Source organism: Hypanus sabinus, chromosome 15 (assembly GCF_030144855.1).
Source record: "Hypanus sabinus isolate sHypSab1 chromosome 15, sHypSab1.hap1, whole genome shotgun sequence".
Taxonomy (NCBI): Eukaryota; Metazoa; Chordata; class Chondrichthyes; order Myliobatiformes; family Dasyatidae; genus Hypanus; species Hypanus sabinus.
This window is the reverse complement of record NC_082720.1, coordinates 53,610,160-53,677,261: the sequence shown is the minus strand read 5'-3', so window position 1 is coordinate 53,677,261 and position 67,102 is coordinate 53,610,160. Positions and strand designations below refer to the sequence as shown.

The following is a 67,102-nucleotide window of genomic DNA, read 5'->3' as shown; positions in this document are numbered from 1 at the left end:
CAGCGACCCTCACCTCGGAGCTGGCAAAAGAGAAATTAAACTTTCTTCAAAAGCTTTAGCGGGTAGAATCAAAAGTCTTCGAAAGGGGTATAAAAGAAAAAAAAAGTTTTAATACCATCAAATAAGGATCTTATGGGAAATAAGGAAAATGCGTTACAATCTCCTCTTGAGGACTTGACTGGACTCTGTGAAGCTGTTGCTAAACAAACATGTTGATCTCATTACTTCCCAAGGTTGAGCAGGAACACAGATCCAATGTTTTTCAAACATCGGATGACTAAGTAGTGCATGCATAGGGGATGTTAAACAATGGATGACCGAAACATGTTCCGTTGAAGGTCACATTGCTGCAACAAGTGAATATGTCTCGCTTTCCATCAGACGATGTTTTTCAAATTCCAAGGCATGTGTTGACCACGCACATAGCACATGGTCCACGGGATGATGTAGATGCAATGTCAGTGCTTTAAGTTTACCTGCAGGCAGAGCATCTTCTCTATCCAATACCTCCTCTGTAGGCATTAAATCAGAGGCTGATTTTGCTGCATTATCACACAGCAACAATTATTAAAAGACAGACATGTGCTGGAGTAGTAAGAGGAAGAGCTATGGAAAAGGAAGGAGGAGCTTAAATTGCTGGAAGTAATTGTCACACAGGTGGCCAAAGTTAACGTGCTAAGGACTTCAAGTGTGGTGAGTGGTGAAAGTGGACAGTCTAATGTGTGAGTTCCTATATTGATAAGGCCCAGAGCAAACCCAACACATTCAATGTCAATGTTGATTCATTTGTTACTCAAGTGTCTGTGAAACATGAACAATACCCTCAAGGGCTCGCTCAGGGTGCTTACCCTCAGCCTGCACGGAGGAGGCGTTCTGTATCTATGTCATAGTCAACAGTTCAAAGGGCTTATGGGGCCATTCACTTACAGCATGGAAATTGTCTTGATTCAGATGATAGATGTAAAAATAATATTGTTGATATTATGTGGAAGGAAAAATAAAATAACAACCTTTTTGGGACAACTACAATGCATTTCATCTTGACTTAAAATAGAGATTTAAATTTTCAATGGCAATCCGTTGTAATGTCACGCATTCATGAAGGCTTTGGAAAAAATGTTGAAGGCAAGACTGACAGCTATGATGGCTGTCTCTGTATCTTTGAACAGTACACTAGAGGTCGCTCTAGACATTTTATCAGATGTTGCCAGCAGGTTGACCCAAAGAAAAGACATGTAGAAGTTAAGGTTTACTACTGGAACATTTTGGTCTTGAACAGAAAATTGCTTCAGCCTGCATCAAAAGGCTCTTTCTCTGGTACCTACCAAATCCAAAGACGTAAAAGCTCTTCAGGATGACAGTCTTTTCATTAGAGGCTGTTGCAATGTCATGGAAGAATTGCAGTTCATACTCAAGTTGGACATGTCTGCTAGTATGATGATTGCCATAAAAAAAACCTGCCCTATATTCTCAGGGATAAATGGAGGACACAGTCTGGGAACTGCAAGAATAACACAACTGTAAGATTACTTCCACTGACATAGTTGATTTTATTAAAAGGCAAATATAGATTGCTACAGACCCGGTATTTGGGAATACATAGGATGCCACATCACCTGCAATAAGCAAAGATGTGAACAAAACTAAGTCCCAACTTCATTCCAAGGCTAAAGGAAGCAGCTTAGCCACTACTGTGGCCACGGTGAGAAGTAAAGCTAAAACGGAATCCGGAACTAATGGAAAGGAAATGGTCTTGTCTGCTCTGTGAGGGTGGACTCACATTGGATTCTTTCTGTCAGCTGGAGAAAAGAGCTCAGAGTGAGAAGATGGCCTTCCTAAAGAAAAATGGTGTCTGCTTTGGCAGTTTGTGTAGAGGACACATCAGCAAAGATTGCAGAAAGTGTCTTCCATGCAATGTACGCAGTGGCAAGCATCCCAGCATACTTCATGTTCACTCTGATGAAAAGGGTGCAGAATCAAAACAAGCTGTGAAAGAATCAGACACAACAGAGAGAAGTGTCCTGGCATCCAATAGTTGGCAATCGTGATTGTAAACTTCCCATAATTCCAGTACAAGTGAAGTCTGGGAAGGGTAACAAGACAGTGGTTACTTATGCTTTCCTTGATCAAGGAAGTACAGCAGTGTTCTGCACAGCGGGCCTCATGAACAAGTTCAACCTCACAGGAAAAGGGATAGGCATTTTCTAACACACCATGGGCCAAGGATTGGATCTGGCTGGCTTAGATGGTGAAAACTATTGTGAACTACCTAAAATCTTTAGACAAAAAAGTATGCCTGTCCACAAATGGAACAAACCATGACAGAGAGATCTCCACAGATGATTTCACCTGGAACGTGTCTATTTGCCAGAGATTGATACAAAAATTAAACTTATGCTAGAGACAAATGTGCCTAAAGCACTGGAGACATTGCAAGTGATTCACAGTGTTAACAATTCAATCAGAACAATGTTGGGTTGGACTGTGGATGAACCACTGAAAGGAGACCATCGTGATGGAAAGACTATGCAGAGCCAGAGCTGACAATTAACGAATTCTCCGTTTTGAACTTAGATGAGCATTGCCATCAGCAGTTTAAGGCAGATTTCCCTGGATGCAGTCAGGATGAACAACCTGGTTTGTCAAGAGAAGATCACAAGTTCATGGAGCTTATTGCAAATTCTGCAAAACTGGTGGATGGCCACTACCAGATTAGTTTACCTTTGAGAAAGGAGGTTAACATGCCAAATAATAGGAAGGTTGCTGAACAGCGTCCTCTAAATCTAAGGGAGAGGTTTAGGAAGGATTTGTCATTTCACATTGACTACACAATTTTCACGAAGGAAGTGATCCCTATAGATTATGCCAAAAGAGTGTCAGCAGAGGATCAGAATCACAGAGATGTGGAAGTCTGGTCTATTCCTTATCATGGTGCTTATCACCCTAAAAAAGGGAAACTTCATGTTGTGTTAGATGGTGGTGTGACTTTTCAGGGAATATCACTTAATGCTCAGCTTTTGTTGGAGCTGTGTGTGAGCTGCAAGAAGCCACTGAGAAGTGGATTCATTCACAGATGAATGGTGGACTTCTTCAGAAAGGAATTAAGTGGACTTTAACACCCACCCCCCCCCCCCCCGCCCCAGCTGGTTCACATCATGGATCAACATAGGACAGATTGGATGGTACACATTCCTCACCATCCCTTACCTTCAACAATAACCCAAACAGGCTGACAGCAGAATAGACTGCTCTTACAGAACTGCTAAATGAAATACCTACGATATAACAGTAAAAATATGAACCAGGGCATTACACTCCCCCCCCTCACCAAAATAGTCATGCCCTCATGACTTGTAAGTAATTTGTCATCTCATCAGTAATAACACTGTTTTCAAAGGAATTTCATGATGTCAGAACCTCCAACCCATTTGTAAATGGTAGTGACATCTCTCACTAGGGGGATAGTAGTAACACTCTGTTCCCCTGGTGCTACATAGGCCAGCCTATCTGGGGGTTTTCTGACTCTTTGAGACCTCCTTATCCCATCATCTACGCCTTCAGTTTCTGACATTCCTTGGGATACTTCTGGTCTACATGTCGAGGCCTCCCCCGTCTATTACTTGTGCCTTCCGGCAACTCAGATTCCTCTACCACATGGCTGAGTTCGTTCCCAGTTAGAGTTCAGCCCCCCTTCGTGGTCCAGCTGCATGCCTGCCTGTCCTAGTCCTCCCATTTCACCTGCCTCAGGGTGAGAAGGGTTGGGAATCTCTTCCTCAATTAGTGGGGAGTTAGCGAAAGGCAGCATATATCACACACCCATTTCCTCATCCTCCGAGTCAGTATCTCATTCTGGGCTAGGGGCCGGTCTAATCTCTCCTGCTGTTGGTCTTTCAGTCGCCCCGCATCACCACAGGGTCCTCTTACTAGGTGTAGGCTCCAGGTTGGGCTCTGGGTCAACATGCACCTCTTCTCCCAGAGGCAGAAGGTAGTTCCAATAGAGAATCTTGATAGGCCAAGTCCCATCCTCTGGTTTCACCTGGAAAACCGGTACGTTTGACATCTTACTCTCCACTACATAGGGCGTAGCTGCCCAGCAGTCAGCCAACTTGTGCTTCCCAGGTAGCCCCAAATTCTTTGAGGACTTGGTCTCCTGGCATGAGTTGGGAGAACCTAACCTTTTGATCACACCTGCTCTTATTTCCTTGAATCTGTTCAGTAGCCAAGACCTCAGCTAATTCATAAACCTTTTTCAGTTCCCCTCTCATGTCAGAGACATCCTTCAGATAAGTCTTCGGTGGTAGATCTTCCTCTCCCGTCCCAACACAGAGGCCAATGGGCATCCTTGCCTTGCGCCCAAACATCAGATAATACGGTGAGTACCCGGTAGCTTCATTCGGTGTACAGTTCTAGCAGTGGACCAGATGTCCGGTATGGCAACTCCACTTGTCCTTTTAGTGGAACGTGCCTAGCAAGGTCCAACTGAACCTCTCTGGCTGGGCATCACCCTGCAGGTGATAAGGCATAGTCCTCGACATCTCGACTCCAAGCATACTCATCTATGAGCCTACTCTCGAAATCCCATCCCAGATCACTATGTATCTGCTCGAGGAGGCCATAATAAATCAAATACTTCTCCCCTAATACTTTGATCACCATGGACGCCCTCTGATCCTTGGCAGGGAAGGCTTGTGTAAATTTGGTGTAGTGATTTCTCGCCATGTTGCTGGCATCTGGCTCTATTGACAGGAAATCCATACACACCGGGTCAAGGAGCTGCGCACTCTGCAAGTGGGACAACGGAGTGACCCTCGTGGCAGCGTCTCCCACCGTATACATCGAAAGCTCCTTTACCACTCCCAAGGTGGGCTATCAGTGGTCACTTCAGCCAGCCAGCGGGACTACTACCGAGAACTATACCCTGCTGACTGAGTCCTCCATCACATTCTCCTCCTCTCTTACTTTTCTGATCAGCTCAACAAATGAGGGAGGGGGGCGCTTCCAATGAGACATTCGGAGACTCTAAGCGATCAGGTCCAGTGAATGGGCACCTTTTGCCACTTGGTCCATTCTTAACTGATTTACCTCAGCCATTTGAACAGCCCCCCTACGCCACAAGCAACAGCTGGCTCTCTAGCTGAAAAATTTAGGCAGAAAGTTTCTTCCCCTTCTTCTGAATCATGTTCTAAAACCCCATCATGAGCTCCATTGGGCTTCCTGTCGTGCCAAACATATTTTCTAGTGCTTGCATGTAGCCCACAGAGGTAGCAAAGGGGTTCTGTGTCTTTACAGATCCCACTATGTCAGCAGCCAGCCCCTACAAACTTTCAACCAATCGCTGTCTTTTTACATCAACAGAGCACTGCCACTCATGTCTACCCCACTCAATACACATTCATTTGTTACCGGAATCCCTGTGGATTCACATCACCGCTCAACCCCTGCAGCGTCTGTAACCACGTATCATAATCACCTTACTGGACAATAGTTTAACACAGGCTTAAACACATAACCCACTGGATCAACGGCCAGGGCAATCACACAGCATCCAAAGAAATTGATCCCAGATGAGACCCCCCCACAATGAAACCCCCAGGTGGGAAAACATTCTCCGGCTCCGCCAAACTTGTGAGATTGAGACGGCTTTCTCTCACACCATGGATGCTGTGTAATTGGCTACCCTGTTACAACTCAGTACCAAGGCATGACAGACAGCACACTGCATATGATTAAAGGAATTATATTTATGAATGTTAACTTCAGAGTTAGTAAAGAAAAACAAACAGAAATTGGCCCATTTTAATTAAACTGTCAAATGTACACAAGTTAGAGCTCACCTTGAGCTTGTCTGTCACTCACGTACTGGGCCCTCGGTCTGCTTGACAGCACACACCACCTTCCGAATGTTGCTCACAATCCATCTCGAACAAACAGGTCTCCCACTGTGTCGTATCCGACAACCAGTTCTCCCCAGTGTCTTCTCTCTTCATCTCTCACCAGATCAAAAAAAAACCCCAAGACCAACCTTGGTGTCCCTCACCACTCCTGATTCTAACATTCTAATTGGATGGCACACATTCCACTTCATCCCTTATTTTCAACAATAGCCCAAACAGGACAGATATTGTTATAGAACTGCTAAATGAAATACATAGAGCATAACAGTAAAAATATGAACCAGGGCATTACAGGAAGAATGAAGGGGACCTTCACTGAAATCTATTGAATGTTGAAAGCCCTAGATAGTAGTGAATGTGAATAGGATGTTTCCTTGAGTGGAGGAGTCTAGGACCAGAGGGCACAACCTCAGAAATGACGGACACCATTTTAGAACAGTGATGAGGAAGAATATCTTTCACAAGAGGGTGGATGAATCTCTGGAATACTAATGTCACGTTCTCCTTCGGGTGTAACGAAACGCCGAATTTAACGTCCGGATAAACCACAGCCAATGCAAACCAGATCGCAGTAAGATTAACCATTTACTGTTCACTCTTCACATTAACATATGGTGAAAACTGTTGATAAAACAATACAAGATTGATACAGTATTTGTTCCTTCCTTAATATCACATTTCAAGTGTAAATACTTGCAAAGGTGACTATAACTACATTACACTAAGGTGCAGTATACAGGGAGAGTTTACCTGCTCCATTGACTACTTTAAATACACTTCCATGCAAACTATCCGCGACTCTTTAACTAACGAAAGCATAAACATTATCTACCGACGTTACCTCTAACAGGGTCAGCATTAACATCTTAGTTCAATATATCGAGTATCTATTAACTTACAGCGTTGCTCTCACTGTGATTTCTCATGCCTGCAAAACTGCTTGTGCTCAGGTGAGCCTCGTGGAAAGCCCCCACCCTCGCGCTAATTTCAAACCGGTGTTTTCCCACAAGACGCGGCGAAACCGGATGTGACGTCATCGCATGCCGATATATTTTACATGCAATGAATATACTTTAAACACTTCTAATTCTAACTAGAAAATACTATTGAATGAATTACTAAGCGAAAATATTATAAACTAAATAACTGTCGTAAAGACAGCACACTCCCCGCTTGACCTTCGTAAGGTCACAATGAGCAGAGTACAAACTTAGTCTCTTAATCAGTCATTGGGTAGAAGTAGAATAACTTCTGTAACTGGCCCTTGGTAAATTTTCACATCGCCTTGGTCGGTAGTCTTCAATTCGATCTTCCTGACATGTCCATCCTCGCTAGGGAATGTAGCAGTGATTCTGGCCATTGGCCAGCTGTTGCGGGTGGCTTGCTTGTCCCTGAGCAGGACTAAGTCTTCAACTTGAAGATTCCTTCGGGGTTCTGTCCACTTTTGTCTCTGTTGCAACAAAGGTAGATATTTTTGTCTCCAGCGGGACCAGAACGGATTTGCCAGAGCCTGGACTTGTCTCCATTGCTTTGTGTACAAATCCTTGTCTGAGAAGTCTCCTGGTGGAGGAGGTGCTCCTGCCTTCTGCGTAAGGAGCGTTGATGGCGAAAGTATAAAGGGGTTTTCTGGGTCAGAAGACACAGGTAGGAATGATTGTGCGTTTATAATGGCTGTGACCTCTGTCATTAGGGTGCACAGTACCTCGTGGGCCAATCGGGTGCGTTGCTGTATCTCAGGTTTCCTTTTCCAGGTTTTCCGTAAGGACGTGAACCGTTTGACTGCCTGCTCTTTGTTATCTGGTGAGCGCTGGCGTGGTTCTCTGATTGGCAATGGGGCAACCCCATTATTTGCTTCATCTCTGAAGACCTTGGTGTCTTTGGTTTTTAAAGAAATGGTATCTTGAGCTGATTGTGCAAGTTTGTTGTCATACTTCGTTAGAGCGAAGACTGACTGGCCCAGCGACTCGTCGCTTGCCTCGCGCTTGTTAACGCCTTGTTGTGCTTCCTTGATGCACGGGACACTCGGGCAGGGTCGAAAGATTGAATGGCGGCCACTCTCTAGCACATTGGTCTTGAGTGTGTTAACCATCGGTTTGTGTACGTCACCGAGACACACCTCTCCTATCACCACCCAGCCCAGATCCAGACGTTGCGCGAAGGGGGCGTTGAGTGGTCCATTGATCTGCTGCCTAACCTTGTGTACCTGGATAACATCTCTTCCTAATAGCAGGAGTATTTCCGCTTTCGGATCCAGTTCTGGGATGTGTTTGGCGATGTGGTGGAGATGCGGCTGGTGTAGCACCGCACTTGGTGTCGGGATCCCAGCGCGGTTATTCATGATTTCATTGCACTCTAAGAGCGGAGGGAGACAGATGACGACTTTACCATCCAGGGACTCGATCTGGATGCCTTCTGCCTTCCTTCCTTGGGTTTTCATGTTGCCTGAGCAAGTTTTGAGGTAGTATGGGAACCGCTCACTCTCAATGTTGAACAATTTAAAGAACTCTGGACTGACTAGTGAACGATTGCTCTGATCGTCCAGAATCACATAGGCTTTGATGGCCTTGTCTTTGGCTCCTTTAGGGTACACCTTAGTGAGGCAGATCTTGGAACAAGAACGACTTGACTGAGCTTGACCGCAAACTTCTGTACAGTTCGTGCTGACAGCTATTGACCTAGAGTGAGCCTCTCCCTCCCCGCCGTCCTGTTGTGGGGGTGAAGGAGCGCTCTCGGTTTGTGGTGACAGGTCGGGATGCATGGCCTCGACGTGATCTGGGCTGCCACATTCCGGACACTTCACGGCGATCGTACATTCTCTGGCGAGGTGAGAGGTTGAGGAACAGCATCTAAAACATATTCTTTTCTCCTTGAGAAGAGCCGTCCTCTCTTCAAGGGGTTTTTCCCTAAACATTCTGCATGCTTTCAGGGGGTGAGGTTTGTTATGCAATGGACAATACTTGCCAGGGTCGTTGTTAGTCGTAAGGGCTTCGGTCTTGAGCACTGACACGGGTTTATCAATGTTGAAAACATTCGAAACGGATCTGCCTGGCTTGGTGTAAATCGAACTGCTTCCTGGACCTACAAGGCTAGGGTCGTTTCGCCTCTTCGCCTCCTTGCACACAAACCTAGTGAGGAGCTCAAAGGGAGGAAATCGACCATCGTGGTCTTCCTTGTACTCTGAGGCAACAGTCAGCCACTTGTCCTGCAGCCCAAATGGAAGTTTGTCCACAATTGGTCTAATCCCGGATGGAGTATCTAGGAATACTAGACCAGCTGAATAGCCATCTTCTTTGGCGCCTTGGATCTCCATGAGTAAATCTCCGAATTCTCTTAACTTAAAGTGATCTTTGGCTGACACCTTAGGAAAGTTTCCCAGACGTCGATATAGCGCCGCTTCAATAATGTCGGGGGACCCATATCTCTCCCAAAGTCTCTCCCACGCTTCGCTTAAGGCTAGCTCAGGTTTGTTGATGTACACTGAACGCATGCGTCTCACCTGGTCGCGTGATTCTTTCCCCAGCCATTTCGCCATAAGGTCCAACCTTTGGGTTGCACTGAGCTGGACCCCGTCAATCACGTTGGTGAATGTGGAGAGCCAAGCACGGTAATTTTCGGGTTTATCGTCAAACTGGTACAGTCCCGAAGTGACGAGATCCCGTCGTGCTAAATACTGCAGCGTGGGATCGGCTGCAAGCGGCATGTGGGCTGGAGAAGTGCGTTGGCGCCCATATGACTGAGAACGCACGTTTCTCATGGAATTTGCCATCCTGGATTCAACCTCCGCGTCTCTTCGCATCGAACTTTGTAACTTTGGTGTCAAAGTATATCGGTTGTCAGCTCTTTCATTCTTGACTTCATCGCGGGGCCGCGAGGGTAAATTCTCCTCCTCGTAGCTGGGGAAGTTATCGAATAGGTATGGAGAGGGGAGACGAGCCTGCCTGTCTGCTTGATATTGTACATAGTCGCTCGTGCGTTCCAGTCTGGTCCTTTCCAAAGCAGAGCTTGTTTCGGTCAGATCACGCGACCCTTCAGCTTCTTCTATGTACTCTGCTTCCACCCTGGCAGCTTCTCCTTCTCCTTCTAGCTGCAGCACATGCAACTCTGTCGATATTTTTGTCATTTCCAACTGGGTTTCGGCTTCTCTGGCGGCCTGTTCTCTCTGGATTTCGGCTTCTCTGGCAGCCTCTTCTCTTTGTCTGGCAGCCTCTTCTCTTTCTCTGGCAGCCTCTTCTCTTTGTCTGGCGGCCCTTTCGGCTTCTTTGGTGGCCAGTTTCATTTTCAAAACTGCCTCTTGTTTGGCGTAATGCAGTCGCACCTTGGCGGCTTCTGCCTTGGCTCTTGCCTGTGTGGACTTACTTGATGTCGTTCTACTGCCCTTGTCGCTGGGCGCCATCGACTTGATCCCGGATCGAGCTGACATTGCAGCACTTGGAACACCTGATAACGCCTGGGTGGGCTTACTTGATGTCGGTTTACTGCCCTTGTCGCTGGGCGGCGTCGACTTGATGCTGGATTGAGCTGACATTGCAGCACTTGAAACACCTGATAATGCCGCTTTTTCACTGTCACGTTCTCCTTCGGGTGTAACGAAACGCCGAATTTAACGTCCGGATAAACCACAGCCAATGCAAACCAGATCGCAGTAAGATTAACCATTTACTGTTCACTCTTCACATTAACATATGGTGAAAACTGTTGATAAAACAATACAAGATTGATACAGTATTTGTTCCTTCCTTAATATCACATTTCAAGTGTAAATACTTGCAAAGGTGACTATAACTACATTACACTAAGGTGCAGTATACAGGGAGAGTTTACCTGCTCCATTGACTACTTTAAATACACTTCCATGCAAACTATCCGCGACTCTTTAACTAACGAAAGCATAAACATTATCTACCGACGTTACCTCTAACAGGGTCAGCATTAACATCTTAGTTCAATATATCGAGTATCTATTAACTTACAGCGTTGCTCTCACTGTGATTTCTCATGCCTGCAAAACTGCTTGTGCTCAGGTGAGCCTCGTGGAAAGCCCCCACCCTCGCGCTAATTTCAAACCGGTGTTTTCCCACAAGACGCGGCGAAACCGGATGTGACGTCATCGCATGCCGATATATTTTACATGCAATGAATATACTTTAAACACTTCTAATTCTAACTAGAAAATACTATTGAATGAATTACTAAGCGAAAATATTATAAACTAAATAACTGTCGTAAAGACAGCACAACTAATTTAGAGCATAAATCAATGTCGGATCTCTGATCCTTATGGTTCTTCCGGGCATTAAGAATGGCAAGGAGTTTTTATTATTAATGATTGGTTATTTCAAAGTTTTAACAAAAATAGACATTTGAAACTAAGTGCTGAGAAGCACAGCAGTGATTCAACGAATAGCAAAGATGAAGACAAAGTGAAGAAGGTGCCTCTGAAAAATCCATCACCATTTATAATTCAGCTAACAGAAATTCCTTGGATAAGAATAAACCAATCAATGGTTGCACAATTACATCACGTGGGGAATGTGCCAATGCTTAGCCAATGAAAAATGAGAAAGGTGATAAACCATTATGTAATTGCTATACTGCTTTCTGCCAGTAAGTGGGGCCGAACAACCACATACTGTGAAAAGTGCATGAGTTTATTAAAAAAAAGTACAAATTATGATTAAACTAAGACTTCACTTGTACATTAATTCATCTAATATCTTATAAAAAGTATTTTAAAAAAACAGTGGATTCCAGCAGTTTCCCCTTTTGATTCTACAAGGGATCCTGACAGAATCACAGCTGAAGTTTCAGAGCTGGTAAAACTTTCAATATCTACATTACAGAGTAATCAAAAACTACTTCTTAGAAGTATTTATAGTACTGCATCATGATTGGATACATTTGTTAATACTTATACAAGTCATTTCATGAGTAAGTGAAACAGGCAAAAATATAACAAGCATCAAAATAAAGTCCACAATGTCCAATAATTATATTCCAGCTTGAAGTCTTCCCACAGTATTTGTCTTAATCTGGAAACACTTCAGCTTGCTTGCAGTGGCTGACATGTATCCACCTAATTTTACCTTCTACCTTACCTTCAGGATAGAGAGACCTCAGGATAGAGGGGCTCCCTTTCAAAACAGAGATGTGGAGTAATTTCTCTAGCCAAAGGGTGGTGAATTTGTGGCATTTGTTGCCACATGCAGCTGTAGAGGCCAGGTCAATGGGTGTATTTAAGGCAGAGATTGGTAAGTTCTTGATTGAACATGGGATCAAAAGTTATGGGGAGAAGGCCAGGAACTGGGGTTGAGGAGGAGATATATAAAAAAAGATCAGCCATGATGAATGGCGGTGCAGACTCAATGGGCCAGATGGCCTAATTCTGCACCTATGTCTTATGGTCTTAACTTCTGAATTGGTCATTAACACTATTTGGTAAGGACATTCCCACCGAGATTCCAAGGGATCCTCATGCATTTTCTTGACCAGAACCCAGTCGCAAGGAATCAAGGTAAGTCCTCCTTCCGATGGACCACTCCAAGCTGCAGAAGCCTTTTGAGAAGCAGACTAAACAGCTTGTGTTAGTTTTGTATGATGATCAACCAAACTATCTGACATAACATGCATTATCAGCCTATCTGAGATTAAGAGCTCCTGATAGTGACACCACTTCAAATGGACTCAGTTTTGTTTTCTTGTTTGAAGTTGTCCTAATGCTACATAAGACCAAAGGAAAAACAGTAGGGCATGGTACTCCTAACTCGTGATATTTAGTCAGCTGTTATTTGATGAAGCCATTTATTCTTCCAACTTGTCTTGATGACTCTGGATGATGAGGGCAATGAAAAGAGCATTCAATGTTCATCAGTCAACATAATTCCCATCTAGGAATATAGTCCCTAATCAGAGTTTTGGCTCTGTTTGTGGCAGTAGCTTTTCTTGCTGGGATGGTTTCCAAACATTTTGAAAATTTGTCCACTATTATTAGTAAAGCAGGAAGGAAGGAAGGAACGTTCTTTCAATTCTCCCTAGTGAGGATTGGCTTATAAGTGATATTGAAATATGTAATAAGTTCAGAAAGTTGTGGATGGGAACTAATAAGGCAGTTGGGACTCTAGCGGCCTTAACAGTGCTACAAAAGTCTGAGCGCAATGAGCTACAAGATCAGATAGATACATTAAAGTGTGGACACGCCAAATAGAGAGTCAAACCTGTGGACTGCGTCAGCAAGTAAATGATTTGACTTACCAATTGGGAGTAAAGGAAAAAAAACAATAAAAAAATCTAAATAGCAGATCTCTGCATTAATGGAGCAGGTAAAGGAAAAGCATGCAAAGTATGTTTGTATCAAAGTGCACTATTTATAGTTGTAAAATGAGATGAGGCAAATCCGTGCTGCGTAGGAAAGACCCTTGATGGGCAGTGCAGTCAACCCAATAGGCGACGTTAATCATGTCGAAAGGCAGCCAAAACTGACTAATCACCTGAAACAGCGACACCCTCAGAACTCCAAGAAACTGCAAAGTGCTACTGACTCAACAGAAACCCCTAGTGGCTCAAGTGATGATGTCAGTAATGAGGTAATTGGTTGGGCAGCCATGCCAAGATTTGACCCTGCAAAAACTAAGACTGAAAAAATGCAAGACTGATGAAGGAGATTATGAAAGCAGACAGAAAGTCTGTCATCAACTGCCAGATCCAGGAAAAAAATGACAAATGGTCAGGGGAATTTTCACATCCTAACAAAATGAAGTTTAAAGACTTGGGCTGAACTTCAATTGATTAAGAGTTGATACAAATTGCATCCAGATGATGATGCTCTAACTTTAGCTACAATGATAAAAATTCAGCAAATAAATAAGTTGACACAGCGAGATCAGGATAGTTTAGGAGACAACAAACAGGATTTACCAGCCGGTTGGAATGACAATCCCCAATATAGATTGATTGGGAGAAAGTGATTGACTGCAACAAGAGGAAGTGATTTATTTAGGACAGAAAATTTCCCAAGCCAAACAGGATATCAGTAAAGATTGTGCAAAGGCTATTAAATCAGCAAAATCGGTACAGCAACTTCGATCATTTCTGGGTTTGTGCAACTGCAACAGAGGATGGTTGATTCATATGCTGAAATTGCTCCACCCCTCTCCAGTCTGCTGAAAGGCAGCATGCACTCCAATGACTATATGACTCTTAATGAAGAAGATATGGAAGCTTTTCATACTTTAAAGGTGGTACTAAGGACTGCACCTGCATAGGGAAACCCTCTATGTCAACAAGAAACCTGGCTACATGATGGCAGTTTTAACTCAAGAACTTGGGAGATCAACAGCATCCTGCTGTATGATTGAAAGAGTACAGAAAAAATTTACAGCAATGTTGCCAGGATTGGAGGAGCTGAGTTATAAGGAAATGTTCATAGGTTAGGACTTTATTCTTTGGAACATATAAGATTGAGGGAAGATTTGATTATGATTATATATATTGTAAATGCAAGCAGGCTTTTTCCACTGAGGTTGGGTGGGACTAGAACTAGAGGTTATGGGTTAAGGGTGAAAGGTGAACAGCTTAAGGGGAACATGAGGGAAATCTTCTTCACCTAGAGGAAACTACAAGTGGTGCAAGGGTGCATGCAAGCTCAATTTCAAGGTTTAACAGAAGTTTGGATAGGTACGTACATGGATGGTAGGGCTATGGTCCCGGTGCAGGTCGATGGGAGCAGGCAGTTTAAATGGTTCAGCATGGACTAGATGGGCCAAAAGGACTGTTTTTTTGCTGTACCTTTATATGACTTTAATTCATTGCCACAGGTGGATATGGAGGCCAGGTCATAGGGTGTACTTCAGGCAGAGGTTGATAGGCTCTTGATAAGTCAGGGTGAGAAAGACTGTGGGGCATAGGGCAGGAGAATACAGTTCACAGGGAAATGAATCAGCCATGATCAAACGGTGGAGGACACTTGATGGGCCATACGGCCTAATTCTGCTCCTATGTCTTATGGTCTTAAATACCAAGGATTTACCTTGTGGCTGTTATAACATCTTTCCTCACTACTCAATTTTCTCCTATCTTTTCATGAATGGAATAGAACACGGTACTCAAAATAAGTTGCTTGATCAAAATAGTGTACCACTTAGTAAAGCCTCTAATATACAGTGTTCTTTATTTAACTTTATATAACGTTTGATGAAACTGAAAAATGTATATTGTAATATTAAAGGACTTTACAGGTAAATGTAGGATAAATTCTACTGAAAGGGCTACAAATGAAAACTAAAATTCATGTACATGGTACAACATACAAGGCAGTCCAAATAAGTTATTATGGCTCAACAGTGCAGTGGTTAATGGTTTAGTGATTATGACTTCATACATATTAAGTTTCTTATTTTACCTATTGAGCAAATATGAAACTGCTATCTCAAGATATATATATATCATAAATTTAAACAGTAAATTTATCAGGTTTTAAATTATGTTGCCATAATCTTAATTATATGCACTTTGTTAACTTCAGATTGGTTCCCTTATATAAAGCATTTTGCATTTATTCTGATTCAACTTTGTTTCTTGGAGTTTTGGAACAATCTTTTATAATGTCCAGCAGGGCAAAGTGTCCAGTATCCTGTTAGAAAAACGTGTATTGGTCAAGATCTTCACCAACTTCCATTGGTTCCCGTGGATCATGCTGAAAATTAGGAAAAGACATTACAACCTTAGAAGGATATTTGTTGTCTGTCACCTGAAAAAATGAAGGGGAGTCCTTCTTAATTACAACTTCGAACTTGGATACTGAATCACCTCCTACTTGTTCCAAGTAAAATTGAAAATCAGTAAACTGGAGTATAGATTTTGAAGGCAGCAGCTGTTTTTCTAAGTAGCTTACTTTACGACCATTGATAGAGAGTGCAAACCTGTTACTTAGGTTTTTTAACTCAAACTGAAGCTCTGAGCTGTGAGCTGTGAGAAACGCTTGAATCTGAAACTGCAACCTGGAAACTCTTCCATGGTTTAGCTGAATGCTACAAGTGTTCTTCCTGCCCACAGTCACCATCTCATGAGCTTCATATGTTTGTGGCTCATTAAACTTCATAAAGTTGAAAACATCTTCTTCTTCTTCCTTTTTTCCTCGATGATGGACACTGATGAAAAGGCATGGCACAATTTCCTGCGTGAGATTGTCACTGCTGCTGTCCATTTTCAATAGTATTCCCTACTGGTCTTGTTAGAGAAAGTCAGCATTCAATCACAGGCCTCCATTAAACCTACAGACAAAAGATTTGTTGGGAATAAAAGAAAATCAACTAATTCCTCTGCTTAATTTGATATACTTTCCCAAACTGCTTAAAAGAGTAACCATATATCCCAATACATAGTCAATTAGCATTTTAAATTTAACACCTTAAATTTTAACCATGGCCCCTCCCACATTTAAACTATCTCACAGCTGCTACGTTTTGCAACTTCAAAATATTATACTAATTGCAATGAAAAGATGGGAGTCTTAGCCTGTATTTTCACATTAAGCAAGGCACACGTGTATCACATGATAGTGTAATGACGAGTGCAATTCATGTATTTATACATATAACATTCATTCAAATATTACTGAAAATAAATACACAACCTAACATTGCGGCAAAATGTTAGGCAATGGTTATCTGAGCTGAAAGTCTCACATGTGGAACAGATTTCACCGTGAGACTTTCAGTTCAGATGTTAAAAAAAAATTGTTAAAGATATTCTTTTTTTCTCTGGGATAAGCATTTACGAGTTGTTTCCAATCAACCATTTAGGAAGACTAATGAGAGTAGAACTTCTGCGGTGAATGGTCGGACCCTATAGAGTGTTGAACTGAGGGATCCAGCAGTAGAAGTGAATGGTTCACTGCAGGTTGTCCAGAAAGCTTTGGGTGTTGCAGCTGGTTAAGATGTCAGTGCGGCTGCATTTGGTTCAGTTTTGGTCATCCTGATGAAGGAAAAATGCCCAGAAGCTGGAAAAAGTGCAGAGCAGATTTACTAGGATGTTGCAAGGACTCTACTTACTGAGTTATGGAGGGAGGTTGAGTAGGCTGGGACTTTTGATTGGAGCATAGATGAATTAGAAGAACAGCTGTATTTCATTGAGAGTTTGAAGAGATTTGGTATGTCAGCAGTCACTCACAAATTTCTACAGATGTATTGTGCAGAGCATTCTAACTGGCTGCATCAACATCTGATAGGTGGGGAGGGGACTGCACAAGATCGAAATAAGCTGCAGGAAGTTATAAATTCCGTCAGGGGCACCAACTTCCACAGCATCTAGAGCATCTTCCAGGAGCAATGCCTCAAAAAAAGCAGCATCCAACATTAAGGACCCCCATCACCAAGGTCATGGTGTCTTCTCATTGCTACTATAAGGGAGCAGGTATAGGAGCCTGAAGGCACACACACATTCCAGGAACAGCTTCATCCCGTCTGCCATCAGATTCTGAATAGACATTGAACCCATGAGCACTACCTCACTACTTTTTTTGCACTACTTACTTAAATTAACTAAAAAATATACACTTCTCACTGTAATTCATAGCCTAACAACAAATTTCACAACATATGCCAGCAATATTAGAACTGTTTCTAATTATAAAGGTCAGAGACAGAGTGAATGCAAAGTCTTTTTCACAGGGTTGAGGAAATCAAGAACTCGAGGGCATAGGAATAAGGTGGGGGATAGATATTTGATAGGAACCCGAGAGGCAATGTTTTCACCCAGGAAGTATTCAGTACTGTACATGGAATGAGCTGCCCGAGAAGTGGTTGAAGCAGGTACATTAACAACTTGTATAAGGCACTTGGACAGGTACATGGATAAGACAGTAAGGATAGGAGCAAAATCAGATCATTCGGCCCATCGAACCTGCTCTGTCATTCATCACGGCTGATCTATTTTTCCTCTCACCCCCAGTCTCCTGACCTCCCCCCCCCTCACATTCCTTCACTCGCTGACCAATCAAGAATCTATCAACCTCTGCTTTAAAGACTTGGCCGCCACAGCTGCCTGCGGCAATAAATTCCACAGATTCTCCACTCTCGGGGTAAAGAAATTCTTCCTCATCTCCATTCTAAAAGGGCACCCCTCTGTTCTGAGGCTGTGTCCTCTGGTCTTAGGCTCTCCTACCATAGGAAACACTTTCTCCACATCCACTCCAGCAAGGCCTTTCACCTTTTGATAGGTTTCAATTAGGTCACCCTCATTCTTCTGAATTCCAGTGAATAGAGGCTCAGAGCCATTAAAAGCTCTTCATATGACAAGCCATTCAATTCCAGAATCATTTTCATGATTCTCCTTTGAACCCTCTCCAGTTTCAGCACATCTTATGACAAGGGTCCCAAAATTGCTCACAATAGTCCAATTGAGGCCTCACCAGTGCTTTATAAAGCTTCAATGTTACATCCTTGCTTTTATATTCTAGTTCTCTCAAAATGAAAGCTAACATCGCATTGACAAAATCTGCAAATTAACCTTTACAGAATCCCACACAAAGACTCCCTCGTCCCTTTGCACTTGTTTTTTTTGTATTTTCTCTTCATTTAGAAAATAGTCAACCTTTTCATTTCTTCTACCAAAGTTCCTGACACTATATTCAATCTGCCACTTCTTTGCCCATTCTCCTAACCTGTTTAAGTCTGAAAGTGTGGATATCCTCTGCCTGTTCTGACTTCCTTTTACATTTCAAAGATCTGTGGGCCTGAAGGTTAATTGGCTAGAATGTTGGTGGGTGGAGGGGGTAGGGTAGTTAGTTGATGAAATGTCTTATGCAGTTCATCTATCTACTAGCAAGATATTAAGTCTGAAAGACTAGAGAAATTTTACAAAATGTTCCTGGGACTTGAGGCCCTAAAAATGGGGAAAGGTTAAATAAGTTAGGCATTTTACTCCCTTATGAGAGGTATAGGTAAGTGTAGACAGGCGTTCCCCACTGAGGTTGGGTGAGACTAGAACTAGGTCACAGGTTCAGGATGAAAGATAAAATATTAAAGAAGAACTTCAGTCAACGTGGTGCGAGCATGAAGCGAGCTGCTAGCGGAAGTGAAAGTGGGTTCGATTGCGATATTTAAGTTTGGATAAATGCATAGATGGGAGGGGGATAGTCCAGTTTAACTGGGACTTGATTTAACTTAAAAAGCCTTACTCGGTATATAATACCGGAGTATAAGCGCTCGCTCTTCTGCAACGTGATTTATTTATGCAAAAGCTATAATTACTTTACAATCTTATGGATTTTCGAATCACCATTACCTTGTGGTGAACTATGTGCCTGTCGGGACACGCCCCTGCTGACTGCTCCTGTGGCTCCTCCCACAGGCCCCTGTATAAAGGAGACCTGCGGCCTGAAGATCGGCCTCAGTCTCCAGGACCTTGTATGATAGACACTCACTCCTGGTTCCTTCTTCCAGTCAATAAAAGCCGATATCTCGCCTACGTCTCAGTGTGAGTTATTGATGGTGCATCAATAACCTCCGACTGACCGGCGGTGCTCGGCTCAATGATCCCCTCCCTGAGCAGCCGCTGCACCTCCGACTGAATGAAGGCCCGGTCCCCCGCGCTGTACCTCCTGCTTTTGGTTGCCACAGGTTTACAGTCGGGGGTCAGGTTGGCGAACAGCGGTGGGGGAGGGATCTTGAGAGTGGAGAGGCTGCAAGTGTCGGTAGCGCAGCTGTTGGCCTGGTTCTGGATGGGATGTGTGTGTCCGTGTGTGTGTGTGGTCAGTAGCGGGGTATGTGAAGAAGTCCCACAAAACTGAGGATTCTTGACAGTGAGTGGTGGGAGGGGCCCGTCGTATACCATAGTCACACTTCCGAGATGGCTCTGGAAGTCCAGCCCCAATAGCACAGGTGCACACAGATTAGGCATGACCAGCAGTTCAAAGTCCCGATATACTGTGCCTTGCACCACCAAAGTCGCTACACAACCCGCCCGGATGTCTGCGGACTGCGACCCAGAGGCCAAATGGAACCTCCGACTGACCGGCCGCGTTGCAAGTCCGCAGCGTTGCACTGTGTCCGGGTGAATAAAACTCCCAGTGCTGCCCGTGTCAAACAGGCATCCAGTCCAATGCCCCTCCACCTGGATGTCCATCATGGACCTTGCAAGCTGGTGTGGGGCGCTTTGGTCGAGAGTCACAGTGGCCAGAGTTGGATCGCCGTCGGGGTACCCGGTCAGCATCGGAGGGTCGGGGGCGGGGCATGCTGACGCCGACAAAGATGGCCGCTCACATCCGGGGTACCCGGTCAGCATCCGAGGATCGGGGGCGGGGCGTGCTGACGTCGACAAAGATGGCCGCCCACATCCTGGCATGCAAGATGGCGGCCCCCACGTTTCACCCGCAGCGCTGCACTCCGCTCGAGGTTGAGACTTACAGACCTTGGCGAAGTGGCCCCGCTTTCCGCAGCTGGAGCAGGTCGCTTCTCGCGCTGGACAGCGTTGTCGAGGATGTTTCTTTTGGCCACAGAAATAACAAAGCACGAGTTTCTTACGGGCCACAGCCGTGGTCTGGGTCGGGGAGCTCGTGGAATGGCGACTGGCGGCGGCGTTGGCGAATTCGCTCCCGGGAGCCGGCGGTGGCGGGGTCTGAGGCGTCCACGAAACCGGCGGGGAATCGCGCGACTGGACAGCGTCGGCGTTATGCCGCGCAGCTTCTAGAGCGTTGGCCTTCTCTATCGCCGAGCTTAAGGTAAGATCCGAGTTCTCCAGCAGCCGCTGGCGCATGTACACTGACCGCAGTCCCGTCACAAAGGCGTCTCGCACCAGCAGCTCCGCATGCTGTTCTGCCGTGAGCGTCTTGCAGTCACAAGCTCGGACGAGTGTCTGTAGTGCTCGGAGAAACTCAGCGCACGATTTGCCAGGCCACTGTCGCCGGGTAGCTAAGCGATGTCTTGCGTAGACGGTGTTCACCGGCCGCAGGTACTGTCGTTTGAGGGCGTCCAGTGCCCCTTCGTAGGTCGGCAGGTCCCGGATAAAGGAGTAAACTTTGGAGGAGACCCTCGAGAGTAGGATTCTGTGCATAACGGCGGGTTCAGTCGCACCAAGCTCCGCCAAGTACGATTGGAAGCATGCAAGCCAGTGTTCAAAAGCGAGAGCTGCGTCAGGGTCTTGAGGGTCCAAATCCAACCGGTCCGGACGCAAAACGGGTTCCATGTTTTAAAACTTCCAGTCAATAAAATTGATGCACCATCAATAACTCACACTGAGACGTAGGCGAGATATCGGCTTTTATTGACTGGAAGAAGGAACCAGGAGTGAGTGTCTATCATACAAGGTCTTGGAGACTGAGGCCGAGAGTCAGGCCGCAGGTCTCCTTTATACAGGGGCCTGTGGGAGGAGCCACAGGAGCAGTCAGCAGGGGCGTGTCCCGACAGGCACATAGTTCATCACATACCTTAACACTTATCGTAATTGGTGTTTTATGCCTGCATAGGTTAAAGTCTCGTACAATACTGTCAGAAAAGTTTTCATCACGACTCGCCTCCTAACAGCGCAGTAAACCGCACACAGATAACTTCCGTGTGCGCCAAAGCACAATTCCGGATTCCCTACAGTAACACTCTGTTTACCATCGTTCATGTTTTCTGCTATACGCGGGGGATATGTAAATTCTAAACCCTGCCTGTATGCCTCTGCACTTATCCGCTGCTCTCTTTCTCTCTCGCTCGCCAAACTCGGTCCGATTCACCGAAGGCGTCACAGTTGCTTTTCACCGCGCACTCGTGTTAAACAAACATCCCTTACTTACCGCCGCGGCGCTAACCGGTGCTTTCGGCGCGGATCGGAGACCTCGGACCCGCCCCGTTCAGCTCACGCGAATACGGGCAAGAGTCCTGGCCACACCCGCTCGGCACTCACTCCGCCATCGCAACCTTCAGGTCGTCTGGGAGCTCTTTTAATCCTCGGGGGATAAGTAGAAAAGTAAATAAACACCGTTTGAACGGGGTCGAAGGTTGAGTCTGCATCTCTTTCCTCCTTTGCAGCAGAGAGAAGTTGAAGTATTTTAAATTTAAAGAAAACAACTTCGATTGTGTTAAATGGGATAGATTATGAATAAATCCGGTATACTAAAGAATTGTGGACCATTAGGAAAGCAAAAACTCACCATCACACGGCGTAAATTCTTTGTCTTGTCTATCTCTCATTCTTCCCTTACAACCCCGGTTCATGACAGCAGTAGTTCTTACTGGGGCAACACCGGACTTGTATGAAAATCACGAGGAATGAAAATGAAAAGTTTTAATGCAGCCGTTTAACAGAACTGACTGCCTTGCTTGATAATTTTAGAGAAGAGTTTAAAGGTCAACCACACTGCTGAAGGACTGGGGTCACAGACTGGCTGAGGCACAGATTTTCAGGCCTGGTGGTCAGTTATGTTTTTATGATAATCTGGTGTTTTTATCTGCATCATCATTACAAAGCCTAATACCTTTATTTTAATTCAAAAATAAACCTCCAGGAAATACAGTTCAGTACCTGGCCATAGTGTCAGCAAGTCAATACAGGATTCAAGATTCAAGTTTATTTTTCACCTGTACATCAAAACATACAGTGAAATGCGTCATTACGTCAACGACCAACACCCCAGTGTGTGCTGGGGGCAGCCTGCACAGTCCAGTGGCAACATACCATGCTCACAATGCTCTACAAAACAACACAGAACACAACAAGCAACAAAGAGCACCAGTAATAACAAGCCCCAGTCCTCCCACCCACAGTCCTTTAACCCCGGAACAGGGGTCCAGTTCCAGCCTCCAACTGATGCATACACTGGGCTTCAACTTTCCTAGTGGACACAGACACTTGAAGACTAGGCTCCGTCCAACGGGCCTTGACTTGCTCACTTCCGATTCGTCTCATTCACTGTCGTCAAGTTAATGTATTTAATTTACAAAGCACCAGTGCCACTCATCGGGCCTCTCAACAAAACACATTGCAACTGTTTGAGGAGTTGTTAAACATGTCAGAGCCGTTCCATGTTTAATGGTGGCAGGACCTTGGACTGAAGTCCTTCCCCACTAAGTCTTTGCATTAGTAATCTTCAGTACATCATAGAACACTGTACAGAATAACACTAGCAGACTCTTCGCTCCACAGTGTAGTGCCAGCTTTAGTGCCAATTTATATTAAATGTCCTCTTCCTGTGTATCATCCACATTGCTGCATTATCTACATATTCATGTGTCGATCTAAAAGCCTGTTAAACTCTACCAAACCGCCTGCCTCCACAACCACCCCTAGCAAACGTTCCAGGCACCCACTACTCTGCATAAAACATTTGTTCCTTATGTCACCTTTAAGCTTCTCCCCATTAACCCCAGTGACATTTCTACCCTAGGAGTGATTCTGTTTACGCTATCTACATTTATCATTATTTTAGAAATCTCTATCAATTCTTCCCTCAACCACTGATGCTTTTGGAAGAATCATCTAAATTTAGTAAAACCTTTCCTTATTATTCACACCCTCTAATCCTGGTAAACTTCTTCTCTTTCCACAGAATCCACACCCTTCCTCGAATGGGGTGCCCAGAACTGCAGGCAACGCAGCAGGTGCAGTCTGACTAAAGTTTCATATAGTTGAAGCATGACTTTGTTACTCTTTGTTTTCCATATATGAGAGGGTAAAATAGAATCAAGAGAGTCAAAATAGGATTTAGGAATAAAAACAGGTAAAGCCTGAAAAAGATATATGTTTAGAAAGAATATTCATTTTAATATAATTAATTAGTCCAATCAATGATATTGAAAGAGGTGACCTAATTAATGATATCCTTTTTACGTGATTCAATAAAGTAAGAAATTTTTCTTTAAACAGGTGTTTGTAATTCTTAGTGATTGTTACACCCAAATAAGTAATGGATTCCTTACAACTTTAAAAGGGAGATTAGTATTAATTGATAACAAATTATTTAAAGGAAATAATTCACTCTTATGTAGGTTCAATTTATATCCTGAAAACTGGCTAAAATGGGAGAGTAAAGAAAGTACACAAGGTAACGAGGCCTCAAAATTAGAGATAAACAGCAAAATATCATCAGTGTAAAGCAAAATTTTGTGAGTAATACCTCTCCTTAAAATACCACAGATATCATTAGATTCTGAAAAGCAATGGCAAGAGGTTCTAAAGCTAGATCAAAGAGCAAAGGGCTCAACGGACTATCTTGTCTAGTTTTTTGATGAAGTTTAAATGGTTTTGAATTTTGAAAATTAGTAACAACCCAGGCAGAAAGAGGTAGACAAAGTAATTTATTCCGTTGAATAAAATCTGGTCTAAAATTTAATTTTTCTAAGGTTTTAAATAAATGATTCCATTCAACCTGATCGAAGGCCTTCTCAGCATTTAACGATATCACACGTTCCGATATCTCCTGGGAAGGAGAGTAAATAACATTTAATATATGGAGTATATTAAAGTGGGAATGTTGGTTTTTAATAAATCCAGTCTGATCATCAGAAATAATAGAAGGTACAATATGTTCAATCCTACGAGCCAGAACTTTAGAGAGGACTTTGTTACTCTTTAACTCAACACCCCGACCAAAGAAGGCAGCCATCCTTTACTATGTTTTTAAGCCTTCTTTACTACCTTTTCCACTTGAGTACCCTCTTTCATTGAGCTGTGGACTTGGACCCCAAACCCCCCTGCACTGCTATGCTGTAGAGAGGCCTGCCATTAACTGTATACTGTCTCCTTTTATTTGACCTCCCAAAGTGCAATGCTTTATTCTTTGTAAACCCTTGACTATGTTGCCATCCACAGCTCCAATCTGCTAATTAAATTTGCTGATGACACTACACTGATTGGCCTAATCTCTAATAATAACGAGGCATCACCCTGATGCAGTGGTGTCAAGAAAATAACCTCTCCCTCAATTTCGCAAAAACCAAGGAGCTGGTTGTGGACTACAGGACGAATGGAGACAGGCATCAATGGATCTGGGGTTGAGAGGGTTAACAGCTTAATGTTCCTCGGCATAAACATCACCAAGGATCTCACGTGGTCTGTACATACTGGCTGCGTGATGAAAAAAAAACACAACAGCACCTCTTTCACCTCAGATGGTTGAAGTTGGTATTGGCCCCCAAATCCTAAGAACTTTCTACAAGGGCACAATTGAGAGCACCCTGACTGGCTGTATCACTGCCTGGTGTGGGAACTGTACTTCCCTCAATTGCAGGACTCTGCAGAGAGTGGTGTGGACAACCCAGCTCATCTGTAGATGTGAACTTTCCACTATTCAGGACATTTACAAAGACAGGTGAGTAGAAGAGGCCTGAAGGATCATTGGGGACCTGAGTCACCCCAACCGCAAACTGTTCCAGCTACTACCATCTGAAAAACGGTACCACAGCATAAAAGCAAGGACCAATGTGTTCCAGGGAAACTTATTCCTCCAGGCCATCAGACTGATTAGTTCACTCCATCCCTGCTCTCTGAACAAGTCAGTTCTGAATCCAAACTTGCAATTCACCTTGGATCCCATGTATCCATATTTCTTGAATGCATCATTTACCCTGTATTCCTGCAGCCAGAAATATGCCAGCCAGCATTCACTCTCAGACAGCTTTGTGCAATAGAAGACCAATAATTTTAGGGTAGACCAATGGCTTTCACTGAGTTGATAATCTTAATGTTTGCCTCAGTATGTATCCCTGGGTAACCTATGTTCTGCAGTTGATTTGAATGAACTTCAACAAGTAGTCTTGCATCCTTTTCCAGACTTTCTTTGCAAATCGATGGTTCAATTAGAAATGGAAATAACGACAATATTGTACTCATTGCTGTTGTCTCAAGGGAAGTATGCATTGGGATTGATTCACCGATTATGCAGAGAGGATCTGATAGGAGGGGCTCTGTCTTTAGAAGCTGAGCAAGTTCTAATGTTTGTTGGCGAGTACAGTCTAATTGGGAAGACATCCATTGTGTCCATTATCTGGAGGCCTTGTAGGATATTCCATGGTGATCACTTCTTGATGGCCTTGTGGTTAAAGGTAATTTTTTGTGGTCTTCATATTTTTCTACATAAGCCAGGTAGTGCAGCAAGTTGCAATAAAATAGAGCGTTGCTTCACAGCGAGGCCATATCCATCCTTTTCAACACCAGAGACAGGTAGAAATGTGGCAATTTGGTGTTTGTGTACTTTGCTTCCCTTCACAGCATCTTGACAACCATCTTGACAACCTTACGTGAACCTTTTCTTCCATTCTTGGATTTGTAGGTGAAATGGAAGATGGTTTGTATGGCTGTGACAGATAGGAGAAGGATATGGGCACACCTATTGCAGGTGCATCAACACGAGCAGCGTTGTGCACCTAATAACCATGTTCTTCCCATCACTGGGAGGGAGCTCTGCTCTCATGGTCTTGGTCTGTTGGACTGGTTATCCGCTCCAGCCAATTTTGCAACATGCTCTGGCTCTTCCAAACCAGCACATCAACATGAAACATTGCCATAGAAAAGCAGCATCCATTATCAAAGATCCTCACCACCCAGACAATGCTTTTTTCTTGCTGCTGCCATCGGTAGAAGATATAGGTGCCTCAGGACTCACAGCCCCAGGCTCAAGAATAGTTACTAACCCTCAACTATCAGGCTCTTGAACTAAAAGAGGGTAGCTAACTCATTTATGGACTCTGCTATATTGTTTATCTCATGCTTGTTATTTATATTTGCATTTGCACAGTTTGTTTACAGTTAGCATTTCCTGATGTTTACAGATCATGTTTAAAGTTAACTTTTCTATAGATTTGCTAAGTATGACTGCAGAAAAAGAATTTCAGGGTTGTATGTGGTGATATGTATGAACTCTGATAATAAATTTTACTTTGAACTTAGAACTTTGAAACAGGTGCTGCCTTTGGTTATGAAGACTATTCGAGCCACTGCTAATAGAACCATTGGCCTGTTCGCACATGAAATCATATTGGGATGGTCTGTGTGCCTACCATCTGATGCACCAGTGAGGAATTAAACAGATGGAAGTACACTACCTGGATGAGAGAGCATGTTGAATTATTCTACAGCCTTGACAATAAAGCATCACTAAATATCATCAACAGAGAAAAGAAAGCCAGACTCCAGTAGAGGACCTTTAATGCCACCACATTGAATCCAAGGACGGTGTGGTGGTGCAGACATTTAAAAGAAAGAACTGCTTGGCATCTTGATTTGAAGTACCATTTCAGGTTTTGCTGGTCACTAATACAGGGAAAAGCCATGGTGGATTCACATCTCTCACTGTAAGGAGGTACCTAACAATTTAAATAAAACCACTGAGAGTCTTAATGATGGTGATGGGATTAGCTCTTGTCCTTTCCCCAGCAGATGTGACTGCCACAAACTGCTGGGTTTGAATGGCTGTCCCGGCACATGTGGGGATGGGCGTGCCCCTCTTACCTGTGCTCTTTAATGAAATGGAGATGAACTGTTACTTTAATTGGTCCAAGCCTTCAGCCCAGGGTATGTTTGGTTTCTGGTGTAATGATGATAGGACTCAGAAACATATACCCCCTTCCTACCCTTATCAGTACAGCCAGAATGTCATTGGAGGAAAATAGGGATATAAATTTGGAAACAAGAAATATTTGAGGATGGTATTCCCTCATACTACAATGCTAACCTCAGGATAAAAAGGACTTATTGATGTTCCTGGGAAAGATACCATTTGCCAAGGGAAACACTAAAGTAGCATGGGAACTGATTAACATGGCATCATCATTGGAAAAATTAGCCAATGAAACTGCATATGCTCTCAATCAAACCCAAAAAGCCTTATCTAAATTGTTGGCAGAATTCATGGTGATCCATACAGTGGGATTGCAAATCTGAATGGCTTTGGACTTTGTTTTATCTGAGAAAGGAGGCAAGTGTGCCACAATTGCTTTATTTACATACTAGATGAATCAGGAGAATATAACTCACTTGACAGATCACAGGATGGTGATGGACTGCTGCCCTGCATTACTTTACTTTATTGTCACCAAACAATTGATACTAGAACGTACAATCATCACAGTGATATTTGTTTCTGTGCTTCGCGCTCCCTGAAGTACAAATCAAAATAAATATAATAAAAATTTATTATGAATCATAATTAGAAAATAGAAAAGGGAAAGTAAGGTAGTGCGAGTCAGGTCCAGATATTTGGAAGGTACGGCCCAGATCCGGGTCAGGATCCATTCAGCAGACTTATCGCAGTTGGAAAGAAGCTGTTCCCAAATCTGGCTGTACGAATCTTCATGCTCCTGTACCTTCTCCCAGAGGGAAGTGGGACAAAAAGTGTGTTGGCTGGGTGGGTCTTGTCCTTGATTATCCTGGCAGCACTGCTCTGATAGTGTGTTGTGTAAAGTGAGTCCGAGGATGAAAGATTGGTTTGTGTGATGTGCTGGGCTAAGTTCACGATCTTCTGCAGCTTCTTCCGGTCTTGGACAGGACAACTTCCATACCTGATTGTGATGCACTTCCTATTGGTATTATAATATTGTCAGTCATCCTCTTGTGTAAGTGTGTAAGTTATTTGGACCCAGAAAAAGAGAGTATTAGAAAATGTGTATCTCTTGGTCTGGACAAGGAAGAGGAGATTTTGCTTAACTAAATCTCTGAGACTGTATCATTTTATGATGTCGGAAAACACTTCAATGACTGTATTCTAAAGCAGAATCTTATGGAATTATGATGTTGTCATGTAATGACAAAAAAGAGGGAATGTGGAAATATATTCAAAACTTTGAGATACTTTATGAATTTAATTTTATAATGTAACAAAATGGAATCTGTATAATCCCATAGTGCTTTGCCAAATGCTGAGTTTGTACGTGACAGGAGGCATCTAATGTCCTGATCATTGTTTGTTGTGTAACTACAGGGAGATTGATATACTGCTGGCTTTGAGAAGTGCAGCTCTACTGCAGTGGAGGAGCTGTCCTGCAGAACAGATAACAAGGATCAGCCTGAAATCTTGTATTAAAAAAGGAACTTTGTAAGCTGTAGATCAGAAGCAGCTTCCATCCTGAGGAATGGAGATGGTTCTGATTGCTAGCAATAAGCACATCTTTGAACAGATTCACTCTGTATTTATTTTTGGTTCTGTGTTATAAGACTTAGTGAAAGGTACACAACACAGTGCAGCATGTTTTCAAGGCCCTCAGTCCAAAGAACCAATGCCTGATATGGTGCCCATCCAGCTAGTCCCAATTTCTTACATTCAGCCCATATCCCTTGATGCCCAGATCTTCCATGTACCCATCCAAGTGCTATACATGATGATAAATAAAAAAACCCAATTTGCTACCCAATGTCTTTTCAAAGTAGACTCTGGACAAGAGGTGGAACTGACGACCTGAACAAAGTGCGTTGTGTTACTTATTGCTAGTTGAAGGAGGGGAAGATGGGAATTTTGAAAACTAAACTAATATGCAGAAGGCAAATGAGAGGGCAGCCAGTATTTTAGAATAATCTTCCACTTCCTCAAACCACACCAACAAATACAGAAGTTTTGTTTAATTGAGAAACACAAGAGATTCTACAGATGCTGGAAATTCAGAGTAAAACTAGAAAATACTGGAAGAACTTGGTCAAACAATTTCTATGGAAAGGAAAGGACATTTTGGCAGAGATTTTTCATCGGAACTGGAAAGGAAGGGGGAAGAAGGTGGGGAGGTGGGGTAGGAAGGGGGAGGGGTAGAAGCTGGAAGGTGATAGGGGAAGTCAGGTGTGGGAATGAGATGACGTGAGAAACTGGGAAGTGATAAGTGGAAAAGGTAAAGGAGAATAAAAAAGAAGGAATCTGATAAGAGAGGAGAGGGGAGAAAGGGAAGGAGATGGGGTACCGGGGGAGGTGATATGCAGATGAGAAGAGAAGAGGTGAGGGGAGCCAGAGTGGAGAATGGAGGAAGAGGGAAGGGGGAGGGGGAAAATTACTGGAAATTGGAGAAATCAATGTTCATGCCATCTGGTTGCAGGCAACCCAGACGGAATATGAGGTGTTGCTCCTCCAAGCTGAAAGTGACTGCTTCAGGGAGAAGAGGAAGTCATTGAACAATATACTGGAATGGGAATGGGTTTGGAATGAAACTGGTTGGCCACTGGAAAATCCTACTTGTTGCAGATGGCATGAAGGTGCTCGACAAAGCACACTTTCTTTCCAGACAGTTAATGCAGCTTCCAGATATAAAGATACAGAGATCATTCTCTATCTTAATACCATGTTACTGCTCTCTCCTCCTAGAACTTAATTCATTTTGTATCTAGAAATATATTTATCTCCTTAAATAAATTAAGCAGCTTCTGTGTTTTTCTGCAGTCAGGAACTCTACAGGTTCACTACCTTTTTACAAGCTTCTATAGATGTGTGGTGGAGAGTATATTGGTTGCATCACAGCCTGGTATGGAAGCACCAATGTCCTTGAATGGAAAATCCTATAAAATATGGCCCAGTCCATCGCATATAAAGCCCTCCTCACCATTGAGCATATCTACAAGGAGAGGAGTCGCAGGAAAGCAGCATCCATCATCAGGAACCCCACCACCCAAGCCATACTCCCTTTTCACTGCTGCCATCAGGAAAAAAGTACAGGAGGCTCAGGATTCACACCACCAGATTCAGGAACAGTTACTATGCCGTAAACATCAAGCTCTTGAATCAAAGGAGAGAACTTCACTCACCCCATCACTAAACAGTTTCCCCAACCTATGGACTCATTTTCAAGGACTCTTCATCTCATGTTCTCTGTATTTATTGTTTATTCATTATTTTTTCTTCTTTTTGCATTGCACAGTTTGTTGTCTTTTGCACATCGATCGTTTGTCCATCCTGTTGGGTGCAGTCTTTCATTGATTCTGTTTGTGTTTCTTGGATTAACTGTGTATGCCCACAAGAAGATGAGTCTCATGTTTATATATGGTGACATAAATGTACTTTGATAATAAATTTACTTTGAACTTTGAACCTTTTGAATAAAGCGATTTCTCCTCATCTCATTCCTAAATGTACAGGTATTAACCTGTATCCTGAGGCTGTGACCTCTGGTTCTAATCAGGGGAAACATCCTCCTAGTATCCAGACCACCAAACTGTCTTTCATTGTAAATGTGTGTGTTTCATTGAAATCGCTTCTTCTAAAGTCTGTTAAATATTGACCTTATAGTGCTAATCTCCCCTTATATGACAGTGCTATAAACCAGTCTGATGAACCTTTGTTGCATGCTTTCTATGGCAAAAATATCAAAACTGCATACATGTTGTGCCCTCAATGAAACCTTGTATAACTGTTAGACATCATCTTGCTCCTATACTCATATCTTCTTGCTATGTTTGCTGATATACCATTTTCCTTTTTAATCACTTCACTTCCATGGTTGTTTTGAGTGAGTGATATACAAGAACATCTGGAAATCTTTATTTATTCAGCCTTTGTGTTTTCCCTAGCAAAGTGGAAGACTTTACATGTTCTACACAATGTGGCATCTTCCATGTCACTGTTGTTGTTTCCATTAAAAAATTGTCTTACCTGTCAGGGTTGTTAGCCCTGAACTGAACCCCCGAACCTGAAGGATTGGTGGACCACTCTTATTGTGGCCTCTACCCTTTGACCTGTTCGGCATGGGTGACCCTACTAAGAGCCAAAGCACAAAGCCCTGACCCCACTAACATAGCTCTCCAGGTCCTTGAGGCACACAACCTCCAAACCTTCTGTTGGGGTACCAATGCTAAAAATCTGTGCTACTCAACTGGCTAGAGTGCTAATGAGATCCTTAAACTCTGGCTTTGGCACTCTGAGGTACCCATGTGCTTCAAGCAAGCTTCAATTATACCGGTGCCTAAGAAGAATGTAGTAACCTGCTGCAATGTCTATCATCCAGGAGCACTTACTGTACATCCACTGAGATTAAGTGCTTTGAGAAGTTGGTGGTGAAACATAACAACTTGAGAAGTGACTTGGATCGGCTCCAATTTGCCTACTGGCCCAAGTCCACAGCAGTTGCATTTCATTGGCTCTTCACTCAACCCAGGAACAGCTGGACAGCAAAGACATATATTGGGATGCTCTTTGTCAACTACAGCTTGGCATTCAATACCTTCATCTCCTCAAAACTAATCAATAAGGTTCAAAACCTTGGCCTCAATACCTCCTTGTGCAATTGGATCCTTGATTTCCTCATTTGCGGACCCCAGTCAGTTTACACTAGCAACAAAATCTCCTCTGCTACCTCCATGAGCATGGGTGCACCACAAGACCATGCGCTTAACTCCCTCCCTCCCCCACTCGCTTTACACTTAAGAATGCGTGTGCTATGCGATATCTAAGTTTGCTGATGATGTCCTTGTGGGAGGCTGAATCAAAGGTGGTGATGAATCAGCTTATAAAACAGAGACTGAAGATCCGGCTAAGTGGTGCCACAACAACAACCTCTTGCTCAATGTCAGCATGACATTGGCATGACATCTAAGACTTTGACAAACTTCTATAGATGTGTAGTGGAGAGTATATTGACTGGGTGCATCACAGCCTGGTATGGAAACACCAATCCCCCTGAACAGAAATTCCTACAAAAAGTAGTGGATATGGCCCAGTCCATCACGAGTAAAGCCTTCCCTACCTTTGAGCACATGTACATGAAGCCCTGTCACAGGAAAGCAGCATCCATCATCAGGGACCCCACCACTCAGGCCATGCTCTCTCCTCACTGCGGCCATCAGAAAGAAGATATAGGAGCCTCAGGACCCACACTACCATTTTCAGGAACAGTTACTACCCCTCGATCATCAGGCTCTTGAACCAGAGTGGATAACTTCACTCAAATTCATTTGCCTCATCACTGTACTGTTCCTATGACCAATGGACTCACTTTCAAGGACTCTTGATCTCATGTTCTGGCTATTTATTTATTTGTTTGTTTGTTTATTATTTTCTTTCTTTTTGTAATCGTAGTTTGTTGTCTTTTGCACATTTGCTGTCCACCCCGTTGGTGTGGTATTTAATTGATTCTATAATGGTTATTTGATTTACTATGTATGCCCACAAGAAAATGAATAGTAGGGTTATACAGTATATAGTGACATATATGTACATCGATAATAAATTTACTTTGAACTTTGACTTGGTGATTAAATAGGGAATCGTTCTTCACCAGCAGGTGGCAGTATTTGTGTTTTCATATTGCTTCAACTTAGTTGAGGTACTATATCTTTCTCTGAAAACAGATTTATTTCATCAATATGTAAAATCAATAATTTTTATTTTAACAATTATTCTCGTTCCAACAAAGGATTTTATTTTCATGATTGGTGAACAGGTTCGAAAGATTGACAATGTGGGATTTCTGTTGGTCTGGTGCCCACATCAGTGAACTAAGGGCTGCCTTTAATCATTGAAGCCACAGGAATAAAACCAATGCAGCTTAAGCACTTTGAACATGGTTGCTGGATTCCAAATATTGCAACCCAGAACAAGGCAGAATTCTTGGCCCAGTCATTTTCTGGTTGAGTCTTTATAACATGTGGTTAGGGGTCATGTGCACTTGCTGTTGAGTGTGTAAGTGCTCAGCCTTGTTTAAAAGTTATCTGATATTGCATGGGACTCAGTTTTTCACAGGTATCTGGATTTTGGGACACCCCCTTCCCGCACCATCCAGGCCATGCTCTCTTCTCACTGCTGCCATCAGGAAAGAGGTACAGGAGCCTTAGGTCCAACACCACCAGGTTCAGGAGCAGTTATTACTGCTCAACCATCAGGCTCTTGGACCAGAGTGAGTAACTTCACTCATCAACTGACTCTACAACCTTTGGTCTCACTTTCAAGGACTCTACAACTGACATTCTACACATTATTTATGTATGTATGTACAAATGTATATATGTATGCATTCATTTATTTACTTTTACTCTTTCCTTGCATTTACTGTGAATGCCCACAAGAAAATGAATCTCCGGGTAGCTTACGGTGACATTTATGTATGTACTTTGATCATAAACGTACTTTAAACTTTCAACTCCAAGCAACGGACAGTAACTTAATAATTTTCCCTGCTGGTGCATCAGGTGGACATGGTGGCAAGAATAACCTCCTTTAAGAGACTTACACTTTAGGTTAGAACAGTACGATGTTCATCTACGAGGCTATTTTGGTTGTAGATTGCATCAATACTCTCTGTCCAAACTTAAAGATGAAGAATGGATGAGTAAGCTCGGGTGTGTCATACAATGCCAAAGGGTTTGCTGCTTTGAGTTTTCATTGTCAATGGGACTTTAGACTTGAGACTTGGTCAGACAGTCATGGGGTGATATTAGGAATGTGCTACCTACATAATTCCATAAGACCTTAAACCAGACAGATGCACACAAAAATCTAATAAAAAGACGTATTCATCTAATATGGTACAGTTATTGATCTATTATTGTTTAATATACCAAGATTCAGTGAAAAACTTGTCTTGCATACTGCTGACCTTACACAGATCAAATTATTACTCTGTGCAGGTAAACGATAAACTGCAAGATCATAGCAAGGTAGATTGTCTGGCCAGGAGTTCTTATTACCATACAAGACGTCCATTCCACAGTGGGATATAAGCTGTTCTTGAGCCTGGTAGTACCTGCTTTTGGGCTTTTAAAAAAATCTTTTGCCCAATGGGAGAGGGGAAAAGTGAGATTATGTGGGGTGGGTGGGATTTTTGATTATTCAGGCTGCTTTAGTGAGGCAGTGGGATACTGTATATACTTATTTACTTACTACCCATTACTCTGCTAGTGTTTAGCAGGGCAATGAATGCCTTCCATCTTTCTTTGTCTTGCTCACCTTCTCTATTGTGCTCCAGGTGTGGTTTAGGGCCCTCATTCCTGCCTCTACAGTATGGCATCAAGTTGTCTTTGATCTCTAGCATTTCATACCGTTGCGCACAGATGGAGAAGAATATTTCATTGTTGTTTCCATAAGAGTGCTGTTGGAGCAGACAGGGTTGTTAGCCCTGATCTGAACCCCCGAACCTGGAGGACTGGTGGACCACTCTCTCAGTCTGGCCTCTACCCCATGACCTGTTTGGCAAGGGTGACCCTACCAAGAGCCAAGGCATAAGACCCTGACTCCAGCCAACATTGCTTTCCAGGTCATTGATGCATGTGAGTCTCCAATACGGTGAAGGCTGCTTCCTGTGATGTGCTGACCTGTGTCCACAACTCTCTGAAGTTTCTTATGGTCAAATGCAGATCAGTTACTATACCATGCTGAATTGTGTTAGCCTCTTGAGGAAGTAAAGACAAGTAAGCTTAGTGTCCTCCCCAAGCCCCACAACACAAGAAAAAACAACAGCAACTCCAGACCAACCACAACACAATATAGAGAGTATAAGTCAGGACAGTCAAGCTCCCAGACTGTGAATACACTCAGCAACAGAGGGTAATAATGCCTTCTACCAGAGAAAAAAAGGAGCTGAAAGCAAGGGACCAAAAAGAAAAAAAAAACCCTAGTCAAGAGGAAGGTTATGAAAGTACTCGATAAAAGGTCCCCAGACCTTATGAAACTTTAGATCCGAATTGAGAACTGAATAATGAATTTTTTCGAGGTCCAAACAGGCCATGATGTCGTTAAGCCATTGAGCATGAGTGGGCGGGGCAGCATCTCTCCATCTGAGGAGGATCAAGCGTCTAGCCGGGAGAGAGGCAAAGGATAATATTCGGCATTTGGTCGGACCCAGACATAAATCTGTCTTGCCCCAAAAACCGAACAGAGCAATTAAGGGGTTTGGTTCTAGGTGCTGATTCAGAATACACGATAACGTAGTGAAGACATCTTTCCAGAATTTCTCCAAGCTAGGACAGAACCAGTACATATGGATGAGAGAGGCCACACCCCTCTTGCAATTATCACAGAGCGGACTAATGCTAGGGTAGAATCGAGATAGTTTAGATTTAGACATATGGGCTCTATGAACAATCTTAAACTGTAAAAGGCAGTGGCGAGCACAAAGAGAGGTTGAGTTAACCGATTTGAGAACTGAATCCCAGCTCTCCTCAGATAAGGAGATATTTAAATCCTGCTCCCAGGCCATTTTGATTGTATCCACGGGGGCCCATCGTAAGGCTGCTAGTTTATCTCGGATGACTGATATTAAGCCTTTACCTAGTGGATTCATGGAAAGAAATAGGTCCATAGCATTTTTTTTGCAGGCATTTCAGGAAAGTTAGGAATTAAAGGAGCAATAAAGTGTCAGATTTGGAGATATCTGAAAAAATGAGCATTGGGCAGATTAAACTTAACAGAGAGCTGCTGAAAAGAAGCGAAGCGATTATCAATGAAAAGATCTTCAAAATGCCCTTCCTATACCAAACCTGGAATGCTGAATCGTATGTAGTAGGTAAAAAAAGGTGATTATGAGCAACAGGGCTGGAAACGGAAAACCCCTGGAAACCATAGCATTTCCTGATCTGAGCCCATATACGCAAAGTGTGTCTACCAAGGGGATTAGCTATTGATCTGGGCAGACTACTAGGGAGTGCAGAGCCAAGAAGTGCAGAGATAGATAATTCTTTAGTGGAGCTCAACTCCATCGCCACCCAGTTAGGGCACTCGGGTTGGCCATGGAAGAAAGACCAAAAGGTAGCACAACGTATATTAGCTGCCCAATAATATAAACGAAAGTTAGGTAAAGCCATGCCACCCTCTTTTTTAGATTTTTGGAGATGGATTTTATTAATTCTAGAGCACTTATTCTGCCACAGATATGACAAAATAATAGAGTCTAAGGAATCAAAAAAAGATTTAGGAATAAAAATTGGGATAGATTGAAATAGGTATAAAAATTTGAGGAGAACATACATTTTAACAACGTTAATACGACCTACCAAAGACATAGATAAAGGTGACCATTGTACCAGACTCTGTTTTATAGCATATGAAAGATTGGCAAAGTTTTCACGAAAGAGATCTTTAAACTTCCTTGTGACTGTAATTCCAAGATAAGTAAATTGATTATGGACTACTTTAAAAGGGAGATCACAAAATGTTAGTTCTTGTGCTTCTTTATTAATTGGGAGAAGTTCACTCTTATGTAAATTAAGTTTATAGCCAGAGATCTGGCTAAACTGGTCAAGAAGTGAAAACATTAGAGGTAAGGATGTAGACAGATTTGAGAGAAAGAGTAATAAGTCACCAGCATAGAGAGAAACTTTATGCTCAACACCCCCTCTCCAAATCCCAGTCAATTCAGGGCAGTTTCAAAATGCTATTGCCAGAGGTTCCATAGCCAAATCAAAGAGAAAGGGACTTAAGGGGCATCCCTGGCGGGTGCCACATTTGAGATTAAATACTTGGGATTTCTGAAAAATTAGTTAAAACAGAGGCAGTAGGACACAGGTACAGCAATTGGATCCAAGAGATGAAACTTTGGCCAAGGTCAAATTTTTCTAAAACTGCAAAAAGGTAGTTCCACTCGATATGATCAAATGCTTTCTCCGCATCGAGGGAAATAACACATTCAGGAATCCCAGTTGGAGGTGAGTATAAGATATTAAATAAACGCCGAATGTTAAAAAAAGGGAGACGGTTTTTAATAAAGCTTGTTTGGTCATCAGAGATAATGGAGGGAATGACGGTTTCTAATCTATGAGCCAAAACTTTAGCTAAGTTCTTTACATCAACATTGAGCAGAGAGATCGGCCTATACGAGGAACACTCTGTTGCGTCTTTGCCCTTTTTTAAAAGAAGAATAATAGATGCCTCACTGAAAGAGGGTGGCAATTTGCCGTAATTAAACGAGTCAGATAATACTGAAAGTAACTGAGGAGAAAGAAAAGAAGAGAATGATTTATAAAATTCTACAGGGAACTCATCAGGTCCAGGAGATTTCCCTGAGGACAGTGAAGAAATTGCAGTAGATACTTCTAATGACATAGGCGCATTGAGTTTGGCTTTGAAATCAGATGAAAGTGAGGGGATATTCAGATTCTGTAAAAATTGATCAACAGAGATATTGTCATTCAGAGATTCAGAGGAATAAAGCCGAGAATAAAAAATTTAAATGCGTCATTAACTTCTAAATGATCCAATGTAAAGTCTCCGGAATATTAATCCTTCTATTGCTCTCTTTACAAACTGATCTCTCCTCTTGGTTTCCTCATCCACAACATCATCTGACAAATCTTCTGTTTTGTATCTCCACTAACTCCTGTCTTTTTGTCCTTCCATTTATCCAGCTGGGCTTTGGTCTTTGCATCTACTTTTACAAGCCACTTTCTGTTTCCCACTTGAAGATCAAGCAATAAACTTAATGCATGCAGAGTAGATTCTGGTTCTTTATATTTACAATATCCAAATGCTTGCAAAATTCTTGAAGCTCATTGAAGTCTGTTCCATATTAAAATCAAGCCATATTTTGCAAGTAACTGCCTGATTAATGTATCAGAAGCCTCCTTAGATATGTTGCCTACAAAAACTGTTGTCAAACCACTGCTTTTGTCACTTTCACATTTTCTCTGAGCAACATTGTCCTTCCTCGGTGCAATAAGCTTGCCAACCAGATGCACAGAGCTTGGCATCAATGCATGTTTGTCGTCTGTTGGGCAATATTTCATGGTTTTTGGCATGGAGACAGTTATGGCATTTCTTAATCTGGTTTCAGTTGGCTTCATTGCAGGGGGTGTGACATGTAAATAGTGGATGGATCTCCAACCAAGTTGTAGTTGTCTCAGCCAATCATTCCCCAACAATGCTGGTCTTTCTGTTTTTACCACATCGAACCTCAATGTGGTTTGTTAGTTGTTGTATTTCATTGTTAAGAATGTCATTCCCACAGGAGTTATCTTTTCTCCGGTGTAAGTTTTTAGCTGGATATCTGCAGGCTTCAGATTAGTATCTACGAAATGCTGTTCAAATTAATTTTGTGGAATGACCAAAATAGCTTAATCAATCCCATGCTTGATGAAAGCCAATGCACTGTATGCCTTCTTAACCAAAGAGCCAACCTGCGCAGCAGCCTTGAGCGTCTTATGGACTCGGACCCCAAAATTACTCTGATCCTCCACACTGCCAAGAGTCTTACCATTAATACTATATTCTGTCATCATATTTGACCTACCAAAATGAACCACCTCACACTTATCTGGATTGAACTTCATCTGCCACTTCTCAGCCCAGTTTTACATCCTAGCAATGTCCTGTTGTAACCTCTGACAGCCCTCCACACTATCCACAACATCCCAAACCTTTGTGTCATCAGCAAATATACTAACCTAACCCTCCACTTCCTTATCCAGGTCATTTATAAAAATCCCGAAGAGTAGAGGTCCCCGAATAAATCCCTGAGCTACACCACAGGTCACTGGCCTCCATGTAGAATATGACCTGTCTACAACCACTCGTTGCCTTCTGTGGGCAAGCCAATTCTGGATCAACAAAGCAATGTCCTCCTGGGTCTCATGCTTCCTTACTTTTTCAATAAGCCTTGCTTGGGGTACCTTATCAAATGCCTTGCTGAAATCCATATACGCTACATGTACTGCTCTACCTTCATCAATGTGTTTAGTCACATCCTCAAAAAATTTAAACAGTCTCGTAAGGCATGACATGCCTTTGATAAAGCCATGCTGACTATTCCTAATCATATTATGCCTCTCCAAGTGTTCATAAATCCTACCTCTCAGGATCTTCTCCATCAACTTACCAACCACTGAAGTAAGACTCACTGGCCTATAATTTCCTGGGCTATCCCTCCTCCCTTTCTTGAATAAGGGAACAACATCCGCAACCCTTCAATCCTCTGGAACCTCTCCTGTCCTCATTGATGATGCAAAGATCATTGCCAGAGGATCAGCAATCTCCTCCCTCACTTCCCACAGTAGCCTGGGTTACATCTCATCTGGTCCCGGTGACTTATCCAACTTGATGCTTTCCAAAAGCTCCAGCACATCCTCTTCCTTAATATCTACATTCTCAAGCTTTTCAGTCCACTGCAAGTCATCCCTACAATCACCAAGATCCTTTTCCATAGTGAAAACTGAAGCAAAGTATTCAATAAGTACCTCCACTATTTCCTCCAGTTCCATACACACTTTTCCACTATCACACTTGATTGGTCCTATTCTCTCACGCCTTATCCTCTTGCTCTTCACATACTTGTAGAATGCCTTGGTGTGTTTCTTAATTCTGTCCGCCAATGCCTTCTCATGGCCCCTTCTGGTGCTCCTAATTTCATTCCAAAGCTCCTTCCTTCTAACCTTATAATCTTCTAGATTCCTATCATTACCTTGTTTTTTGAACCTCTCGTAAGCTCTTCTTCTTGACTAGATTTACAACAGCCTTTGTACACCATGAATCTTGTACCCTACCATCCTTTCCATGTCTCATTGGAACGTACCTAATCAGAACCTCATGCAAATATCCCCTGAACATTTGCCACATTTCTTCCATACATTTCCCTGAGAACATCTGTTTCAATTTATACTTCCAAGTTCTTGCCTGATTGCCTCATATTTCCCCTTACTCCAATTAAACATTTCCCTAAATAATCTGTTCCTTTCCCTCTCCAATGGTATGGTAAAGGAGATAGAATTGTGATTACTATCTCCTAAATGCTCTCCCATTGAGAGACCTGACACCTGAACAGGTTCATTTCCCAATACCAAATCAAGTACAGCCTCTCCTCTTGTAGGCTTATCTATATATTGTGTCAGGAAACCTTCCTGAACACACCTAACAAACTCCACCTCATCTAAACCCCTCACTCTAGGGAGATGCCAATCAATACTCGGGAAATTAGAATCTCCCATCATAGCAACCCTGTTATTATTTCCAGAATCTGCCTCCCTATCTGCTCCTCGATGTCCCTATTACTATTGGGTGGTTTACTTATTTTGATCATCTCGCTGTACTTTAACAGGTCAATAGCTGTGTCGGGTTCGTTTTAAAATTACCTTGTCGTCAACATTGTGTTTGTAAGTTCAAAACATTAAACTAATTCAAAGAAAACATGAGAGTTCATGAGTGTGGGTTTGGCTTTGTCTTTACTTTAAGCGAGGCACGCATGTATCATGAGGTAGTGTGGTGACATGCAATTCATGTATTTATACATATAACATGTAATAAGTTATTTAAATGAACAGGAATGCTTAATCTATACACACACACACACACACAAGATTACTCAAATATTATTGAATATTAAATACATACCACGTGCCTTCATAGAATGTAAAATCTGGAATGCTATGTTGTAATTTTATATTAAAAAAATGATTGGACCACACTTGAAGAATCATGTGAAGTTCTAGTTTTCACACAAAGAAGGGAAATGGTTGTACTGGAGACAGTGCAGAATTGAGGGCTTTAGTTATATGGAGACTGGGCTTGTTTTCCCTGGAGCAAAGAATGTTGAGGTGCTCACCTGATAGAGGTACAGTATATAAAATTTTAACAACTATGTATAGTCTTTTTCAGAGGACATGGACTTATGTAAGGAGTTTTAACGGGGATTTGAGCAGGAGTGTGATTGATATCTGGAACTTGCTGCCGGAGGTGGAAGAATCAGGTAGACAGCAAACACTGTCTATGAGATATTTATTCTAGGCATGTGAATAGGCAAGATACAGAAGGATAAAAAAAAGCAGGTGAGATCAGTGCAGGTGGGCAAAATCTTGGCTGAAAGGGCCATTTTGTGCTGTAGAATTCTTTGACTCTGTGACACAAAATCTACTAAGTTTAGTGTCATTTTTCATTTAATAGTAACCAAATCCTACCACTAGACTTTGCAAGGCAAATGACTTTGATTTTATCTATATATATATTGGTGAGACCCGATGCAGACTGGGAGACCGTTTCGCTGAACACCTACACTCAGTCTGCCAGAGAAAGCAGGATCTCCCAGTGGCCACACATTTTAATTCCACGTCCCATTCCCATTCTGATATGTCTATCCATGGCCTCCTCTACTGTCAAGATGAAGCCACACTCAGGTTGGAGGAACAACACCTTACATACTGGCTGGGTAGCCTCCAAACTGATGGCATGAACAATGACTTCTCTAACTTCTGTTAATACCCCTCCTCCCCTTCTTACCCCATCGCTGACATATTTAGTTGTTTGTTTTTTTCTATCTCTCTGCCCATCACTCTGCCTGTTCTTCATCTCCCTCTGGTGCTCCACTCCCCTTTTCTTTCTCCCGAGGCCTCCCGTCCCATGATCCTTCCCTTCTCCAGCTCTGTATCACTTTCGCCAATCACCTTTCCAGCTCTCAGCTTCATCCCACCTCCTCCGGTCTACTCCTATCATTTCGCATTTCCCCCTCACCCCACTACTTTCAAATCTCTTACTATCTCTCCTTTCAGTTAGTCCTGACGAAGGGTCTTGACCCGAAACATCGACAGTGCTTCTCCTTAAAGATGCTGCCTGGCCTGTTGTGTTCCACCAGCATTTTGTGTGTGTTGTTTGAATTTCCAGCATCTGCAGATTTCCTCGTGATTGACATTGATTGTTTTTGAAGACAATACTTCAATTCTTCTTTTCAGATTCAAGGAAGATGTGGGCTCCAAGATTCAAACTCCAGCTTGTGCCGTGAAGGTAGCATACACCTTCACTCTCTTCCACTTTCTCCATTGCTCTGGCTCCCTTACAGTTTGTTGGACATCTGGTGCTCCAACCTCACTGATGCTTCCAATGGTTTTTGAATGAAACTGTTTCTGGAAGATCCATGTTTTCTGCATCAGGAGCCACTGATTATTTAACAAGCCTTTACTGATGCCATGTAATTTCTAACCAATAGAAGCAGGCCTTTTATTCTGTCACAATCATGAACCATTTGATTTTTTTCCCTCTAGTTTTTTTGATGTAGAACATGTGAATTTTAGCTCATTATAAGGACTTCAACATACACCCAACTCTAAATCTGCTGTTTATCTGTTTACTTATGTAGTATGGAACATAGATTTGTGAGTGGCTTACACCAGTTAAAACAAGTTTGTTCCATTTAAAATGGCAGCATGCACCTTTAACAAGGGGATGCATTGTAACTTCAGGAGTTGCCATTTTTTCCCAACTGAAATTAACCAGAAAGACATTTACAAACAGTACAACATTACAAAGACACTTTTCAAAATACAAGTGCCTTGTCATACTGTAGTTCAGACCAGAAAATTGTTTCCTGAGCTCCCGGGGTGCATATGGCATCCTGGTGGGAATCATTTTACTCATCTTTCCCTCCTCCTCTCATTGGCCTTGTCTCTGCTCGTCCTCTCAAACGTGCTGCTCTCCAAGGGGAGGTAATACTAATAGTCTCAACTATGGAAACAACTGATGTTTGCAGCAACTTGAAGTTATGTCGAAGTTCTTCAGCATCAGGCAAACCACTTTCCATAGACTTTGGAGCCTATATAGAACCATAGGGCGTTCAAGCTCCTTGTAGGATGTAACATTAGCCAACAGAAATAATTAGCAATGAACTTGTAAGTTGTTGAACAGCAGGTGCCAGCTCCTTTTGTTTGTTAAATACAGTACGTGCTCTAAACTTTTGTCTTAAGAAACTGTGAGGGTCTAAATGACTGATGTCGGTGTCAAATCAACTTTGCATGAAGAGTGACATCATGACTGAACAACTCTGAGCACCTTCGTTGAGTGTTCTCATTACACCATTCACCATCCACTTGAATATGGAAATTGGCACTACATCTGTGTACACATGCCAGAATCAACTTGGCAAATGGGTGCCGCAGAACTCAATGCTATAGACTTAAGTATGTGTAATTGCATTAGATACCAAAGGATGGCGCCATATCTCTGGCAAAACAAATAAATATTAATAATTAGCAAAACAGAACTTTTAATAAATATATCTGGAACAGGAAAATAAATGAAGTAACCTAGGCAACTAAAATTACAGTATACATAAACTAAAACATAAGTATGTGGAAATTAGACATGAGATTATGTGAGGTTTTACTTTTAAAGATCAGATTTTAAATTACGTAAATAAAATGAAGTGAAATATAGGTTCAGACTGTTCACAAACAATAATTTAAAGAGAAAGATGTCACATTTTGATTAGGGAAGAACTGGACACTTCGCTAATTTTTGTGATGAAAACATTGGGATGACATCAATGGTTCATTCTAGTTTTGTGTTTTCTTGTACTATCTTCCAATGTATCTTCATAATGAAAATAACAATTGTCTTCAGGCAAGGAAAATCTTTATCAGTGACTAATCTGACCTATTAGTGATTCCAAAAGTATGGCAGTCTGGTTGACTATTAATTTTCCTCGGAACTAGCATAACTATATAACCAATAGTTTCACACTGGTACTACAGAATGTTATAAGAATGCACATGGATGGATTGCATCATCCAGGACTCAGAAAGTCAAGGGAACAGTCAGCCCAGTGGGATTTGCAAAGTTATTCAGTCAGTGCATTTTCATACTAGTCGAATAAGCCAACTTTCACATTTCTATTTTGATCTCTTGCGATGTCCTGTTCCTCCTGAGGTAGTGACGTTCTGCTGTCAGCTCAGGTGGAGGTGGCCCTGTGAGTCTTTAAAATTGACTCTTGACCCCACCCCATGAGAATTCATAACATCAGGTCAACCACAGGCAAGAAGGTGTCCAACTGGTGACCATTGACTGTATTTTATCAACTGGTGAATCACTTTGCCGAATTAGAGCGCAGAGAGTTATATTGACATTGATGCACTGTGCATGAGGAACTTCATTATCTAATGTCAAGAACAGTCTGTAGGTTCACTGAGGTGATTGAGTTCTGAAAGATATAGCTGTCAGTCGGGGACAGTAATATGAAAACCAACATGTGCATTAAACTTAGACTACCTCTTTACTAATCTTCCTGATACATATGCATCTGTCCATGATGCTATCGATCAAAATGGCCACCTCAAATTGACATCATCAGAACATTCTCCATTGCCTTACATGGCATTTATGTTGAGCAGGATACTCAAAACTAGACATCTAAGGGGTTCTGTTGGTCAGAAACAGTTGGGAAATTGTATTCCACCAGGATGTGTATTTTCATGTCCTGGTAATTCCAACCAATCCTGGTCCAATAGGAATGGAGAATAACATTCTTGGAGCATGCCCAAGCCTACATAAAATGATTTAATAACTTGATGAAGCTGGCATTCCAATCTTCATGTCATCTGAATAACAGAAGCAGTATATTCTAGGCTGAGCTAAGCTATCCCAGAAACAGTGGACTAAATCAGAATTTTGCAGCCCTGCCCCACCCATTCATAATTAGTGATGGACATTAGACAGGAGAAAAGAGGAGAGGAAATCCCTGTGTTCATGGTGGAGATCTTCATGTAATTCCAAGCTCAAAGTACAGTTATTATCAAAGTATATATGCAACTTTGAGATTCGTCTCGTAACAAGCGGTCATGAAAAAAGAAACCCAAAAAAAACCATTTAAAAACTCTTCCATTTCACATACATCTGTTCTTACCCCATCCTCCTGCCACCCTACCAGAAATAGAGTTACTCTTGTCCTCACCTACTACCCTACCAGCCTCTGCGCCCAGTAAATAATTCTCCAAAACTTGTGCCACCTCCAACGGAATCCCACAACCAAGCCCATCTTTCCCTGTCGCTCACTTTCTGCTTTCCACAGGGATCGCTCTGTACATGATTCCCTTGTCCATTCATCGCTCCCCACTGATCTCCCTCCTGAAACAAATGCTACACCTTCCCCTACTCCTCCTCCATCACTACCATTTAGGGCCCTAAGCAGTCCTTCCAGGTGAAGCAACACTTCACCTATGAGTCTGTTGGGGTTATATACAGTGTTCAATGCTCCCAGTGTAGCCTCCTGTATATTGGTGAAACCCAACATAGATTGGGTGACTGCTTCGCCAAACACCTACGCTATGTTCACCAGAAAAAGCGGGATCTCTCAGAGGCCACCCATTTGAATTTCACTTGCCATTCTCATTCTGATATGTCCAACCATGGCCTCCTCCACTGTCGTGATGAGGCCACACTTAGGTTGGAGGAACAACACCTTATATTCCATTTGGGTAGCTTCCAACCTGAAGGCATGAACATCAATTACTCAGACTTCTAGTAATGTCCCCCACACCCCCTCCTTCACCAATTCCCATCCCTTTTCCGTCTCTCACCTTATCCCCTTGACTGTCCCTCGCTTCCCTCTGGTGCTCCTTCCCCCTTTTCTTTCTTTCATGGCCTTCAGTATCTTTCACTGATTAACATCCCTGTCTTTACTTCATCCCTCCGCCTCCAGGTTTCACCTATCACCTGGTGTTCCTCTCTCCTCTCCCTCCCCTCTACTCCTTAGCATTTTTTCTCCAGTCCTGCTGAAGGGTTTCAGCCTGAAGCATCGACTGTGCTCTCTTCCTAGGTGCCACCAGGCTTGCTGGATTCTTACTGCATTTTGTGTGTGTTACTCTCAAATACCCAACGTGCAGAGAGAAAAAAAAATCATGCAAACAATAAACACAAGCAAATAGAGTTTTGAACTGAAATTCACAAAGAGTTTGTCCATGGACCCTGAGCTCAGCGTAGAGCTGATACCCTGACCTTTTCACTCTGGCCTGGCACCTAAATCATCGTCAAAACATTGGGTTCAGTTGCCTCGATACACTCCGGGACCTGGATCCCGCCTCCTCGATTTAGCCTGTACCCAACCTTTTCGATTTGGCCTAGTGCTAAAATTGATCGAACCTTGGGTTTTCCTTACCCTTGATAATGGGCCTGCTGCCTTGCCTCCCCTCAGCTCTGCCACATTACCTCCAAGTCAGAAGGAAAATTATAGACTATTGCCTGTGGTGATCGTTTGCCAGGGGGAAAAAAAGTGATTAACAAGGTATTTAATTGCTTTCCTTGTTTCCTTAGCTACAAGCTAGGAGTTGCTGAGATTCATCAACGCCATTTTAAAACAGAATGCAAATGAATCCATCTGATTTTCTTGTGAGTGCCTACCATTATGGAGGCCACCCTCTGTCTATTCAATCTAAAAGATATCCAGAAACAAGAGAAGTTGTGAGGCCAAAGGCACTGGCAGTACTTTGACTCCAGGTACACTGAGTCTGGTGGGTTCATTCAGAACTACTTTTATTTGCCAATTAAATCAAACCCAAGCAGAACATCACAGCAGGGTTCCCTTGAGACTACCATTGCTACCATCAGGAAGGAAGTACAGAACTTGAAGAAGCACACTCACTGTTTTCAAAACAGTTTCTTCTCCTCCACCATCAGGTTTGGTCCATGAACTCATGAACATGACATCACTGCTCCTCTATTTACTTATTTTATGTTTTATTGTAACTTATAGTAAGATTTAATGTCTTGCACTGCGCTACTGCCACCAAACATCAAATTTCACAACAGTCTGCTGTAGAAAGTGCAGTCTTTTTTGCTGCTTTATGTTCAGGGAGCAGCATTGGTGCCGGTGATGCAAAAAGACTATATAAACTCATCAAAAAGGCTGGATCCGTCCTTGGCTACAACCCGGACTCTTTTGAGTTAGTAGTGGAGAAGAGGTCATTAAACAAACTGTTATTCATTCTGGCACATCCTCTCCATAACCTACTGAATAAGCAGCAGAGTGCCCTTTCAAACAGACTCATTCAACTCCATTATCACAAGGAATGTTACAGAAAATCTTTCCTCCCAAATGCAATAAACATACACAACAGTTCATCTCTGTAAGACATGAGAACACACATCATAGTACCATAGTCTCTGATTTATTATTTTACATTATTTTTGCACATGATTGGAAATGATTGCACACTGGTACATTATTATTGTGTACGTTTTTGTTCTGTACTTTATTATCAGTTAAGTCTGCACACTGCTAAGTGTGTTTTTAAATGTTGCTGCTGCAATGAAAGAATTTCCCACTTGGGATTAATAAAGTATTTATTATTATTATTATTATTATAGTCAGTGATAATAAACCTGATTCTGATTCAGTGTCCTAGCTATAAGCATCTTCCTTTCCCTTATTAGTCACTTTATAGTAAAATCAGGGACTTGGAAGATATCTCATAATTATACCATGTTCTTATCCATTCGCAACACTTCAGAAAATATAGCAGTCCATGCCTAAATTCAAATTATATTTGGATACACAAATGCCAGGCAATGGCCATCTCCACTAAGAGAAAGCCTAAACACTTATTCTTCTCACTCATCTGCATTACCAATGCCAACTCCCCACCATCAACGTCCAGGGGATCATTGTTGACCCCACATATCACATGGCTTGTCATTATCAAAAACATAGGTATCAGAGCAAATAAAATGTTGGGGGCCATCTAGTGGTAACTTACCTCTTGATATTGTAAACATTTTCATCTGATTAGAAGGCATGATATCACTTCACAGCACCAGGGATCTGGTTCAATTCTGCTTTTGGCTGCTGTCTGTGTAGAAATTGCACAATCACCCTATGACATATGAATTTCCAACCAGTACCCTAGTTTCCTCCAGCTCTGTAAAAATATGGTGCTACACTAATTGGCTACTGTAAATAGAATTACAAAAAGAATCCAAAAGAAATGATGGACCTGTATGAGTAAGAATACGTTTCAAGGAAGCAGGGAAATAAGAAGAGGAGGAATAGGATGACTGGGATCTACATGGGAGCAACATGGATGGAGGTCTGAAAGGCCCTCTTTGTCTGACGCTATGTCAGAAATATTTTTGCACTCTCTCCACTATGTTAAAAAATATCATCCTTACAAAGCCAGTCACTGTGATAGCAGCGTAAGCCCACAAGACCATAAGATAAGTGAGCAGAATTAGGCCATTTGGCCAGTTGAGTCTGCTCGACTGATTTATCATGGCTGATTCTCAGCCCCAATCTCCTGCCTTTGCCCCGTATCCCTTCATGAATCTATCAACCTCTGCTTTAAATATACCCAAAGACTTGGCCTCCACTGCCACCTGTGGCAACACATTCTACTGATTCACCACTTTCTGTCTGAAGAAATTCCTCCTCATCTCTGTTCTAAATGATCATCCCTCCACTCTGAGGCTGTGCCCTCCATTCCTCCACTATAGGAAACATTCTCTACACATCCACTCTACCGAAGCCTTTCAATATTTCAGAGGTTTCAATGAGATCTCTCCTCATTCTTCTGAATTTCAGTGAATACAGGCCCAGAGCCATCAACTGGTCCTCAGGTGGTAACACTTTCATTCCCTGAATCATTCTCGTGAACCTCCTCTGATCCCTCTCCAACGTCAGCACATCCTAATAAGGGGTCCAAAACTGCTCACATTACTCCAAGTGAGGCCTTACCAGTGCCTTATAAAGCCTCAACATTACATACTTACTTTTATATCCTAGTCCTCTCAAAACAAAAGCTAACATTGCATTTGCCTTCCTCACCACAGACTCAACCTGCAAATTAACTTTTAGAAATCCTTCACGAGGATTCTCAATCCTTTTACACCTCCAATTTTTGAATTTTCTCACAATTTAAAAAGTAGTCTACACTTTTATTTCTTCTACCAAAGTGCATGACCACACACTTCCTGACTCTGTATTTCATCTGCCACTTCTTTACCCGCTTTAACCTTCTGCAGGCTCCCTGCTTCCTCAGCACAACCTGCCTATCCACCTATCTTTGTATCATCTGCAATCTTGGCCACAAAGCCATCAATTCCATTATCCAAATCATTGACATATAATGTAAAAAGAAGTGGTTTCAGCACAAACCCCAGTAGAACACCTCTAGTCACCAGCAACTAACCAGAAAAAGCTTCCTTTATTCCCGCACAACATGCTGGAGGAACTCAGCAGGTCGGGCAGCATCCGTGGAAACGTTAACTGTTCATTGCCACGGATGCTGCCCGACCTGCTGAGTTCCTCCAGCGTGTTGTGAGTATTCCTTTATTCCCACTCTTTGCCTCCTGCCAATCAGCCAAAGCTCTATCCATGCTAGTATCTTTCCTGTAATACCATAGGTTCTTGACTTGTTAAACAGCTTCATGTGTGCCACCTTGTCAAAGGCCTTCTGGAAATCCAAGTACAAAACATCTACCAATTCTCCTTTCTCTATCCTGTTTGTTGTTGTTTCAAAGAAACCCAATAGATTTATCAGCACTATTTTCTAAGGAAACCCTGCTGACTTTGGCCTAATTTTTCATTCCAGCACTGTGTCCAGTACATCAAACTCCCATCCTTAGCAATTTATTCCAACACCTACCCAACCACTGAGTTCAGACTAACTTGCCTATAATTTCCTTTCTTCTGCCTCTCTCCCTTCTTAAAGATTGGAGTGATATTAACAATTTTCCAGACCTCAAGAATAATGCTAGAATCTATTGATTCTTGAAAAATAATTACTAATGCCTCCACAGTTTCTTCAGGCACCTCTTTCAGAACACTTGAGTATACACCATGTGGTCCAGATAGTTTATTTACCTTCAAACCTTTCAGTTTTTTCAAGCACCTTCTTCCCAGTAATGGCTGCTTTACTCACGTAGCCTCCAACACTCTTGAACTGCTCTCATACTGCTAGTTTCTTCCATCAAGAAGACTGATGCAAGTACTTATACAGTTCATCCTCCATTTCCTTGGTGTCCATTACTACCTGCCCAGCATAATTTTCCAGCAGTCTGATATCTATTCTTATCTCTTTATATATCTGAAGAAACTTTAGGTATCTTCCTTAATATTATTAGCTAGCTTACCTTCATAGTTCCTCTTTTCCCTCTTTGTGACTTTTTCAGTACTCTTCTGTTTGTTTTTAAAAGCTTCCCAATCCTCTAACCTCTCACCAGATTTGCTCTATTATATACCCTCTCTTTGGCCTTTAAGTGGGCTTTGACTTCCCTTGTCAGCGACGGTTTCATCATCCTGCCTTTAGAATACTTCTTCTTTGGGATTTATCTTTCCTGTGCCTTCCAAATTTCTGCCAGAAATATCAGCCATTGCTGCTCTGCTGTCATCCCTGCTAGTGTTCCCTTCCAATCAATTTGGCTATTTCCTCTCTCAAGCCTTTGTAATTCCCTTTACTCCACTTTAATTCCCTTTACTCCACTGTAAGGCTGATACATCTGACTTCAGCTTCTCCCTCTCAAATTCTATCATATTATGATCACTGTCTTCCTAAGGGTTTCTTTACCGTAAGTTCTCTAATCAGTGCTGATTCATTGCACAACACCCAATCCAGAATAGCTGATACTCAACCATGAGCTGCTCTAAACAGGCATTACACAAAATCCCTCTCTTGGGATCCAGCACAGATTTTCCCAATCTACCTGCATATTGAAATCCCCTATGACTATTGTAATGTTGCCCTTTTGATATGCCTTTTCCGTCTTCTGTTGTAATTTGCAGCCCATATCTTTGCTACTGTTCAGAAGTGTGCTATCTCCCTACCACTGTAGTTGTCCTATGGTTTTATAGTGTTTGAAAAATTAGGGGGGGTTATCATTGTTTTCAACATCTCTCCACTGAAGAGTGGAAGGAGAAACTTCAGATTATTGAGTTATTGATATGACAATACTCAAACTACAGTTTAAGCACCATTAATAATGACATTTTATCCATAATACAACCTCTTTTAATTTTTTAAGGGCATGCTAAAAATAAGCTGGAGAAATTTTGCTTAAGGTGGGAAGCAGAGATGTGAATCAATTTATTAACAGTGCACAAAAGAGACACAACCTTGCATTTTAATACAATTTTCACCAAAGTGTGGAAATGGGATACACTTACATCATGTTTCATGAAAGACCTTCCATTTAAAATGTTGTCCATATGGGCTATAGCCTGCAGAAAGATTAAAAAAAAACTAATAGCCTTCTGTTTTGGTGTAGCTGTGTGCAGAAGCTTTATCAACCGTTAAGTCTATAATTATGATGAGAATTTAAGAGAATAAAAATGAGGCAGGTCGCAAAGCCAGTGAAGTATCTATTGAAGTATCCACTGCTATTTTCTTCCCTAGTTATTCAATTCAAGAAAATTGTGATTAAATTAAAATGTAGAAACTTCACCATTCATATCACTCATTCAGTATCAGATAGTTCAGAAGGTGACCTGAATGGTTATTAGCTCATTGGGATCTTGCAATGTGCAAGTAGTTTGCTAATATGAAAATAATTGATAGCAAAACACTGAAAAGTAAAATGAGGATATTTATAAAGGGAAGAATGATTAGGGTCTGGAATGCATTGTCAGTGGAGGCAAGGTTCATTTATGGCATTCGAAAGGGAATGGAACGAATATCTGAAAGAACTGGCAGGGCTGTGGGTAGAAGACAGGAGAGTGGGAATAGCTGGATTGTGCTTTTTTTGCTGGTGTTAATGTAAATGGGACACTTGGCCTTCCTTCTTGCTGTAGCTGTTCTGCGATTTCTGCACTTTTTGACTTGCCTTTGCAATATAATTCCAACCCTTCCAATTCTCTTCTTTGGATACAAAGTGCTTTGAGGTGTCCTGACAAGATTGCAAAAGGTGCAAAATAAACACTTCTTTCTTCACGGCCTCATTTTCACTCACTGAAAGCCTGAGAAACAAAACTTTGTTGGATGATGTGCAGGGCCTTGCCTCTGGTTAGGTGCGCTTGTGTCGAGACTGGGAACTGCCCGGCCATTCCAGGGTTGCAAGGAGAGCACCCTGCAGCCCTGAAAGACATGAAAACAGGGCTTTCTTGCCGCATTAGATTTCAGCTTCTTAACAGAATGTGAAACGGATCAAGTTTTTGTGGGTTTTAAAAGTTTTTCATACGTATAAACTAAATCTGTGAAAGAATTTTGATGTACGCTGATACAAAAAAACCATTCTTCTATGCAATGGTCTTAATGTTTGGTCTAACAAAAGAATGAAGTATAATTTAAAGGTAGCTCGACCCCTCATCAGCTGCTTTCATTATTGTTTCCCTCAGTCAAGATGTGCTGATCATAAATATGCATGAATAACAGAGCTTGCAGTTCTCATTAACACTGACAAAATCCTCTGAGGTTCTACCTTAGCTTCCGCACAAAGTGGGGGAATGGAATTACAAGAGCACGCCACAGGATTAGCTCGGTTGGTGTTCCATTTTTTATTGAAGGTCTACACTCCTGCCCCATAACAATCATTTATAATTATCACTTACAGAGAGGCTGTTATCAGATAACAGAGCATTCTCTTATTTTCCTTCTTTTTCTTTTGCAATAATTTTGACCACAAGCGCTGCCGCTTCTTCAGTCATTGTTTTTGAACAATTTGCTGTCAGAAAAAATGGGTTCCTCATACAATTTGCAGATTATAGGTCTTAACGATAATATCAGGTATTAAATAATTTTTTTAAAAAAATCTGTCTGCTTGGAACACAAACCGCAATTCCCCAGTGTTCTTCTTCTCTCTCTATTGAATTTAAAGGGGCAATGTACTCAACAAAAAAAAATTTGCCCAAAAAGAACTTTTTGGCTCTTTTGTCAACCTATGAGGTCCAACTCTGAGTTGTTCTGAATGGCACCACAATTTTAGACCATAAGACATAGGAGCAGAATTAGGCCATTTAGCCCATCGAGTTTGCTCCACCATTCCATCATGGCTGATTTACAATCCTTCTCAACCCCATTCTCCTGCCTTCTCCCCATAACCTTTCATGCCCTGAGAAATCAAGAACCTCTGCTTTAAGTATACACAAGGACTCAGCTTTTACAACCGTCTGTGGCAAAGAGTTCCCAATTCACTGCCCTCTGGCTAAAGAAATTCCTCCTCACCTCTGTTCTGAGTGGAAAATTGTTGGAACAAGGTGAGGAAATCCCGCCCCGTTTCCAGATACAACTGTCCTTGATGGAAAATGTGGGTGTGCAGACAAAAATAAAAGTAAAAAGCACTTGAAATACTCAGCCGGTTATGCAATAGGCATTTCGGATTGTCAGATGGTCATGTAACTGAAATGTTAGTCCTGTTTCTTCTTCCACTGATTTGTCCTGACCTGCGCAGTGCTTCCCGCATTTTGTGCTTACATATTTTCCGCATCTGTGATACTTGTTTTTCCTTCACAGGTAACCAATACTGATGGATACAGTTAAGCTTGGTTGTGATTTCCACTGTGGTTAAGTGCCATGGTGACTGCTGAAGTGGATAGTCCCTAACAGAGAGATTCTTAATCGTGGTTAAGCCTCTTCTTTGCTTATATCTGCAGACAGCATGCTTGCTTCCCGCTATGTTCATTTGAATGACTTTTCTTTTATGCCAGCAGATCACGTTGTACATATCAAACAGTGGATAAAGTCTTAAGAGTCAATGCTAGTTAAAGCAACCCTGCACTACTTAAAGCTAGCCCACATCTCTTAAAGCAGAGGTGATAGTGGCTGGAAGAGGGATTAGCAGTGATGCAGGAAATGAACTTGATCTGGAAGCAGTGAAGAATATTCCAGTGTTTGGAGTGAGCTGGTCCCAGATATCTTCATTTATGCATTAAATGGCTTAGTGGAACAAGAGGAAGATAGAACGTTCAGGATACTCTCTGGGTACAAGGAAAGTGAGAGCAATTAGGCACTGAGGTCATTCCAGGAATGATTAGCTGTAAAAATTTCAATAACCTCGGACGAATGATCATGGTGAGGAGAATACACTTTCAGCCCCTCAGCTGGACCACTGTGCCCCGAGACTGCTCAGCACACAGCATCCCAGAACTTACTGTATCTAACATCTCTGTCACTTCTTCCTAACAAACTTTGCAAGTTTCATCACTTCCCTCTCTCTTCATAGGGTCATGTACAGCAGCAAAACTGATCCTTCAGCACAACATGAGCATGCTAAACATCTTGATGTCTGCACCAATCCCATTTGCCTGCATTAATTTCATATCTCTCTATCCTTAACCATTTCAAGTGCTTGTCTAAATGTCTTCTAAATGTAGAAAATGGGTCTGATTCCAACACCTCTTTTTGTCAGTGAGCTCCAGATACATCAACAACTGTGTAAAAAATATATTTATCAAATCCCTTTTAAAAAAGTATTTCCTCTCATCTTTATCCTATGCTGTCTTATTTTTGAAGGCAAGAAAACTTTGGATTTCTATTTTATTTACTTATGCCTCTTACAATTTCATCTACACTCCTCATCATCCTTTAGAAACCCTGCACTCACAGTAGTCCTGACTCACTGCAGGCCTGTCTCAGCCTGAAACATCGATTGTTTATTCCCCGCTATAGACCTGCTGAGTTCTTCCAGCAGTTAGTATGTGCTGAGTAAAGATAGGTGCTCGTTCTCTCTGCCAAGAGCAAATGAAATTGAGCTTACTCCTGTTGCTTACGGACCTCCTTCACACAACAGTGGATGGCTTACAAATAACTCCAGCCCTAACGTATTCGCCACAACAGTCACAGGCTAGCCACAGGAGAAGTAGTCCTCATTCCAGCTCTGAGGGTGGACACGCGAATCAGATGGAGGAAGATTTCAATGAGCACAGCCTTATTTAAACACATACTGAACACGCTAGGGTAAACTGTCATCCATGGTTGATTGCTCTATGTGGGTATTATAATGTGTGCTGCATTCCTCTCCCTTGGTCAGCATCAGCGGGGAGCTTGCTGTGGGTGAAGGCTTTCTCAGCTGTCATTGTTGATCTCCAAAATAGCATTACTGGCATGAAATCAGGGCTATATGTTGAGTTTTATCATGAAACTAGCCTTTTAGCATGCTTTCAATAGAAATTCTCTGTGCAAAATGCCTTCATTTGTGATTCATGCCACATATGTGTAACTAATTTTAGATCTCTAAAGCCAACATAGGTGCCAACAAAAGTATGGTTAAAATGACAATTTCTTCTTGCTGTCAACAAGGTTCACATTCTAGAGGAAACATGTAAATTTAGTGCCTTTGCCTTAAAAACGGAGGAAAATCAGGACTGAGGCAAATTATTGTTGATTTAAATTTTTGATGAATTTTCTACAAAGAAGAATTAATTTAAATTGTTCAAAGTTCACATAGAAACACAAGTCAGCCTGGCCAAGTTACTGACTCTGCTCTGCTGTTTTTCCTCATGCTTTCCACTTTTATCCACTAATCTTTTCCACTCAATTGTGGCTGAACCCATTGTAATGTGAGCAGTTCAGATTCTATTGGATGATTGGTGAGGCTTCTTTTCACCAGTCATTAATTGCTTTAGACCAGCAGCATTTTGCAGCTACAGATGTCTAGTTCAATTTGCCTAGAGAGCACAATCAACCCCATCTGTTGCAGTTTTTCAGTCACCTTCTCCCCCTGTCTGAAGGCCTAAATTGAAATCTCATCAAAAAGTAATACAAGAGCAGTTTAGCTGTAAGGCTGCTGCTGAGGTCCCCTTTAATAAGGGCCCCCTGCTACTTTTACACAACGATTGGACTCGCAAGGAAAAAAAAGAGTTCGAAATATACTGGCAGATGGATAATTTGAGGCGGAATAATCTGGTGTGTCATGACTGAGGGCGCACAGAGAACACTCACTGTGTTTTATGTACACACAGGAAAATATATGACTTCAGTTTTTATTAGTGTAACTAACAGCGTGTTCAACAATGACTAGAGCTGCCACACCTGTCTGTCTATTGCAGGCTTAGCAGCTAAAAGATTAATTTCCAGGCAAAACAATGGTGCAGGGTTTTTGATTTCTTTATTGAAAAAAATCCTTTAGAAGATGCATTAAAATATATTATTTTGTTGTCCAAGTTATACATAGATTGATCACATAAGAAGTTACTGATTTCGACAGTATGTCGGGTGTCTTTACAATTTGTAGACAGTGATTCCAATGAGCAAAAGCCTTTCAAACTTTGATAATGTGCATGGTTCTTGACCAATGTGAATATGACTTTTCAAAGTATGATATTCTTTTTAAAATTAACCAAAACTTAAGTTTAAAGTTTGGGTTTTGTTTCATGTATTTTGTTTGTTATATGGTTATTGAACCATTAATTGTGTTTTTGGCAGCTGGACCAGCAAGTTTAAAGAATAAGCAATTAGCAAAGTGTAGGATTGGAAAGGTGGAAAATAAATTAGCCAGAATTGAAGTTCATTTTCTTCACAAAGAGAAATCTTCAAAGTTTTTGTGATATTATTAGAGAAACTTGGGCAAAAGCCTTGTGTTAATTATTTTTTCTGAAACCAGAATAGGAATCATTTTCTACATTCAACATAAAAGACTTCTAAATTTATTGCATTTTATTACCAAAATTTGATGAAAATATTAGCCCATAGTTTGCTGCTGAAATAATGGTGAAGAGTGTGAAGAATGTGATATTTATGCACAACCTTCAGTTGAGGGGATTTGCTTATTTAAATGTGTATAGTGGAGATTTGATTAACCACTGACTGATTTACCACATCGTAGGTTAATCATGTAGCTTGTCACTTTAAAAGCCTGTGTTTCTTGGCTGAAATCCTGCTTCTGGAGAATATATTACTAATACAGTAGGAGTACATTAATATCATTAACTTTTCAATAAATACATTAAGTATAGATATCATATGGTCATGATACATTAATTCCAATAAATGTACAGTAAAAACTAAGATTAGCAGAGTTACATTATCTATGGCAATAATACTTTGACAAAAGTTAAAGTGTAGTAACATTAATTACTCTATGATTATAGGGACAGTGTATTAAGTGTTAGTTTACATTAACAATAGGAGTACAGTCCTGGATTAACTGCTGTATGAGTACAGTACAAGGGCATTAACTACAGTTAAAGTCTAACAATGTAATGTAAATTAACCATAATTAGATTACAGTAAGAATACATTAAGGAGTGATTCATCTTTGGATTTACTGAAGCTATTTTGCAAGTCACACTGTAATGATCTGTCTGCAAACCCTCTAAGTGGAAACATATGGTTTTGAAAAGACACTTGAAGTACTTGAAAAGTTGGAGAGAGGTATCATTGTAAAAGAATACTTAAATGAGCAAGCTTGACTATGTTTTAATAATAACTTATAAACAACCTAGTAGGTACATGTACGAAAGTGCATTTGGTGTGCATGTATTTGGTATCCAATATCCTAATAAATCCAAAGTTTCTTCCTATCTTCACCCAACAACAGGGAAATGGCTGTCTACTGAAATGCAATTAATGTGTTGAAATTGTAATATTTCCATGATGGGTATTGGATTAAACTCACTTCAGAACATTAGTGTTACTTAAGGGACTTCACATCCAATTATCCTTATGAGCTTTAACTACAGCTAATTATTCTCAGTGACACTGAAATTTACTATTAATGGATCAAGTGCTTTTATTTCATGTTTTAATCAAATAAATTTAAAACTGAAGAAATATTTTTGTAATTTCCCCTTTCTAAATCATTATCTTCACTCCCTGATTCAGTAGGCCTGATCTTGCCAGCCTGTTAGCCACAATATTGCTCAACGATCCCTCCCTCCAAGAGGCTTGAATATATAGGGCTTCCTGGCTGGGCTAATGTGTCCTTGAATCCAGTGAAGTGGCCAAAATGATAGCAGGTCCTACAACAGCACATGGAAGGAGTCTCTATCCCTAAGGTGTCTCTTTGTATTGCAGTTCATGGAGATTAACAAGAAGGATAGACACCCCAAAACTACATTCTTTATTGAAGGCACTCAACAGTTCTAACCACCAGCAGTGGGTAGTACAACAATGTATCAAATCTTAAAGGTATCATCATATGGACTAAGTTGATTCCTTGGGGAAAAGTATCAATAATAGAATAACTATCATTGACACAAGATAATTGGCAGATTTGGAAATTCAGAAATATAAAATACTGGAGAAACTCACCAGATCAGGCAGCATCCATGCAGAGGAATAAACAGCTGATGCTCCACACCAAGACCCTTCATCAGGACTCAATAGCGTAGATAGTATATAGGAGGTTCTTTTATGAATGTCTTTTAATGTATCAAATTTATTGTTCCAAGAATCAGTCTAGAGGAACTTTAGCAGCATTTTGCCACCAATTCCTCAGAAAAAGAGTCTGAAACGACACACAATACCCAAAGTGTGGTCTATCCAAGATATTGTTGCTCCAGACTGAAATCCTCTCACTGTTAAGACTGCCATAACTTGTGCAGCACCTGCATACTTACTTTCATTGCCTGGTGGAAAGAGCACACAGGCTTCTGTGCATTTCCCCCTTACCATTGAAATAATAATCTGTCTTCCTGCCTTTGTCACCAAATTGAATAAGTCATTCATTTCCCCACTCACTCAACCTTTCCAAATCACTCTGGAACCTTTGCATCCTTTGCTAGCTCATACTCCTACCTAACCCTTAACCATAACTTGCCAATACAGTGGATACCAGTTGACTGGGACACATCAGGTCCTGTACATTTTGGTCCATTTAAGCAGCTGCCTCAATTAGATCATAAGACATAGGAGCAGAATTAGGCCATCATGTCATAAGTCAGGTGTTGAATCAGGACCCAACTACAGGACACAGACACTGGAATCCCGGAAACAGAACGAGACAGAACCCAAGGACAGGACAGGATGCAGTCTAGGCAGGGGAAGCAGGACCAGGATGAGGGACTGGGAACAAGGAGCCTGGGGTGGACTCTGAGCCCGAGACTGGACAAGAACCCAGAACCTGGGTCTTACCTCAGGCTCGGACCCCCAAACCCAGGTGAGGACGTGACGAGGCTTGGCTAGGGACTTGGGGTCTTGAGGTTTGGGTCGAGGCTTGAGGCTAGAGGCTGCAGGCTTGTCTCGAGGCTTGAGGCTTGGGTCGAGGCTTGAGGCTTGGGGAACCCAGAGGCTGGAGCTAGGGGCAAACTAGGAACTGTACAACAACATGGAGCCGTGACTCATCTTTAACAGAACACTGAAATGAGACAGGACAGTACACAGACATAGAGCCAGGACTTATCCTCCGACAAGCTGGGATTCACCTATAAGTCCACACCAAGGTGGGGCAGGACAGAATGGTCTGACCTACCCAATGGAGGCAAAGACAAGACAAGACAGATCCCCCCGCAGGGCAACAGCAGAATGGCCTGACTTACCCCACAGAGTCAAGGACAGGAAGAGAAACACCAAGGAACAACAGACAGTTCCACCTCTGCATCAGGGTAGCTCTGTTTAGCCATTACAGCCGGCAGCCTTGGCTGACTACAGAAGCAACCAGATCCCTACCTGGCTCAGAGTGGCTGACAGTCACCCAGCTGGCCCGGGAAACAGCTGAATCCGTACCACAGTGACCACTCCAACTACTACCAGCAAGGCTCCCAGAAGCCATGGTTCTCCAACACAGCCCCAAGGATGGCAAGAGTCCATTCTAGCCTTCCACCGGCCATCTGTGCCATGAATATCTTGACAGGACAAGACGAAGATGACAACAACAACAACAACCACACTCAATACCAGGGCCACTGATACTCCCAGTTCCAATATGAGCCTCAGGTGTTTCTAGTTAAGTCCAACCGCAGCAAGGGACTGCTAGAAAACCCAAAGTTCGCAGTTCGCGGACCGGACCGTGGACTTCGGACTGAACCACCACACATCTGGCCCATCGACTCAGCTCCGTCATTCAATCATGGCTGATCCTTTTTTTTCTTCCCCTCAACCCCAGTTCCCGGCCTTCTCCCCATAACCCTTGATGCTGTGTCCAATCAAGAACCTATCAATCTTTGCTTTAAATACACCCAATGACCTGGCCTCCACAGCTGCATGTGGCAACAAATTCCCCAAATTCACCATCCTTTGGCTAAAGAAATTTCTCCGCATCTCTGTTCTGAAAGGGTGCTCCTCTATCCTGAGGCTGTGCCCTCTTGTCCTAACCCCCCCAACATGGGAAACATCCTTTCCACATCTACTCTGTTTAGGCCTTTCAACATTTGAAAGGTTTCAATGAGATCCCCCTCATCTTTCTGAATTCCAGCGAATACAGACCCAGAGCCATCAAACGTTCCTCATATGATAACCCTTTCACTCCTGGAATCATCCTTGTGAATCTCCTCTGGAGCCTCTCCAAAGCCAGCACATCTCTTCAAAGATGAAGGACACAAAGCTGTTTGCAGTACTCAACGTGAGGCCACACCAGTACCTTATAAAGTCTCAGCATCACATCCTTGCTCTTGTATTCTAGACCTCTTGAAGTGAAAGCTAACATGGTATTTTCCTTCTTCATCACCAAATCCACCTGCAGGTTAACCTTTAGGGTGTTCCACACAATTAGCCAAATATACATGGAAAAAGTTACAAAAAAGTATAAAAAATACTACCATTTAGCGGAGTAAAAAATTATGTATTTAAATAAAATACAGAACAAATTAGAACACTACCAACACTACTGGTAATTGTCTGTCATATGTGACGATGACAGGAAACCTGTGCGGAGAAGTTTGTAAAGTGGAAAAGCCATTGCACTGATGCAATTCTGTTCTCTCAACCTTGAAAGTCTGAGTCCATTGCTACAAATAAACATCACAAATGTGGTCTTCCCTGGTTGCAGTAGAAGGCCATACTTCTTCCATGCCTCGTCATATCCTGCATTCTCCATGGAGCATTGCTAAACCACCTTCCTGGTCATTGGATCTCACTGTAGATCTCATCTGCAGAGTCTGCTGGAGCTGACTTTGCAGGCTAGGACAGACATGTCACTATCTCACAGTGATATGAGACCCACCAGCTACCTCACCTGGTTTAGCCTGCCTGTTGAAGCAGTGTACTGGGGTGTGGCTGTTATCGTATTCAAATAGGTACTTGGAGCTACAGGTGAGGGGATCAAAGGTAATATTCAAGATGAGTGTGGATACTCCAAATTCTTCATAGTTCCTAACTTGTTGAAGTAGTAAAATAATTTCATTTTCACACTTGGCTGTTTCTGCTATTTCCAAGTCTGATTGCTGGCAACCACAGTGAGCAAAACAGTTCTGAGTTGTCTAACTACTTATTTCTTGTCAGCTATCAGCGTCAAAATGACTGCTTTTTGAAAACAAACTCCTGTTACTGACACTATTTAAAAAAGTTTGCCCTGAGCACTATATAGTGTACAACAGCCAGGCAAGTGCACGTGACTGACACTGGTTAGAAACTGTTTGGTAACAGTCTTCTGTCCCAGTTAAGTGGCATAGTGTCTCAAATAAACAAAGGGAATCCCGGTTATTATCTCCACTTGTTTTTGTTCTTTAACATTGGTCCCAAATTAGAGGCTGCACCGATGGCCCAGTTATCTGGAATCCATTGTGTTTGATTCTGAAACAGAGTCTTCAACATCATGTGTTAAATCTGTTTCTCTTTCCACAAATCTGACTGACCTGTTGAGTGTTTCCAGCATTTTCTGTTTGCATTTCTGATTTACTGCACCTGCAGTTTTCAAAAAAAAAATTGTGGATTTGTTTTCTAGTTGGTTCCACAATTACCAATACAGAAAAATATTTCTATAAATATTGCAGACTTCCTCTTCCACCTCTGCTTCATTTGGTGAGCCAAAATGCATAAGTTGATGTCCTCCCATGATTGCTGTGGCACCATTTTTGCACGTAGCTAAACTTTTCTTCTTACTGTCAAACTTTGCATCACCATTACTATGTTTAGAGTATGTAAGCATTAACATTTTCTGCTCTTTGCTGTTTTTTATTTCTACCTGTACAGATTCCATATTACTTGCACTGGTAATATTCCTCATTACTGTGATAACTGCAGCAATACTACTCCATTTTTTCCCTTTTTGCCTGTCTTTCTTAAATATCAAACAATGCGTGTTCAATTCTCATTATTGATCCCCCGCAGCCATGTCTCCCAATTATAACTTCCTTGTTAACAGCCATTTGTGCAATTAGTAATTCATTCACCCTATTACTATGGGTAGATGAAGCTCATCAGCCTGGGAAGGCAGTCCATTTAAGAGAGGGAAAACTCCGATTTCAAACCTCCGCTGCCTTGCGGCCAAACCCACTCATGGGAAAGACTTCGGGAGTAAACTCTGAGGACAAATCCGGGAGCTGGAGTCCCTAAAGACGTTTCACGTTGCCTTCAACCTCGCTCTAGCAACTCCTGCGACATCACTGGTGCCAAGCTGTGTCGGCCCTTGCCCTTCCCTTGGACAACATCAGTGGCATGGAGAGGGGAGGCTTGCTGCATGGGCAACTGCCAGTCTTCCATACAACCCTGCCCAGGCCTGTGCCCTGGAGAGGACAGTCCAGTAGACTTTCCAGATTCAGATCAATGGTCTCATGAGACTAACGGACGCCATTCACCCTATTACTACTGCTCCACATATTTAGATGCAGAACCTTTAGATGTGACTCAATATTCTTAGTCCTTTTACTATTATTTTGCACTCATTCTTGATATCTCTGTCTTCTACTTTTCCTTTTCCCCAACCTAGCCTTTCGTCCTGTCTTTAATTCTCTGCTCTCTGTCTCACTGTGTAGATTCCCAGCCCTCTGCCATTTTCGTTCAAACCTTCTCCAACAGCATGAGCAAAACTCTCCCGAGAACATCAGTCACTGTCCTGTCCAGTACGTACAGCTTGTAGTTGTCTTACCTCCCATCTCCTCTAGGGGTGACACACACAAAATGCTGGCGGTACTCAGACCAGGCAGCATCAATGGCAAAGAACAAACAGTCACCATTTCGGGTCAAGACCTTCATCAGGACTGGAAAGAAAGGCGAGAACTCAGAGTAAGAAGGAGAGGGGAGTGGAAGAAGAAGTACAAGGTGATAGGTGAAACTGGGAGTGGGGAGACGGTGAAGTAATGAGCTGGGAAGTTGATTGGTGAAAGAGATAAATGGCTGGAGAAGAGGGAATCTGATAGGAGAGGACCGAAGCCTATGGAAGAAAAGGAAGGAGGAGGAGCACCAGAAGGAAGTGATGGCCAGGTAAGAAGATAAGGTGAGAGAGGGAAACAGGAATGGGGAGTGGTGAAGGAGGGGTGGAGCAATTACGCGAAGTTCAGGAAATTGTTGTTCATGCCATCGGATTGGAGCGCTCACAGACAGAATATAAGGTGTTGCTCCTCTAACCTGAGTGTGGCCTCATTGTGGCAGTAGAGGAGGCCATGGACTACATGTCATAATGGGAATGGGAAGCAGAATTGAAGTGGGTGGCTACTGAGAGATCCTGCTTTTTCTGGTGGATAGATTGTTGCTTGGCAAAGTGGTCTCACCGATATATAGGAGGCCACATCGGGAACGCTGGGTACAGCAGATGACCCCAACAGCCCCAACAGACCGCAGGTGAAGTATTGCCTCACCTGGAAGGACTGTTTGGGGCCCTGAACACTAGTGAGGGAGAAGATGTAAGGCCAGATGTTCTGCTTGCAAAGGTAAGTACCAGGATGGACACCAGTGGGGAGGATAAAGAGGAAAAGGGAGTCACGTAGGGAGTGGAAAATGTGGGGGGGGGGGTTCAAGGGAGAGATGAGCTTGGTGCTGGGATCCCCTAGAAGTGGGTGCAACATTCCAAGAGCTTGAGTCCATGCCCTTCACACCATTCTGTTAGCCATGTGTACATTTGATGTGTCCTGATATTTCTTCTTCAACCAGTGCTGATACTGAGATTACTGCCTATGAAGTGTTATGCTTTTAATTTACTTCCTATATTCAACAAGACTGAGGTCATCCCTTTTTTGCCTATATGGGTGTACTGAAATACAGCTCAACAAGTAAGCATTCACCCTCCCTCTTGGGTCACCCTGCAGCTGCGCTGGGGTATACTCACCCCCAGCAGCAAGGTGTAACATACCATCCTAGTGTCTCATTTATGGCTATAGAAATGCCTGTCTCTCTCCCTTACAAATGAATCTTCTATAACTACAGTGTCTCCCCCCCCCCATCTTTCGTACTCCCCTCCTGAGCAGCAGAGCCACATGTTGTGCTATGAACTTTGTGGCTGCTTCCTTCCCATAAGGCCATAAGACAAAGGAACAGAATTAAGCCATTTGGCCCATCGGGTAAGGTCTGGTAAGATATCCGAAGAGGGATGACGTTTACCAAGGGGAGGTGCCTCAGCAGTTCCTGCACTACCTACCAGAGGTTACCCCTTCCCTTCCAGTCTACTCTTTGCCAAATCCCTACATGTGCTTTCCACGCACATCTCCACAATGGATCCATAAATAACCACAAAGTGGTTAAGCAGCAACAGTAGCTTAGTACAGTTCCTGCACACAGTCACCAGGAACAGTGGAAGGAATACACTACTGTTTCAGCTCTCCTTTCACAAGTTATCCTATTATAATAAATTAAAGTTGACCGATTATACTTGAGCCTTATTTTACTCTTAACACTTCCTCAAACCATCAATGTTGGTTCCTATGTCACTGGACACTTTCAAATTGCTAATTGCGCAATTTCTAATTCTGGCTCCAGCCTGGATCTTGACCGACAGCACCCCCAGACCGAAACTTTACGTGCTGCCACTGGACCCCCAGTCTCCACTCTTCACACCACCACTCTGCAATCCTGTGTCTCTCAGGCACCACTGTCACTCTTAGATCCTTGGTGTCTCCATCTTCCTCCCACTCCACCACTCCAACCCTCCCCCTCCTCGGACACTACCAACCCTCCCCCCCCCCCCACCTCTGATCACAGCCCTTATCCTCGCCGGGCCTTCACAATTCCCTCTGACCTTTCCCTCTCTGAGGCAGAATGTTCTGTCCTCAGTAAGGGCCTCACCTCTGTCCCTCTATACCCGCACCTCAGTGGGTTTCACACCCGCCGTGACGCTGAGCTGTTCTTCCATGATCTCCATCTCTGTCTCTACTTCAGCCTGCACCAATGACCCTCTTCACCCATCTTCAACCTCCCTCCTCTTCTTGGACACTCCACCCTGGTCTTCTGCCTGCCTCTAGATCTGTTTATCTTCTATGCCGATGGAGCATCAATCTAATGTCAATTGGAATTGGAACAGTCTCACCATCAAACCCGCAGATAATGGGAGTACTGTAGTACTCTGGTGGACCGACTTCGACCTTGCTGAGGCTAGACAGCAACTATCAGACACCTCCACTTACTTACCCCTTCAGCAGGACCCCACTAGGGAATGAAACACCCTGGTTTCCCTGGCTGCATAAGTCCAGGGAAGACAACTTCTGTCCCTGCCAAACTTGTGAGATTGAGGCGCGCTCCCACCCCAAACCCCTGCTTGTGTGGGTGCTGTGTAATTTGCCACCCTGTTACAAATTAGTGCCACAGAATAATAAACAGTACACTGCATACGATTAAAAGATTATCTTTATGATTCTTAATTTGACTAAAGGGTTAGTAAAGAAAAGAACAAAAAAAAAAGAAAAGGCTCCATTTTAATGTAAGTCTAACGTACACAAGTTGGAGCTCACAGTTTCCCCAAGTCACCGATCCTCAATCGATCTCACCTCAGGCTTTGTTGAATCACAGTAGTGGTCACAATATGATCAAGTTCACATTGAAATTTTAGAAGGAAAAAATAAGATCCAATGTGTCGGTATTTCAGTGGAATAAAGGAAATTACATTGGCGTGAGAGGGGAACTGGACGAAGTTGACTGGAAAGGAACACTAGCAGGAAAGACAGCAGAGCAGCAATGGCTGGAGTTTCTGCGAAAAATAAGGGAAGTGCAAGACAGATTTATTCCAAATAAGAAGAGATTTTCAAAGGGAAGAAGGACACTACCATGGCTGACAAGTGAAGTTATAGCAAAAGAGAGGGCATACAAGGAAGCCAGAGCTAGTGGGAAGATAGAGGATTGGGGAGATTTTAAAAACTTGCAGAAGGAAACTAAAAAGGTCATTTGGAAGGAAAAGATGAATAATAAGAGGGAGCGGGCAACTAATATCAAAGAAGATACTAAAAGTTTTTTTAAGTATATAAGAGGTAAAATAGAGTTGAAGGTAGATGTAGGACCAATACAAAATGATACTGGAAATATTGTAATGAGAGATGCAGAGATGGCAGAGGAACTGAATGCGTATTTTGCATCAGTCTTCACAGTGGAAGACATCTGCAGCATTCAAGAGTGACAGAGAAATGAAGTTTATACAGTGAAAATTATGACAGAGAAAGTGCTTAGGAAGCTTAATGGTCTGAGGGTGGATAAAACTCCTGGACCTGATGGAATGCACCCTCGGGTTCTGAGGGAAGTAGCTGGACAGATTGTGGAGGCATTAACGATGATCTTTCAAGAATCAATAGATTCTGGAATTGTACCGAATGACTGGAGAATTGCAAATGTTACTCTGCTATAAGAAGGGTGGGAGGCAGCAGAAAGGAAATTATAGACCTGTTAGCCTGACATCAGTGGTTGGGAAGTTGTTGGAATCGATTGTTAGGGATGAGATT

The 67,102-nt window shown here is 42.4% G+C and overlaps 2 protein-coding genes and 1 long non-coding RNA gene across 6 annotated transcripts; 1 reads left to right on the top strand and 2 right to left on the bottom strand.

Moving 5' to 3' along the window:
* Positions 1 to 6,466: 6,466 nt before the first annotated feature.
* On the bottom strand, positions 6,467 to 11,126 carry LOC132405533 (uncharacterized). The gene is made up of 2 exons (XM_059990417.1): positions 10,865 to 11,126; positions 6,467 to 10,586 (listed from the first exon to the last, which is right to left on the bottom strand). The coding sequence occupies exon 2, from the start codon at positions 10,417 to 10,419 to the stop codon at positions 7,117 to 7,119; it is 3,303 nt and encodes a 1,100-aa protein (XP_059846400.1). The 5' UTR covers positions 10,420 to 10,586; positions 10,865 to 11,126; the 3' UTR covers positions 6,467 to 7,116.
* Positions 11,127 to 11,521: 395 nt separating this feature from the next.
* On the bottom strand, positions 11,522 to 21,813 carry LOC132405531 (TRAF-interacting protein with FHA domain-containing protein A-like). 4 transcript variants are annotated; one of them, XM_059990413.1, is made up of 2 exons: positions 21,667 to 21,813; positions 11,522 to 16,159 (listed from the first exon to the last, which is right to left on the bottom strand). In XM_059990413.1, exon 2 carries the CDS (start codon positions 16,090 to 16,092, stop codon positions 15,523 to 15,525), a length of 570 nt encoding a protein of 189 aa, XP_059846396.1. In that variant the 5' UTR covers positions 16,093 to 16,159; positions 21,667 to 21,813; the 3' UTR covers positions 11,522 to 15,522. The 4 variants fall into 4 exon arrangements, with proteins under 4 accessions (XP_059846396.1, XP_059846397.1, XP_059846395.1 ...); XM_059990414.1 differs by lacking the exon at positions 21,667 to 21,813 and adding an exon at positions 21,541 to 21,643; XM_059990412.1 differs by lacking the exon at positions 21,667 to 21,813 and adding an exon at positions 19,173 to 19,311.
* LOC132405532 (uncharacterized) lies at positions 21,734 to 29,556 on the top strand. The gene is made up of 3 exons (XR_009515909.1): positions 21,734 to 21,839; positions 23,419 to 23,470; positions 26,757 to 29,556. It is a non-coding gene; the product is annotated as an uncharacterized LOC132405532 (long non-coding RNA).
* The last annotated feature ends 37,546 nt before the right edge of the window (positions 29,557 to 67,102 follow it).

Bases quoted from the DNA above. Each gene is read 5' to 3' on its own strand.
- LOC132405531 (XM_059990413.1), bottom strand. From the start codon at position 16,092: ATGGACAGCAGCAGTGACAATCTCACGCAGGAAATTGTGCCATGCCTT.
- LOC132405533 (XM_059990417.1), bottom strand. From the start codon at position 10,419: ATGTCAGCTCAATCCAGCATCAAGTCGACGCCGCCCAGCGACAAGGGC.